This window comes from Lotus japonicus, chromosome 1 (assembly GCF_012489685.1).
Source record: "Lotus japonicus ecotype B-129 chromosome 1, LjGifu_v1.2".
NCBI classification, from domain to species: Eukaryota; Viridiplantae; Streptophyta; class Magnoliopsida; order Fabales; family Fabaceae; genus Lotus; species Lotus japonicus.
The window spans coordinates 99,034,641-99,106,729 of record NC_080041.1 but is presented as its reverse complement, the minus strand read 5'-3'; the positions used below and the strand labels follow the sequence as shown (position 1 = coordinate 99,106,729).

Here is a 72,089-nt window from a genome sequence, read left to right as displayed (position 1 = left end):
AAAGTAATACAAGAGTCATGTTGGACCTTGCAGGCAAGAATGGAGCTTTTGATCATCTGTCAACTAAGGATTCTCTTGAAATCATCAACAATTTGGCTGAAAGGGAAGCCCACTCTAGCTATGATAGATGCAACAGGAACAGATGCCTGCATATTCTAAATTCATGAAAGAAATACTCTCTAGGAAAATAAAGCTGAGTGAGGTAAATAAGACCATAATGATGAGTGAGGAATGTAGTGCTATCTTGCAGAGGAAACTTCCACAAAAAATGAAAGATCCTGGAAGCTTCACACTTCCTGTGGAAATTGAAGGTCTTCCTGCTGCTAAGGCTCTCTGTGATTTAGGAGCAAGCATTAATTTGACGCCTCTCACAATGTTTAAGAGGTTGGGCTTAGGAGAGGTCACTCCCACCATGATCAACCTACAACTAGCTGATAGGTCACTCAAAACTCCTTACGGGATTGTAGAGGATGTTCTAGTTAAGGTAGACAAATTTATTTTCCCTGTGGATTTTGTCATATTAGATATGGAAGAAGATACTAGAATACCTCTCATCCTAGGAAGACCCTTTCTAGCAACAGGTAATGCAAAAATCAATGTAAGGAAAGGAATTCTCTCTTTGAAAGTAGGAGAAGAGAAAATGAGGTTTAATGTCTTTGAGTCATTGAAACATAAGAATGATGAGAGTGTCTTTAGTGTTGAGGTAGTGGATGAGTTTGGTTGTGAGGAATTTAAGAGGATTTCTATGAAAGACTCTTTGGAAGCTGTGATCATGGAAGGACTTGAGCCTGTTGTCCTCCCTAAATGTGATACTGGAACGATAATTGAAACTGTGAATCAACTGGAGTTAGTCTCATCTCTCTCGCTTAAGAATGTTTGCAGAGGAGAATTAAAAAGAGATGAGGAAACTCCGATTAAATCTGAAAAATTGGAACTGAAACCTCTTCCTCCTACCCTCAAATATGCTTATCTTGAGGAGGGAGAGGTACAACCAGTGATCTTAAGTAGTTCTCTTTCTCCTCTACAGAAAGAGAAATCATTAGGAATTTTGAGAAAGTTTAAATTTGCCTTATGTTGGACCGAGCGAGAGTTTGAGCCTGGGGAACAAGTGTTATTGTATAGCACCGGGTTAAGATGGTTCTCTGGTAAGTTCAAGCCCCGCTGGTCAGGACCGTATGTGGTTACTAAGATCTCTCCCCATGGTGTTGTTGAGATTAAGAACCCAACCTCAAAGTATAATTTCACTGTCAATGGAAAGAGGTTGAAACTCTACCATGGGGGAGAGATATTCAAAGGGAAGGAAATTCTGCAGCCTGACCCTCCCAACTGAATAGGGAGGAGAGTCTAACAAAGACTATAAAATTGTGCTTTTTGGGAGACAACCCAAGTATTAAAAAAAATAAATCAAAAAAAAAAAAAAACCAAAAAGATTTCTCTTTTAGTTTGAGTATTTTTTTTATGTTGAGTCATAGCGTCTCATTGAATTAATTAAGTTATGTTGTGGTATTTTGATTTGTGTGCTCATTGTTGCAAGGACTAAGTGACTTTACAGGAATTAATTGAGCTGGAGGGCCTAGCTGACAGTGTCCTGGTGCTATCACTTTTTGCACCTAACCTGAGTATAGGGAGTTTTACTATACCACTCATATCTCATTTAACTTTATGAACATGCATTTAGAATTTAATTATTTAGTTGCACACACTAGTATGCACATGCCTTGAATTCCTGGTAATCACACTTTTATGCTTGAAAAATGCTTGTTGGTATTTTTAATATTTATTCTTGGTTGACAAGCTTTCTACTACCGCCTGCGAGGAACTGGATCTTCGGCAGGAGAAATCGCGACTGGAAGCCCAACAAGAAGATGTACTGAGGCGCATGGAGCCTCTAAGGGCTAGATATAATAGTTATAGGGCCAACCCTCCCTTTTAGAATTTTTGCCATATTTGTAATGTTTCACTTCAATTAATAAAACATTCGATTTTGGCAAATTATTTCCTATTCCTTATTCGATGTTTATTTCATGCAATATTGGCTTATACGCTTTTAAGTACTTGCCATTTATTGTCATTTGTCGATTCCGACCTCCTAATTCCTTGATCGAATAAGCATTACTTAAAAGCACTTTCTCGACTGTGAAAGGGCCTTCCCAGTTTGGAGCCCACTTTCCGTAACGTTTATCCTTTTTATCGACTGGTAGGACAACCTTCCATACGTAATCACCGGGCATAAAAGATTTAATTCTAACCTTTTTATTGTAAGCTCTGGCAATGCGATCCTTTTGCCTGGTTAGGGTGTCCAATGCCACTAATCTTTCTTCGTCGAGATTGACTAACTCATCAAGCATCATATTCCAATAGTCTTCACTTGGAATTTCTTCTTGCCTTTGGATTCTACATGACTGCAAATACACTTCTGCTGGCAGCACCGCTTCTTGGCCATACGCTAGTCGAAATGGTGTTGCCCCGGTAGCTTCCTTAGGTGAATTCCTGTAAGCCCAAAGTACTTGGCCCAAAGTTTGATGCCAGCTTTTAGGTTTTCGACCAACGTGTTTCTTAATCAAGGAGATTAATGTTTTGTTGGCCGCTTCTACCTGGCCATTTGCCTGAGCATAATAAGGAGTCGAGGTTAGGAGTTTTATACCCCAAGATTCCGCGAATGATGCCACTTTTTGACCTACAAATACTGTGCCTTGGTCTGTAGTGAGTGATTCAGGTAACCCGAAACGGTATACTATGTGATTCTGAATGAAATCGATCACCGTGTCTTGGGTAACGTTTTGTAGGGGAATTGCTTCTACCCACTTGGTAAAGTAGTCTATAACCACTATTATATACTTATGCTGCTTAGAGGAGGATGGGTTAATCTCCCCGATTGGGTCTAAAGCCCAACCCCTGAATGGCCATGGTTTGATGATTGAATGCAGTTCACTTGCTGGCACATGTTGTATCCCTGCATGCCTCTGGAAATCTTGACATCCTTTAGCATACTCCATGCAATCCTTCATAATAGTAGGCCAATACATCCATTGTCGAAATAAGATCCATTTCATCTTGATTCCTGCCTGGTGGGAACCGCATAATCCATCATGAACAACCGAGGTTGCTATGAATTCCTCATCTTCGCTTAAACACTTTAGCAGTGCCGTCGACATTTTTCTTGAATAGCTCGTTTCTCATGACGACATAGTTCATCGCCCTGTACTTTGTTTTTCTATCAGTGGCCCCCGCTGGATTCCGCAAGTATTCGACAATTGGCTTTCTCCAATCATTGGGGGTCAGGTTATCAATAACCATAATGTCGAGATCTAAAGGGTTCAGCTTTTCTTTGATCTTAATCAACTCGCTCAGTTTCAGTTTATCTATCATGTACCCGGAAGCAATTTGTGCCAACTCGTTGGCTTCCTGGTTATCTACTCTAAGAACGTGGCCTATTCCAATATCGTCGAATTTAGCCAACAAATTATTCGCTCTTACATAATATCTGGCTAGATTTTCGCTAACACACTTGTATTCCTTGGTGAGCTGCTTTACTACCAACTCAGAATCTCCTTTTACGACAACATTCTTTGCTCCAAAGGCTAGCAAGATCTCGAGGCCTGATATTAATGCTTCATACTCAACTTCATTGTTTGAGTAATTATCCCTGATCCTACATTTGAATTTAGTGGGGATGCCCTGGGGGACACTATAAACATTCCAATTCCAGTTCCATCTTTATGACTGGAACCGTCGAAAAATAACTTCCAAGGTTGAATGCCTACATAAGTTATGATTTCTTTAGGCAAAGTATGATCTGCTAAGAAATCAGCAACTGCTTGCCCCTTAATTACTTTTAATGGGGCATAAGTTGGTGAATATTCGGTTAGGGCCAAAGCCCATTTACCAATTCGACTATGCAAGATAGGTTTGGATAACATGTGCTTTATTATATCATAATGAGAAAAACCATTACATCGATTGGCTTAATATAATATTTCAGCTTTATACAAGAGAAGTACAAGCATAAGCACAGTTTCTCGATCATGGTGTATCGAGTTTCTGCATCATTTAACACCCTACTTAAGTAAAATATGGCTCTTTCTTTGCCACCTTCATCTTCTTGAGCTAACATACTTCCAATGGTTTCATCTGTGGCAGAGATATACAGCTTCATTGGCCTTCCTCCTATGGGTGGTGCCATTACAGGTGGGTTGGACAAGTACTTTTTTAGTTCCTCAAATGCTTTTTGATGTTCTGCTTCCCAACGGAACACATCTTCTTTCTTAAGTCGAAGAAGTGGGGAAAATGATTTGGTCTTCTCGCTGAGGTTGGCAATGAATCTCCTTAGGAAGTTAATCTTTCCCAATAACGACTGCAGTTGTTTCTTGCTGGTTGGTGGACTTGTGTCGAGAATGGCTTTGACTTTGTTTTTGTTGATCTCGATGCCCTTTTTATGTACCACAAAACCCAAAAAATCACCTGCAATAACACCAAAGGCACATTTAAGGGGGTTCATTTTCAAGCCATATTTTCTCATCCTCTCAAAGGATTTCCTTAGATGCAATACATGGTCATCCCTTGACGGGGATTTTACCACAATATCATCGATGTACACCTGCATAAAAGTTTCAATAAAATCATGAAAAATGGTATTCATTACCCTTTGGTAGGTCGCGCCAGCGTTTTTCAACCCGAATGGCATGACCACCCACTCATATGTCCCCAAGGCACCAGGACATCGAAAATCCGTCTTCGACACATCCTCCTCCGCTATGAAGATTTGGTTGTAGCCTGAATAACCATCCAACAAGCTTAAGTATTCGTGACCAGCAGCTGAATCCACCATCATCTCAGCAATAGGCATGTGATATTCATCTTTTGGAGTGGCAGCATTAAGGTCTCGAAAGTCAATGCAAACTCTCATCTTTCCATTCTTCTTGATCACCGGGACCACGTTGGCTAACCAATCCACATATCGAGCCGTTATGATGAATCTGCACTTCAGAAGCCTTTCGATTTCTTCCTTAATTTTTACCAACACATCTGGATGGAACCTCCTGGGCAATTGCTTGACTGGTTTCTTGTCTTCCTTGATGGGTAACTGCAATTCCACCAGTTCTCGACTAAGTCCTGACATTTCATCATAATCCCAAGCGAAACAGTCTTTGAATTCCTTGAGTAATTTCACCATCCTATCCTTTAACTCTGGGTCAATAAGAGCACTGATGTAAGTTGGCTTCTTCTCTGAGCCATCACCCAAATCCACTTCTTCCAAAGGGTCCTGTGCTTCCATTTTCTTGGAAACGTCGATCACTGGCTTCTCGAAACCCAATGGGCTATCATCATAGATGAAATCTAGCCTTAAATTGCGGAGATCTTCAAATTCTTCGATGCTCTGCTCGTTTTCTTCCATGCACGTGTTATCCTTATTTGTTGCTGCCTCCTCCTGAGGTGTCATTTCGACGGGCAGAACTGATACATTAGCTTCATCAATGGCCATTTCTTTGGCTATTCTTGCGGCCTCCAAGGCCGTTCTTGTTTTGTTTTCGGCTGCGTAAGCCGAAATTCGAGCTATGCTCGAATTAATCATCTTTACAATTATTTTTCCACTCAATAGTGGTATCCTTTTCTTCATCGCTGTGCCATCCACTCATGGCATCAGGTTTGCATGCTTCCTTGAGGTTTAGCCCCCGAATGGGATCCAATGTCACTGAATACTCTGAGTATGGATTGAAATATTGATTGGCCACTGTGTCTAAAGGAGCAATTGTGGCTAAGCTCTTCTCGAAATTCTTCTTGCCAACGTAACCTGCCTCCGGCAAGTAGTAGCTTTGGTCTGCTTGCACATTTTCGACGACCCCACTTGATTTCCAAATGGATATACGTTGGTGCAAAGTTGAGGGCACTGCTCCCACACCATGAATCCATTCTCTCCCTAGCAGCAAATTGTAATTGGCATTTGAAGGGACCACAATGAACAATGTGGAGCGGGCCACCGTACCTACAGTTATGTTCAGCATGATTGCCCCCAAGGAAGAGCCCGTCTTTCCTTCATAATCGGAAAGTACCATATCATGGGGGATTAGGTCTGCTTCAGTTTTGCCCAACTTTTTGAGCATAAACTTAGGCATTAGGTTGATCGCGGCTCCTCCGTCGACAAGGACTTTGTTAACTCATTTCTCTTCGACTTTAGCCCAAACGAATAGTGGCTTCAAGTGGCTCTTCATCTGTTCTGTTGGCCTTTGGAAAATAGCTCTCTCATCTTCGACAGACCCTTTTTGCATTACGTAGTAACACAAAGGGTTATCATCTGGCTCTTCTTCGACATAGTAGTCCTCCTCGCTTTCTGTAACCTCTGAGATTCTATCGAATTCTGCAGGTAAGATAGACACTATGCAGATGATGTTGAGGTCTTCTCCATCGCTGTCGTCGAAATCTTCAAGCATGTCTTCATCCTCGTCTTCAACAGCATCTTTTCCTTTTTCCTTGGCCGGGTTGGGTGGCACAGTGGTTCCCTGTTTGATAGCGTGGTCCAACTGATTGATAATCGACGCCACGCTAGGTTCATTGCGAGGGTTGTCTTCTGGCTTTATGTCCCATAGTGAACGGAATTTGCCACCTCTTTCCCTTTCAGCTTTCCTTTTCCTCAAGAAACGTCTAAACTGAGTTCTGGTCATTTGCTCAAGAGCATAATAGTTCCCAGAGCCATAGGAATAGCTTCGTGACACGCGGGAGTTGTTGATGTAAGAAGATCCCTGACCCAAGTCGATTTTCTGCCACTTGTGGTGTTGTTTTGGCCTTGGAGGTGCTGGCCTAAACCATTGGTTTTTTGGTAATCCAGCATCAGGGACATAAGTCTTGTCCTTGCCTCTTGACTTATGTCCTTTATGGCCGTCGAGTTCTTGGCCTCTCTCAATCCACTCCTCGTGGGGATGTTTCAGCCTTCTAGACACAGGCACTTTATTCTGATAATGTTTTTTCATTTCAGAATCTTGGTAGGCTTTGGCTGCAGACTTGTCGAAGACGGCGCTGCATCGAGGGCACAACATGACTTCTTTCTCTCCATCTTTGCTCCGGGATAGAAATTCCACAAGAGTCTCTCCAGCCTTGGGGTAAACTTCATCTAAACTCACTTCTTTCTTGACCTCTGGTTCTTCGACAGCAATGTTTTCCTCCTTTGCCTCCCCGAGTGTCAGGCCCAGATCTAGCTTTTCAGAAATGTCGACCATGCCAATGTAGAAAGGTTCCACATAGTTAGCCTCAGCTACCTGCAACGGATTAGAGTCAATCTTCATTTGGCTTTTGGCTTTTTCATCATACTTGAGTCTTCCTGAATCCAATGCCCCTTGCACAAGATCCCTGAAACGAACACACTGTGAGGTCCAATGACCAAAAAAGTTGTGATATTTGAAATATTTCTTCCCTTTCCTTTGTTCAAGAGAAGGAAGCTTTTGGTCTTTAGGGACCACAAGCAAACCATCAGACACAAGTATATCATAAATTGCATCACATTTGGTCACGTCAAAAGTATAAGTTTTCACAGCAGGAATTGTGTTCTTGGGGTTTTCTTCCCCAAGTTTGTTTTCACGTGGTTTCAATGCTTTACAAACATAAGGGTCGCCTGGCTGGAGCTCAGCCAAGTTGACGTCGTTTAAATCGACGTCCGCAGGGACTTCTCGATAAACGCATGGACTTTGACACACCGGATCAGCGTCTATGTATGCTACTTTTTCCTTCTTTGGCCACTTAGTAGTCTTAGCCCTTTCTTCAGACTTTTCAGCCTTTAGTAATTCGATATGTCTCACTCTGTCTGCGAGTAAGGACATATCTCGAATATATTGAGTATCGATCTTCTTTCTAATAGAGTATTCTAGACCACCAGCGGCTAAGACAACTAGCTCATGTTCAGGGACATGAGTGAAACATCGAGATTTAAGCATCCTAAACCTGTTTAGATAATCATCAATGGACTCTGCTGTCTTCCTCTTGACACTAGCCAAATCCTTCAAACTCACTTTGCACTCTCCCCTGAAGAATTGTTCATGGAAAATTCTTTCCAATTGGGCCCATGTATGGACCGACCTTGGGGCGAGGGTGGTAAACCAGGTAAACGCATTCTTAGTTAAAGAACTTGGGAAATATTTCATTTTCAAATTTTCATTGATGGCTAAGTCCCCTGCTTCAATCTGATACCTGGCTATATGCTCTAGAGTAGACTCTCCTGAGTCCCCAGAGAACTTGGTGAACTTGGGGACTTTCCAGCCTCGAGGAAGTTCAGATTCGAGAACTTCTTCTGTAAAGGCTGATACAAAATGGGGCCTATTAGCGAAACCCACGTTGAAACCATGTTGGTTCAACAATTGTTCCACTACAGCCGCAACATTTTGTTGCCCCCCAGCGTTCTGGTGTCGAATTCTCTCTAGCACACCATCAGCGTGTTCTTCCCTGTTCACCATGTACACATTTTGCATTGGCGGTTGCACCGCCTCGTTTCCCCTAAACAAAGGGTTTGCCCCCATATCTTGGTGTTGTGGCGCTTGATAGCGCGCAGGAGCAGGGACATGGTTAGGCAATGGGATATGATTAACCCCTGGTGCCGGTTGGATTTCGACTGGTGCCCCCAAGGCTGTGGCCAAACGATCCATCTGACGTGCCAAATGCTGATTATTGGCATTATTATTTTGGAGCACGGGGATAATTATTTCCCCTATTTGGCGAGATAGCATGTTAACCATTTCATGGTTACTATCATCTACTTGCTGCCTAATGGCTTGAAGTGAACCAGTGTTCATACCTGTAGACAAATAAATTTGTGAACTGGACCCAGGGATAGGGCCAGGAGGACTAACTCGACTTCCTAAGTTTAGCATTGTCCCATTTGCCCCAAAGGGGGTATGCTAAATGGGGGAAACATTCTCAGGAAACGTCGAATACGTGCCCTGTATGCCCTGCATTATAGATGTAGGCATACCATAAGACATGTCTCCTCTTGTAACTGCTGGAACAATTTGTGCTTGTATTGATGTAGATACAGGCATTTTTGCAACTGCAGAAATTGCCACGTTCTGGGTTGGCATAGTGGTGCCAGGTCCCATCCCAGTAGACACTTCTTCATTATTGTTACCACTACTTCCCCCGGGGCTGCTCTGATTGCCCACGTTAGACCCTTGGGGAGAGGTTCTCCCTCGATTGCTTGCCATACTTACAGTCTTACCACTCCTCAGGTGCATATAACACGTAAACCACAATCAAGGCAAGTAACAAACAACAAATAGCATGCAGCAAACCATACACACAAAATACTTCTGTAAAACTTAGTTTTCACCAAAAACGGTCCCACTGGGCGTGCCAATTTGTTTACACTGATTTTTGGTAAACAAATATCCTCTTAGTTCGACTAAAGGAAGTTTAGATTCAGGGCCCTTTTGAGAAAACGCTTTGTCAAAGTGTTGTGTGTGGTTAGGTGTTTTTCGACAACAATAAGCAATTCAGGAAAAAATTGGATTTCATTAAACACGGACCAATTACAAGAAAGTCAAAACGGAATGAAAGTGACGAGAAACGTAGATTTCGACGGGAAACTACACAAAGGAATTGGAAATTGACAAGCTTAACGCAAGAAAACTAAAAATCTGGTTCTGCAACGTACTCCTCCATCATCACGTCTTGCTCCTTGAGTCTCATTGATGCGGACATTAGAGCTTTTTGGTGAGTTTTTCAGAGTTGAGTTGGGAACCCTTTTTCTGATGCTGCTTCTTCTATTTATAGTGTTCTTTCCTCCTCCACGTTCTTGGCGGTTTTTCTTCAGTGTGTGTGGGCTTTATGGGTTTGAATTTTGGCGCCTTACCCCACGTTCAACCGGGGATTCTGAGCACGTGGTTTTAATTGTAACGTTGGTGGTCTTGAGTCGTGGGCAACCGTTGCCATTCGTGGCATCGTGGGTACACGCACGTGCTCATAATTGTCCATCACTCGGTAACTGCCTTTTCCGATGGGCTTGTCGAGGTTCCTTCACCTGCTGAGTTTGTCGAGATGTGACCTTCACTAACTTGCCTTTGTGGGACGCTACGTGCTGAGCCACAAGTCTTACCATCGTCCTTTCTGTCGAGCAACCGCCTTTCCATCGTTGATGTCGAGAATCGTGGTGTTAAGGATTTTAGCTCAACACAGATCCATCTTGCTTTGATGGGTTTCCATCATCCCCACCGTCGCTCCGATCTCTCTCGCATCTGAGATTCCCCCTCTCATGTGTGATCTAAGGTTTGAGAGTTTTTGAGATTTTCGACTTTGTGATTTGGATTTTTGGTGGGTGTGATTAAAGAAGGGAATTAATTTGAAGAAAAATGGTGGTGTGTTGGAGGAAGAATAGGAAGAGAAATGGGTGCTGTTTTTGTAATTCACAGATGTAAGATTTGGCCACTAGAAGCTAGACTCCTTTTATGTTTGTACGTGATCAAGGTTTGTAGTGGGTTGATTTTTGAGCTGATTAGATCTATATTTTGGAGGTGACACTTGATTGAGCACTCTTTTTCCTCCCCAGAATTTTTTCCTCTGGGTTTTTCCTAGAGAGGTTTTAATGAGGCTCGCTCATGAGTGTGCGATAATCACCAAAATAGCATAGAGCTGGTTAAGGCCTTGAGGTTTGCCAAAACCAATCGTTTTGACAAAGGTTAGGGACGAAGGTCCACATTTACTCCAGCGAGAGACCAATGCCAAAAAAATGTAAATTACAGGGACCAAAAACTTATTTAAGCCAAAACATAATATTAGTACAGAGCATTGCAATTGTAAGACTAATGCAATTAATTAACGCATGATGGAACACCTAACTGGTTCTTATTGGTGATGAGAGATTTGTATTCTTCATTTGTAATGAGTGATGTAGAATAAGGGCTATCTAAATGACCCATGGTGAAATTTGGGTTAAGTAACCCATGATCTAAGTGAACCAATCACATTTAAGATAAATTGATTGAATTTTTACATTTTATTTATTAATTTATTTAGGATTAAATATGTTTTTGTCCCTAACTTATACAAATGAATCTAAAATGGTACCTGAAAAAAAAAACGCAAAGATTTTAGTCCTTAAAATTATTTTTCATATCTATTTCGGTCCTTCAAAATTTCTTCCATTAAATTTAGTCCTTCCCCAAAATTCAAAGAACGCAGCCATGGGATTCTCAGTTCACTTGGATTCATGTTGTTGTGTTTTCAAAATTGAAATATATATAGAATAATGAATTAGGCAAATGGTTTTATGTTTTGTGAATTCATGTTTGCTTCCTGTAGATCCATATGAAATCAAATTTTCTCATGGTTTCGAGCATAAGATACTTCTACAGTTTTTTTGGTAAAAGAAAACGCTGAATTTATCCATAGGTCTGACTTTTATTGATCATTGGCCAATAGCCATAACAATAAAAAATCCAATTTAGAAAGAATACAAGGCCCCCTAAACAATAATGCCTTTTATTTAAATGCTTTCTCAAACCTAATTTATGCAGTTCAGAAAAAGTGGAAAAACAAACTGAGGGTTGTATACCACCGTTTACCTATGAATTTGGATCCTCTCATGTGCATTTTTCACATAACAATGTCATGTGAACTAATCAGGACCATCGATGATTTTTTTTTTGAAATCTAACGGTTGATATTGCTATTTTTTTTTTACTTGCCACGGTTGCTTACCATGTTCTCTGCTTCTTCTCTATCGCTTAAACTGTTAAACATGAAAGCCGGTCTTCTCATGGAGTCTCCCTTGTCATCTCTATCCAGGAATTAATTTCACAAGAAATTCTCAAACGAAACAGGGAAGGCACAACAGGGTTGCTATTTCTGGGCATTGAATTGAAAATCAAGCGAATAGTTTTTAACAATTGCTTGTTCAATTCCTCTAATTGAATTCAGATATATGATTTTTTTTTTTGAGAACATGAATTCAGATATATGATACAAATAGGATTTCTTATTCTTTCCCATTATTGGGATGAATTTATGAGTTTTCAGGATGAAGATATGAATTTCTGGGTTTTGAAATGATTATGAAGGAAGAATGACTAAATTTAGTGGAAGAAATTTTTTCGGATGAAGATAAATGTGTTTTTTATTCAGGTACCATTTTATATTTATGTGTATAAATCAGGGACAAAAACATATTTAACGTAAATAAATTAATAAATAAAATATAAAATAATTAACTAACTTATCTTAAATGTTATTGGTCCACCTAGACTATGGGTTATTTAACCCAAATTTCACCATGGGTTATTTAGACAGCCCCGTAGAATAAAAATAGGAAAATTATGCATTATGCTCTAATTTAACACGAAACTTAGGTTAGAGAGAGAAAAAATAGAAAATGCGCACCTTCTCTTTACTGAGACAAAGCTAACACCTAAAACTCAGTAACTAACACCATAAAAATAGAAAATGTGCACCTTCTCCTCTTTACTGGTACAGATCATAAATGTTTAAACTAGGAACACGCTTGATGATCCAGTGGTCTTTTCCTCCATCGGTAGTGATGTTATTCACAAGTTCTCGTTGCATAAAAGTCAGACTGAGAGCTTCAAGGTTCTTTAAGTGCTGAATGCCAGGTGGTACCGCCTTGAGTTGGGGGATACGATATAGCTCCAACTCTCTCAGTGAATGCAGTGCTCCTTTCTCTATAACGATGGATTTCAAGCTTGTCATAGATTGGAGTCTTAGTAGCTTTAGTTTCTGAAAGTCTCTATCTTGAAAATGCATGCTTTCACCCTCATAACAACTCCACATGGTAAGAGACAGCAAATTTGGCAATTTTTTCAGTGATTTAAGAGGATCATCAGTTAAATTAGACCATTCCAAGGTCAGCTTAACAAGATTTGCAAGCTCTGAAATCCACTCTGGCAACTTCTTTAAAATCCCATTTAGGAGAAGCTTTTGAAGCGTGGGTGGGGGTGAAATAAGATGTAAATCACTAAAACCTCCATCATTTGCACAAAGATGTAGTTTCTCCAAGTGTTGCATCTTATTTATTGAGTACCACAGAAGATCAATTTCCTCTACTTCCAACTCTGCAAATGCCAATCTCAACTCCCTTAACTGCCTCAACTCTCCCAGCTCCTTAAGTAGCGCTACTTGAGAACTATTCATTGCCACTTCGCTTAGTGTTTGTAGGGATTCCAAGCCTCCAATACCACAATTCCATTCCCAGCCATCATCACAACATTCAAACGTACCCAAAAGATGTCTTAGCTTTCTAAGCCTGCCAATATCCCTTGGCAGGAAAATGACACTGGTCCTTACATCCAAAGTTTCCAGATTCTGAAGTTTAACAATAGATTCTGGAAGACTCTCTACGTCCCAATTGCGAAAGCTTAAATACTTCAAGTGGAGTAAATTCAAGCAACCTTCGGGAATATTTTTGAGAAAACTTGGACAATTATGGAAATCAAGTACCTTCAGTAACTTGCATTGTGCAAGGATTCTTTTTACAAAACATTCAGGAAGTTCTTCATTTATGAAAAAGAGCAATGACCGAATGTGTGAGCCCTCAATGCTTTCCCAAAAAGCTTTGGAAGTTGTTGCTAAAGAAACACGCCGACTTTTCCCACATAAAGCTAACTGATCATCTTCATGAATATATTGGCAAAAATTTAAATCCTTTGCTTTTCTAAGGATCATATATTTCACGTAACAGGTCATGAACACGACAACTTTTAACTTTGCCATCAATGGTAAATGATGATACTTGCACCAAACTTCTTTGAATCAGCTCTTTCAAATACACTTTGCCAACTTCCTCTGGTGTTTTTTCCTTTTGTTGTTTGATGAACCCTTCAGCTACCCATTGTCGAATCAGTCTCTTGGATTCAACTATAAAGTCTTCGGGATACATTCCAAAATACAACAGACATGGTTTGAGATAAGAGGGCAAATCATCATAACTGAGACTTAAAATCTTGGTTACACTATCTAAACTTAGATTTTCACACAACTTCCTCCACTCAATTGCATTTGGATCTTGGGTAGATAAAATACCACCAATGGTCACAATTGCTAGAGGTAGACCGTCACATTTTTTGACAATTTCACTAGACACATCCTTCAGATCTTCTGGACAACGTCCATCAAACTTGGACCAAAACGCCTTTTTATAAAATAGCTCCCTAGATTTATTTTCTTCCAAACGTTGCAGATTATGCATTTCAACCAAACAAGATCTATTAAAAGGCAAGAAAACATCCTTATTCCTGGTTGTGATCAATATCCTACTTCCTTTAGTATCATTAATCAAAGCATATTCAATCTTGTCCCAAAATTGTGTATCCCACACATCATCGAAGAAGATAACATACCTTCCTCGCCGCATGTAGTCCTTCACTGCATTTTTCAATGATGTGGGATCCATCATTGAGATTTTCTGAGGAGGATCTTCATTTTTTTCTTTGCAAAACTGCTGCAACATGTCCCTCAACAATCCTTCCACGGTGTATGACTTAGAGACAGTGATCCATGCATGGCAATGAAAGTGCTTAACAACATCACTGCTTTCAAAAACTTTTCTAGCAAGAGTGGTTTTCCCTTGCCCTCCCATCCCTACCACAGAGATCGCAGTGCGTTCTTCTCGTCCCTTCACCAACCAACCAATCAATTTCACTTTCGGGACATCAAAGCCAACAACATCAGTCTCCCTAATGTCAAGCGGAGCCTCCTCTCGAAGGTTCCGCACCGCAGGGTCCTGGCTTCCTCGAGAACTAGGACCACCTTCTCCTTGTTCTGAAGAATCATGAATCTGACATTTTTCCTTCATTTCACGAGATCGCGTGTTAACGCGCTGAATCTTGTAGGCCACCTGAACACGGGTGATCATAGGTCTGATGAAGTTAGCTGCCTCTTCTGGATTGAATGCTACGCATCCAGGATCACGAGATTGCAGTTGTTGCTCACACACAATGTATTCATCCAAGACATCTTCCATTTCAAAAGATGCTTCTATCAGCTCCTTCATCATTTCCTTGATTTCGTCACGCTTGAGGTTATCTGCTTCTGCTGAAGCCTTTCTATCCGCTTCATGGATCATGTCTTGAATCCTTTCGAGTTGTTTTTTCATGGCTTTAACTTCTACTGGAGTCTGCCTGATTATATTCACTGCTTCTGCTAACAGTGGAAGCAAATGGTTACGAGCAATGGACACTGGATCACACATTTTTGGTAGCTCTCTGATTAATTTCTGCTAAAAGATATGACTTGTGAAATGAAATGAGATGTACTGATAAAAGCTTTCTGTCACGCAGCATTTAAATAGTGCAAATTAAATCCATCATGTTGAGAGGAAGAAGACTCTGTATCCCTTGGTCATTGTTTAATACTGACGGAGCAACTTGGAAATAGCTAATAAGTCATTATTGTAACTTCAAAGTGTTCATTAATATGTTGTTTAAGCCTGAAATTAAGCAACCTGCATGTGATAATGAATGGTAATGCCACATGGAGGAAGACCAAGTTGCAGATTTAATTTCTAAAAGTCAACTTGTGAATTGAAGGTAGGCAGCACGATGGTATCGGTATTATATACAATAAGTTTATGTGGAGGGACACTCCAATTCCACTAACACTTGGAGAGAAAGGATGAAAAAAAATAGTAAAATGAGACATATGATAATGATGTGATAGAAAGAAAAAAAACAGAGGCAGTTAAGTTCCAGCAATTATCTCAAGCATATTCAAGGGCTACTTTAATAAAAAGCTGGTATACAAGCACATAATTTTAGTAATCATGGTTTTTATTAGCAAAATATGGTCAAGGTACATCAAGAAAAATAGAATTCTCAAGAGAGAGTGCAGACCAGGAAATATCCATGATTATGATTGATTGAAAAGATACAGTGTAAATATGCTTATATACATGATCAAGAAGCTATGAACACTCTAGCTGATGATAATCTATTCCTAACAACTCTACAAGGAAGTTGCCGCTCCTATTGGTAACTTATGTGCATTTCTCCCTAAGAATTTAGAGCTAACTAAGTAACTAACTTCCTAGTAACCAGGTTGCTAACAAATATAACCAACTAAATTAATATTTCTAATATCCCCGCAATCTGGAAGTGGTAAGTATTAGCACAACCAGCTTAAAAAATAAAACTAGCAGGTTGTGAATTGCAAAGATGAGTTGTCCCAGTTCTGCTTGATGGATTGCATAATTCAAGTCTACCCTGATGAATATCACTTGGAAATTCTTGATGTATTGTTGGGTGCTTACCATCAGCTTCAGCCATTTGAGTTTGTGCAAGTGGAAGCATTTTCAAAATGAAGCAATGCCATTGGATAGGAAGCACATCCTGACATGCTCATTGTTGGAGTTGTAATTTTATATTCATCTCTTCTCGCCTTCACTCTTCATGACCCCCCTGATCGACTTGATTATGCAAATCAAGTCTTGGGAGCAATATGTGTGAAAAATCTATCAAGCAAAGGGAAACTGAGAACAACAAAGCAACTAAGCAGATTGTTGCTCTATTAAGTGCTTCACTAGAGAAATATATCAGGGAAGCATAATCTTTTCGCACTCGATCAAACAGTTTCTTAAGCTATGTGCCTCAAAGAAATTTGGATTTATGAAATGTTGTGTAGCAGATACAGTCCCAATAGATTTCCTAATTGACTTTCCAGGTTTGACTGCCAAAATGGAAAAATCCAGCATCATAATCTCTTGTAACTTATGCCCTCCCCTGTTGCAAAATCCATCCCTCAGTGTTAGCTCAGCACACCTACCTGAATAGTCATTTAGATTCAAAATTCTTCTTTGATCTCCATTTCATTCTTCTTCAAGATGGAAACTGATGGGTTCACAGATGTTACAACCCCAATAACATCAAGTCTTCATTTGGTGTCAGCATTCTCAATATCACTCATAGGCCTAAATGAAAATTGCTGCTTAGGTATAGAACCATCTTTAGCTGGACAAAGTTCAACAGTTGATGTCAAATCCAAAAGTATTTTCTATTCATTCTTTTCAGGTTTCAAGTTACCTTTGTATATCAAGTAAACTCTACTCCTTTTCCAAAAAAATCAAGTAAACTCTACTAACATCTATTACATCATAGAAACAATTAAGAAAATTCACAGATGCAGAAAGAGAGCTCGATTTGTCATTTCCTAGAAACTCACATAGCGCCACTAACGCCACCAACAACAAGGATTGAATTAATGCAGAAACCAAATACCCTCCACCAGTTGCAAGACCCAATTCCATCTTGTAAGAATTTTGGCAAAAACCTTATAAGTAGCTCCAAGATCCACCCAGATCAAATACAATTTTCTTAAAGAGATTTCCAATCTATGAAGCATTTTCACAAACACCTTGTGTACTGCTCCAAGATTCAGCAGGACTAAACAAAATAAACGGTATATCAGCACCACCACTATATCCAAGACCTATTTGGTACTGCAAATTATGCACCCAAATAAAAGAAAAAGTTTCATGAACCACTGATTTTCCTTGTTGTAATAGCATTCTCTTTGTTTGAAAGAGTTACCTCCACGACAAGTGCGCGGCAGACAGACGTGAATGCGAGCAATGACAGCAACAGGCTTACGTTGTATACACACCATTAAACAGCAACAAGTTTTCTTAATCCAAATAAGAAAGACATATGTAATCCATAACAAGTCTTACAATCCAAGAAACATTTGTGAACATAATACGACACACACAGTTTGAATAAGAAAACAAATTAAAATGTCTTGAATAACTTATTTATATAAAGAAAATCAAGTTCCTGCATTCTCTTTATTTGGAAGCTGTTGGTGTGGTCTATCAATCACCACTCTTTGTAAGCTGAAGTTTCACCGTAAGTAGAAAGATACCAAGTTAATTTTGTCAAAGGCTTGGTGGAGAATCCGAATTTCATACAAGTGGAAACCCAGTACCTACAATTTCAGATCATAAATATTAGTACAGAGCACTGCAATGGTGAGATTGTTGGTAGTGAAAAGCTTGCACTTCTAAATGACTAAACAATAATTCATATCTTTCTATAAGAAAAAGCAAGCGCACCTTTTCTTGAATCTTCAAACTATTACTTGGGGCACATGCTTGATGATCCAATGCTCTTGACTTCCAGATGATTTGATGCTGCTTTTGAATTTAGTAGGCATACCACTAACATCAAGAACTAGAAGTTTCTCCAAATGTTGGATGCCAGAGGGTACAGCCTTGAGTTGAGGGATAAACCATAAAACGAGCTTTTCAAGAGATTGAAGCGCTCCTTTATCGATAATGACAGAATTCAAGAGATTGAACTGTTCTAGTTTTAGATGCTTTAGTTTCTGAAAGTACTCCCCATCTTGAAAATGCAAGCTTTCACCCTTATAGCAATTGTCCATGGTAAGGGACAACAGGTTTGGCAGTTTTTTTACTGATTTTAGTGGATCTTGAGCCAACATAGAGAATGACAAAGTCAATTGAGCAAGATTTTTAAGTTCTGAAATCCACTCTGGAAACTTGTGTAACCTCCCTTGTAGGAAAAGCTTTCGAAGCGTAGGTTGGGGTGAAATAAGATGCAAATTAAGGAATCCCTGTGACTGTGAGTTAGTATTACTATCACAAGCAATGCTTAGTTTCTCCAAGTGTTGCATCTTATTTATTGAGTAACATAGAGCACTTCCCTGTTCTCCCTGCAAATCCAACAGATAGCTAAATCTCAACTCCCTTAACTGGCTCAACTTTCCCAATTCATGGACTAGCTTGTAGGTAAACTTAGATGCTGAATGAATTTTATTTAGTGTTCTGAGGGATTCCAAGCTTCCAATACCACACTCCCTTCCATCCTCACTTATAAAGGAACCCAGAAGATGTCGAAGCTTTCTAAGCTTGCCTATCTCACTTGGCAAGCAATCGATGTGTGTTTCCCTTACATCCAAAGTTTCCAGGTTCTCAAGCTTACCGATGGATTCTGGAAGATTCAATATCCTTGTGCTATTGAAGCTTAAGTACTTCAAGTGGAGTAAATTCAAATAAGTCTCAGGAAAACTTCCATGAAAGGGAGTATTTTCACAATCAAGTACCTTTAGCAGCCTGTATTTTGCAGGGATTCTTCGCATACTATCAATGTTATCAACCAATTCTCCCTTGGTGAAACAAAGTAAAGACCGAATGTGTGAGCTTTCGGTGTTTCCCAATAAACCTCTGGAAATTGTTGCTATAGACAGGCGACGACTTTTGCCACTTAAAACTAACGACATTGACCGATCATGATCATCTTCATGCATACAATGGCAAAAGTTTAACTCCTCTATTTTTCTAAGGATCAATTCACGTAACAGGTCATGAACGCGACAACTTTTAACTTTGCCATCAATGGCCAATGAAGATACATGCACCAAGCTTCTATGGATCAATTCGGTCAAATATTTTTCTGCTACTTCTTCGGGAGATTTTATCCCTTGTTGTTTGACAAACCCTTCGGCTACCCATTGCCGAATCAGTCTCTTTGAATTAACTACGTAGTCTTCAGGATATATTCCAAAATACAACAAGCATGGTTTGAGATTGGAAGGCAATTCATCATAACTAGAAATTAAAATCTTTGTTACACTATCTAGATGAGGATTATTTTCCAGCTCTGAACTTAGATTTTTACTAAAACTTGTCCACTCAGATTGATCTTTGGTAGATAAAACACCACCAATGACCGCAATGGCTAGTGGCAAACCCTCACACTTTTTAACAATTTCAAGAGACACATCCTTGAGTTCTTTTGGACAAAATCCACCAAAGTCAGACCAAAATGCTTTCTTACAAAATAACTCAAAAGATTTATTTTCATCTAAAAGTTGCAAATCATGCACTTTAACAATAGAAGATTTCTTAAAGTACAGTGCAACCTCCCTTTTTCTAGTTGTGATGAATATCCTACTTCTTTTTGTATTATCAATCATGACATATTCAATCTCATCCCATAACTTTGTATCCCATATATCATCAAGGAAGACGACATACCTCTTTAGCTTCAAGTACTTCCTCACCTCATCCTCCAGTGACTTTCGATCCATTGTTGAAATATCGGCAACAAATGTGTCTTTGTAAAAGTGTCGCAGCATGTCTCTCAACAATCCTTCTACACTGAAGGTTTGTGATACTGTGATCCATGCATGACAATCAAAGTGTGCAATTACCTCCTTGCTTTCAAAAACTTTCCTGGCAAGAGTGGTTTTACCCTGCCCTCCCATCCCTACCACAGAGATCACAGTACGTTCTTCTTGTCCCTCCACCAACCAATAAATCAAATCAGCTTTAGGGACTTCAAATCCCACAACGTCAACTTCCTTTATGTAGAGAGGAGCCTGCTCTCGAAGGTTTCGCACTATGGGGTCTTGGTATCCTCCAGAACTAGAACCACATTCTCCTTGTTCCGAAGAAGATCCATCATGAATCTGACACCTTTCCTTGGTTTCACGAATTCGTGAGTTAAGGTGTTGAAGCTTGTACGCCAGCTGAACGCGTGTGATCATAGGTCTGATGAAGTTAGCAGCCTCTTCAGGATTGAACGCTACACATCCAGGATCACGAGATTCTAGTTGTTGCTCACACAAGATGTACTCGTCCAAGACATCTTCCATTTGAAAAGATGCTTCTATCAGCTCCTTCATCATTTCCTTGATTTCGTCACGCTTGAGGTTGTCTGCTTCTCCTGAAGCCTTTCTATCTGCTTCATGGATCATGTCTTGAATCCTTTCGAGTTGCTTTTTCATGGTTTCAACTTCTACTGGGGCGCGCCTGATCATATTGGCTGCTTCTGCTAACAGTGGAAGCAAATGGTTACGAGCGATAGATACTAGATCACACATTTTTTGAAATTTTTATTTTTGCTATAATATTTCTAAAATGTTGAGTTAAGAGATGAGATTTGATGAAAGCTTTCTGTCTCTCAACATTTATTTAACGCAAAGTCCATGTTAAGAGGAAGAAGACTTAGTTTCCCTTGGTCATTGTTTAATACATACGGAGCAACTTGGACAACATGGCTAATTCATTATTGTAACTTCATAATGTTTTATTATGTTGTATTATTGTAAAATATCATTAACAGACAAAGAAATTCATAATATACGCGTGGTTGTTCCTCTGTTGGTGTCATCCATGCTTCATGGTTTCTTCGTTTTGGGTTTTGGACGGTTCTTCTAAGCATCTTATTCGGTTAAAGATGAGTTGGATTCACATGAAAATTTATTCAATAATAAATGAAAAAATAGTTAGAAGAAAATTTTGTTTTCTCTTTTTTCTAGTTTCTACCAATTTTTCCCATCTTTTCTTCATTTAGGTTTTTCTTTCTTGGTTTAATCGCACTTTTGGTCTCCTACGAATGTTATATGTGCCATCGGGTCCCTAAATTTCAAAAATCTCATAACGCATCCCTAACGTTAATCTCAGTTACAAGTTTGATCCCTCCCCTCATTTCCGTCAAAAAACTAACGTTTTTGGCTTATGCGCCTTTTTTTTTCCTGATCTGGCAACCCAATAGAAGAGAGAGTTAGAATGTGAGAGGCATGTGAGATGCACTTGACCTGACCTTCTCATATAATCCCAATTAGCCCCAAATTAGAGACCCTAAAGGACAAAATTCTCACAGAAGGAGAATCAAGGTTGTGCGGCGCATACGAGAGAAAATCAACGACCTCGTGGTGGCGACGCTGCATTGTTGCCGGTGATTAAGCAAAGCGACGGTGAAGATCGAAGAAGCTAGGGTTTGTGACCACTTGAAGAAAAGCCCCACAAAGGAGAAAAGTCTGACAAAGGAGAGCGTGGTGGTCCTTGAGAAAAGTACTATGAACATGTCTTGGTTCTATGGGGATCCATTACCACCAAACCATGTGGCCAGGTTAGGATTCTTTAATACTCTACCTACTATCTTTATTCTCTTTATGTCTTTATCTCTGTCGTTGTCTGTTGAATGGGGTGTTGTTGAAGGATTTTAATGCGTGGTGGTTAATTTTTTAGGGTTTCTTTAATTGGAATCTATGTTGAACATAGTAATAGTAGTATGTTGAATATAGTAATAGTGGTATTATTTTGTCTTATTTCAGGCCAATTGTGGCACATGTCATATTCTTGAAAGTGCATCATGGGGGTACAATTGTCACGACCCAAAATCTTAAGTCGTAACCGGCGTACAGACTATCACCTTAGCCTAGCAAGCCTATTTAACCAAAACCACTTCCCGATACAATTTTCCAAAATTATACATGTTTTCTATAATTTATATAATCCAAAAGAATCTTTCCTGTAGTATCAATATCAAATAATAAAATCTATCAATTGAGATTTATCATAACTAAAATTCTAAGAATACATAAATTTCAAATCCAGCACTAATATGTTAAATCTTAAATTAAAACAATAAATAACAAGTCAAATTGAATTCCCTCAAAGAGTCCCATATGACTGTAGAATGACAAAGACCGACAACAGACACAAATATGACAACCTTCCAAATGAGGCCTATAAACGAAATAAGTCAAACTAAAATGAGCTTTAGACAAAAGCAACACTAATAGAATGAAGGTGAACAATCACAGAAGGAGAGTTTATATAGATGAAGGCAATTAGGGTTCCTGTTTTATACAAGTGCAAAAGAAAGGAGAAAAGTCAAACATATGTTTAAATGAGCAGCATTTGATTTAGGGTGAAAATAATTAAAATAGAAAACAAATGGATAGTTGGGTCGAGGAGCAAGACACCAAGAATTATCAACGCTGCATCTTAACCCAAAACCTTAAGGCATTAGAATTATGGATCACATCTCTTATAAAGTCTTCTCCTCACCCAAACTTAACCAATGTGGAACTCCAACTCCGCACTTAAATTCTCAACTTAGGTTTTGCACCCCTCATCTCTATTGTTTTGAGCTTAAGCTAAAACAACCTCTTGAATTGAGAAATGCGCAATTGGCTTGATGTTAAAAGAAAGGAGAGAAGAACTTTAGTGCAATTCAAGATTTTGGAATAGTTAGTTAAGAATTCTGAAACAGAAAGCCCTTTTAACTAACACTCCGTCCTTCTATCTCCTTTCACCTGCTTTTCTCACAAATTCACTCTCACATTCATCCTTTGGAGGACGCTCAATTTCATCAACAACTTAGAATCAGTTGGAAGTGTGGAAGAAACCTGAAGAGGAAATCAAAAAGTTAATAGAGACCGTAAACACCTTAGTCAAAATTTCGAGTCCAAAAAAAACCAAAAGATTAGGGAGGCGGCTCGCGAATATAATAAATAATTTCATCTCAGGTGTTTAATATACTCAGTTACTCACATAGTGATAGTGGATTTATGTGTCATATGATCTGGAGGTAGAGCAGCATAGAATCCACCTGATAAGAACATGGGTCCAGCCAAACTTATTTGGATTCTGAGTAATGCTCGGACTCCCAGCATCCCAGCTGAAATCATGTTGCTTCTGGTTTTGATTCACATTCTTATTCTGAGCAGTTTGATGCGGACCATCATCCTCCACCCTCAACCTCCCATAAGGCGTCCTTTTGAAATTAGATCTCATCACTCTCAAACCCAATCCGGAGATTCCTGATTTTGCCAACAACAATTCAATATTTGCTAGTTGTGTATTTCCTTGTACCTTATTCTGCTGTCCACGGAGCATTACAGTCTCCTGCAGATATATGTCAGAAACGAGTTCTTCACTTGTACATAGAACAATAGATGCCTTCAATATCCCGTAAGTTTTATTCAAGCTCATAGTGTCGTCTTCTATCCTCGTCATTAATTCATCCAACACAGGATCATTATAATATTCTTCTTCTTCCTCCCCATGGCCAGAGGTTGAGGCTTCCTCAGTTGATGGACTCTCACTCTGGCTTAGACTTTCCAATAGAACAATATTCATCATCTCTTTTCCTTGGATCCTCCAAAATCTCCTTGCAAGTTGGCTTGTCTTTCTCAGCACTGCTTTGTATGTTGGATCTTCCTGTTGTATCTCTAATTTTCCCCAGTAGCGACGGGTTGGAGCTTCTCCAAAATGACATGCCTCAAGGATTATAGGCATATCGATGTCCAACTCCAATATGTCATGGCCTTCTTCCACCTGCTCAAAGCGTGAATCAAGTCCAACTATGTGGTTGATTGGTAGAGGGGTAGGAGGTAATACTAATTTAGAAGAGGTGTCTTTAACAATCTTTTTTATAAGCTCAGATTCATACCTGCAGGAACACAATACTCCTCCCACTACTACAAAAAGTACTTTTCACATCGGGCGAAAAGTACTTTTCACATCGGGTATACAACCGATGTAAACAAAGGTGATGTGGTATGTCCCCACCTTTTCACATCGGGTACACAGCCGATGTGAAAACTACACATTTCACATCGGTTAATGCCGCAACCGATGTTAAAAGTATGTTTAGTAATTTCTTTTTCAAATCTGCACGTGTATTTCACATCGGTGGAATCAAATACCCGATGTGAAAACTACACATTTCACATCGGTTTATGCCGCAACCGATGTGAAAAGTCTGTTTAGTCATTTCTTTTTCAAATCTCCACATGTATTTCACATCGGTGGAATCAAATCCCCGATGTGAAAACTACACATTTCACATCGGTTTATGCCAAAACCGATGTGAAAAGTCTTTTTTTTTAAAAAAAAAAAAAACAAAACCAGTTATGTTTGGAATCAATTAAAAAGTCATACCTAGCACATTTTCCATTCAGAAATAGCTCATATAATTAGCTCATAACTAATTTAACTTTCCAAAGTTCCAGTTACAGAAAGTGAAGTAGCACACACTGTTAACCTAACATAGAAGGAAATGAGAGAAAGTGGATGAATATTATTTTCATTAGTACATTGCACTAACTATCTCTCAACCAGTATAACTAGCTCATTCATTACATAATGAATCTGATGAACAAAAACTGCAAGTATAGATAAACACATACCCTTAATTTAGACTTTCTACTAAATACATGCTCCAATCTTTTTCCCCATAACGATCTTTTTCACCACCTACATATGGAAGAATATAAGAATAAAGATGAGGGAGAAATAGAGAACTAAATAAACAAACTTCAGCTTTCTCATTTATTTACAATTGATCCATTGCAAACTTAACTTTTCTACATAGATGCAGGTTAAACAATTGAAAATTAAAAACAGGAGTTAAATCAGGATGTCTAAAAGAGAATAAAAAATTGAAAAGCAAGAAGCAGCTAACACTGAAATTGTTAAATGACAGAAAAATGAAAAGCCAAATACAAAATGATGCAGGTAAACAGTTAAGGAGTGAGGGATGTGAATTTCTAAAATGACAATTGAGGCCTGCAACAATAAAAAAACTCAGATCATGCTTTTATGGACATGGATGAGGCTCTGTGAATTTTATGAGCAAACGATGATTATGAAACTTTGGTAATCAGAATTAGCAGCATGAAGGAGTGCTTATTTTTGCAAATAAAAAAAAAAGAGAAAAGATTTGGGTAAATGTGAGACCTCATAAAATAATCTGGCCAGAGACAGTCACCGATGTGGAAGAGGAATCAATATCAATATAGCTAAACTCTTTTCAAATAACCACCACTTTTATCTCTCTTCAAAAAATCATTCTCTAGCTAGGAAAAAAGTAAGGAATTCAAAATGAGCAGTTAAACAAACAAGCAAATTAGAAATTAAGATCACTGAAAATGAATATTACTATCTATCATATATTACAATCTTTACGGAAATCATCAATGAACTTAAAGGGTGATAAAAAAGTACCTTCTTTATTAATGCGGTCCCCTTCTCACTAACATAAATACCATCAAGAAACTTCCTGATATCCTTGTTCTTAACATGGAATTTATGTAACAAAAACAACAAAATAACCAAAATTAAAATCCAAGCAAGACAAAAATTAGACAACAACAAAGTCAGGCATTAGCATGTATCCATAGAATGAAAAAAAACTGTACCTGATTGATAAGGGCACATGACCTAGAAACAAGCTCAATGTCATTTCCATCGAAAACCAACTCATCCTTCACCTTCTCAGATCGCACAATGGAAACTCCATCAAGCATATCCACTTTCCTCACCTAATCACACAATGACAAAATCCATAGTTCAATTAATCAACAAGAAAAATCAGACTTGAATTACCCAACTAAACGAACAAACGAATGCAAAATTAAATTACTTGAAAAAAAGCACATTATTGACACAAATGCACAGTTCAAAGTTAATAAAAAATAAAAAATGGTCAGCACTTAACCAGTTAAACAAACAAGCAAATGAGAAACTAAGATGACTGAAAATGAACATTGTTATCTGACCCATATACCAATCTTAACGAAAATCATCAAAGGAGTTGAACATAGGGTTTAGGGTGAACGAAAAGTAGAAAGCTATGGATCTTGATGCCAAAATTCATTTTTCTAGTAGTGCACACTCCAGAATTCCCCATTGAAGTCGCCAATTAGTGCACCTTCATGCAAGTTGTTATCTTTAGCATGACTGCGTGCAGTGGAAGTGAGATATATTCCCTGAAAGCCCAAACTTAGATTAGTAAAGATACAAGAGGCTAATGACAATTTGAAGAAAATATAGAACTTAGACATGTTTCCATGTATGTACCTGTCCAACCAACATTATAGAAGCAAAAAACCCAAGAAACAAAGAGGACGGAACCAGTGTATAACTGCAGGATGAATAACACAATGAGGATAATTGAATTTTGATAACTAGAAACTATAGGTATAGGAAGTACAGCTCAAAAAATTGAAAACTGTGTTAATGGTCAATCTGTTCCCTAAAAGATTTTGCCGCTAGTAAGTATGTCTTTGGAAGAAGAAAATACTTGCAAAGTTGCAAGTCCCTGAACGTATAAAACATCAGTCAAGTTACAGAAGTTTAAGTTGATTGTAGTGACTAAATTGAGTGACCGTTTAAACATTCAGGAACTTTCAAATATATTACCTTGACCTTCTTAGTGGCAAAATCATTCGAGGCGTGATCTGTATAAAAAGAGAAGCTTCTGTATTTCTTAGTGAAAAGACCTGCTATTGAATCACATATGAGCAAGACAGCCAGTGAGCATGAACTTGACAATACAAATGCAGATTGCAGAAATTATTGATCACACTAGTATAGGGGAAATGCTTCACGTTACACAAGAATACAACCCTAGATACATAGTAGATACTCTCAAATGTGCACAAACATTTTCATGCCAAGCTACAAAGGAAGTTCTCAACTGGGAGTTTGCAATGCCAACAGCGAGGGTTTATAGTAAGTCATGGATTAGAACATGTTTAAAACATAACATAAACTCCCAAAATATCCTTATTTCAACAAAGAAAGAAAATATTGAAAACCCACAATCCAAAATTGTTTTTCCTCTAGGTATGCAAAGAGCAGAATTGAAAATACAAGCACCTTTTGAAGTAGGTAGGTCCTTGCCGTCCTTTCTGTAATACTCCCTAATGGAGACCAGTGTTTTCCCTCTGAAATCCTGAATCGTCACCTTCCTCTTCTCCGAAAGCTGAAACAACCCACCAAAACAAACAGGAAAACAATCAAATTTCTTCAACCTAAGCAACCATTGCTTCAAAAAATAACCAGAGTGTGAAGATGAAACAGACCTTGCAGATGATGAGATCGCCATCGTCATCGAACTCCTTGTCCTGGGTAACTCCTTGTTGTTCTTGTTGTTCTTCATCTAGCTGTTGCTGCTTCTCTTCGAGAAAAGCTTGCACGATCTGCTTGACGAAGGCTTTGAAGGGAGGGAGAGAGAGGTCGAGGCCTGGAGTGTCAAACAGAGCTCCAGAAACCGAAACCGAAGACGCCGCGCCAGAGATAGAGTTCGATCTGGTGAGGTTTCAAGCTTAGAGCGCGAGATATTTGTTTTCGTAATGAGAGGAAGAAAGGGTTGTGTCGAATTCACAAGGTCCTTGAAGGAAGCTAACAACAAGGTCCTGAACGAAGCTAACAACTCGCCGCTGAACGAAGCTAACAACAAGGTCCTTGAAGGCAGTGAGAGCGAAGGCAGTGAGAGCGGCGGCAGCGAGGACCGGCGACAGCGAGAGCGGCGGCAGCGAGGACCGGTGACAGCGAGAGCGGTGAGTAGTGGCGGTGAGGCGACGATGCGAATGCAGCGAGAGCGGTGAGGCTACGATCGGGTTTTGGGTTTGTTTTGGGTTTCTGTGTGAGAATGCTAGGTTTGTGATGTGTTTGGGTTTAATTTTCATGAAGGACTTTTCACATCGGTTGTATTATATCTGATGTGAAAAGTACTTCATGAGGGACTTTTCACATCGGTTGTATTATACCTGATGTGAAAAATAATTCATTAAAATTTCAAAAATGCCACCGCTTTAACCTTTCACATCGGGTTTTATAGCAACCGATGTAAAACATATTTACTAATTATTTTTTACATCGGACATATTCTGAACTGATGTGAAAAGTCTTATGAAAGTTCACTGTAATTTCGAAATTGTCACCGCATTACCTTTCACATCAGGTATTTAATCAACTGATGTGAAAACCCTGATGTGAAAAATCCTTTTTCTAGTAGTGTCCGATTTATAATGCGTTCGACGTTATTATGTTCAATATTCGGATTGATGAAATTTAAAGTCCTTCATAATATTATTGAACGGAACAAGTTTTATACAAGTTACAATTAAAGTAAGAAATAAAGGGTTGTGCTTTACTCAAAACTACTTTTAAATTTAATTAAAATAAAAAAATATTGAGTAAAGTACACTCACCTCTCTCAAGGTTTGTTAGAATTACACTCCACCCCATTCTTGTCTAAAATCTACACCCCACCCCATTTTATATAGATGTAAATTTAGTGACGAAAAATATTCTTCATTAATAATTAGTTATTATTTAAATTTTTAATCAATAATTTCAAAAAATATTTTCAAAATAATCCAATAAATTTAAAAAATGAAAACATCACAGTCCTCCTCCTTCTCTCAATCGTGGTCTTCCTCCATAAATTCACAATGCAAATTCTGCAATAGCACACCCGACCGGTTTACAAACCATATCTCGAACATAGGGAAACATGTTTGTGTTTTCATATTTGGTAATAATTCAATTTTAATCAAAATAATCTCTTTATACCTCAAATTTTGAAAATTGGATTGTAGACCCAAAAAGCAAGACAAATGGGTGAAGAAAATAGAGAAACAAAATTAAGAAATATGAAGTGGATCGGAGGTTATTAGAACCCAACGATGCGGTGGAGCACCGCTTTTAACAAAATCCAACGACATCTTAAACCAACAGAGCGTTCGCTCGCAACTTAAAGGGGGGGAAGTTCACAAAAAGTAGTTGAACAGGTAGCTTTGGGAATGTGCGATTCACGTTCTGTGGTTCAGGTCACAACAAAACTTTGATGCATGGTGGTGCCATGGGGTTTCACATTCTGGGACAGTGGCCGTCGTGTTAAAGGGAGCAAAGGCTTGGTGGTGACTGTTTGTGGTGAGAAATATGATTTGGAGACAGATGGGACGTGGACTTAACAGACAGAGTGAATTGTTTTTTTAAATTTAATTCAGTAAAATTATTTTCATAAATTAATGTATGATAGTGTATATGCATTAAACTTATTTAAATTTTATCTAATTAGTAATTATTTTTTATTAGTGACGAATTTGTTTTCGTCACTAAATTTTGTCTTTATAAAAAATGGGGTGGAGTGTAGATTTAAAAAAAGAATGGGGTGGAGTGTCATTCTTGCAAACCTTGAGGGGGGTGAGTGTATTTTACTCAAAAATATTTTCTAATTTGATGGAATTCAAGTAAATGTCTATGTAAAACAGTTTTACACTCAGAGTGGACTGCAAACCCTTAATTTCTTTTACCCTAATCTCTCATATATTATAGAACTCTTTAAATTGTGTTTTTTTATACATCGGAAAGATAAATTACAAGCTCCAAGAATTGATTCTGGACATTTTCCTTCATAACCCATATGTCATCAAACTCTTATCACTTGAGCTATTATTCGAGGACAAATAATGATAAATTTTCACTAAGTTTTTTATGTTTATAGTTTTAATTTTATATTATGTGTCTAATCCATTATATGTCCTAAAATATTTGAATAAAAAAATGAAGATTTAAATATATTTTGCATATAAAAAGTGATAAAAGAAACGTAGTTATTTTAAAAAATGCAAGGTCTTAATTAGCTCGAAAAAACTATAAGGATTGAAATCACACAGAACTCCAAACTAGAAGGACAGATAATCATAAGTTTTTAAAATATTGGCTATGTTAATGCTATTAATTATTTATCATTGCATAGATCCTATATTATAATTTTTTTAAGATTTATAGTATAATTAAAAAAAATTCAAACCGCTACATATTAGATTGGATCGAAAATGAATCTATAGAAAAATTCATTAGATGATAAAATAACAAACCCAATGAATTTGGATTGGATGATTTTTCCTTTGAAAACCAATTCAATATCCAATATCCGCGAACCTTACTGCCAAAAGTGTAATGAAAAATATGTTTCTGCCAAGTGAGGGGAAAAAGAAACTTACTTGGTGTCACTGCAATATTCTCTTGAGAGTTCGCGTACCCTAGACAAAGCTGTCCTCCATGTTTTGACCTTCTCCAAGTCTTTCTCGAAGCTTATTTCATGTTCAGCCATAGCATCTGCATAAGTATTTTTTAGGTCCCACACATCAGAAGGTTCCACTTTATAAAAAATGATCAAAACCTGTGATCCTTTTTTGTCATAAGAGTCAACGATCTCGGCAAGTTCGTCAAGACAGCAAGTGGAAGATGCATAGTTTTGAGAAAGAACAACAATTAACATCCTCGAATTTCGGATTGCTTTCAAAATGTCAGGCCTGATTAATTCTGGCGCCCCAAACTTGAGCTCCTTATCATGTCTGAAAGTGTTGATTCCCTTTTGTCGCAAAGCAGTGAAGAGATGATCGGTAAACCTTCCGTCGCCGTCTTCACCTCGAAAACTCAGGAAAACATCATAGAAGAAATCATCGGAGGATGTTTCTTGATGATTCAGATTTGCCATGATAGTGGCCAGGTAAACAAATGGACTCGATCGGTCGGAGAGTTTTGCTTTGCAATATGATAAGTGTGTGTATATGAGCTTGTCATTGGACTTATTGTATAATCATGCAAAGCCAGTGGACCACACCCCTACACATCATGTGCCAGACAGGCTAGACGCTGCCAAGTTTCCTTGGCTTGCTTCCGAATATTGGGGAAAAAATTAAAGAAATGCTTGGTTAACAGACTAAATTCACTTATTCACCTATACCTTGTGAGGCTTATAAAAAAAATAAAAAAAAACCTTTACCTTGTGAGATAAAGAAGAAATATGCATGAGAGAAATAACTCAAATGAAAAATATGATAAATGATGTTCCTAAAATAAAAGAGAGAAATATAAAAAAAAATGTGTGAAAATGAAATACGAGCCAATAAATTACACTGAAAATTAAACTCAAATTGAATAAATGAACTGTAACTTTGATAAATATTCTACTTCAATATAAAAATGTTTCTTATTTAAGGTTGAACTTTCATAAATTTGTTTCTGAGATTGAATTTGACACCACACTCATTGGAAATGCCACCCCACTTTCAGAAACTTAATTTCCGAAATATTTCGAGACATAAAAATCCGAAGTATTTTCCCACTCAAAAGTGAGGTGTTACATTGTATTTTGCACTGCCGGATATGTAAATTACGGATTAATTTCGGAATATTAAATTCTGAAATAATTCGGAACATAAAAATCCAAAAATTGGGGGTGTGAAATCTAAGTAGTGGGGTAGGAAATCTAACCCCCTCTGTTTCTCATTCATTTTATTTTCAATCAATTTCACTTTTTAGCTATATCTTTTTTTATCAAATTTTATATCATGTATATTATTTTGCTCTCTTTTATTCTTATAACTCTCTCTTTTTTGAACCTTTATCTCTCTCTAAATGTGGGGTAATTTTAGTGTGAACAAATCAATCCACAAACTAATCCTTGTGGAACAAGTTTAACAAGTTATTTATTAGGACAAAACTTATATAAATACAAGTTGAGGTTTTGTTTCTGTTGTTGCCTAATTATTTCGATCGGCTCTGAAGGCATACCATCGGTTGACGTTGCGGCCAACCCACAAGGGTTTGCTCTTAAGAAGACACCATAAGGTTCGAGTGGCCTTACACATAACCGAGATGAAATACTTAAGCATGATGGCACCAAGTCAATCGTGCGCTCGGAAGTTCCACTTAAATGACTTTTTTCACACTTGCAAAGACTTGTGACACGAATATTGAGCCTATAAATACAAGTTCCTTCGTTCATTTATGTAACATGCTATTCATTCTTAACATTTCTTAAGTTCATATGAGACTCATGGATTATTTCTTTGCTCATTAACTAACTTGAGCGTCAGAGTGTCTTTTGCAGATACTCCTCCAACGCTCGAGGCCACTGCCACTGCAGTCTCAGGCTAGCCACGACGGAGCTTTACCACCGAGAACGCAAGAGCAGCAATTCAGAATTGGAAAGAACATTTACTCGATCTCAAACTCATCAAAATCTCACTTACCTGCTTTTTAATATTTAATGAATGTGATGATTTCTTAAACATCTTATTTTCAGCCGAAATGTCATGTCGTAGAATACTCAACCGCTTGGAGAGGCTGGATTAACTAACACTTGGGAGGAGCCGCTAGAACACTCAACATTTTGGAGAGGATGGATTAAATAACACTTGTGAGGAGTCCCTAGAATACTCAACAACGTGGAGAGGCTAGATCAAAGAACACTTAAGATAAGTCCTTCAAATACTTGTTGTAGAAAAAGTCCTGCTAATACTTGTTTTAGTGGAAATCTATGTGGAAGGCTAAGGCTGATGCATCCCACGTTGGGTGAACCAGGATAAAAAATTATGTGTTTCCTTCATTGTTTACCTTCTTGCAACTTGCTCATCAATCATTCGTTGCCATCAAACTCAAGGTGATACAAGACGAAATTTTTAAAACAAAATTTTAAGTTGTCAAACCATTAAGGTTTACAAAACACAATTAAATCCCTCTTCTTGTGTCCCTATTTCCTTCATTTATCGCCGAGATTTAGGGCCCGCCCGTTTGCTTCTTATAGTGTGTAAGGACTCTTACGTCACATTTTCATATGGCACAAAAGTTCATTAGGGAATTAGGTTTCAGGTTTACATCTTTCCTATTTTTCCTACTATAAAAGGAAAATCTTCACTTGTAATCATTCAACATTTTTTGCTTTTCACAACAGTTCAAAAGTGTAGTCATAGACACGGAAAATGTTTCTTAAACTTTACGCAACAGTTTCGGACGGTCTCATCTTCCTGCATTCCCTATTTCCTTTGACAATTTCCCGTACTTAATGGTAACACTGTGAGAAAATATAACTTATTGTAGGATAACGATAACAAATATCACGTAATAACTTGTCCCTACCTATTATAAAATTCAGAACACTTATTTAGTGTTGTGAAAAACCGGTTGCTTAAAACGAATTCTTTATGGCAACAGGCTCGAAGTGGTTTCCGATGCATTCTCAAACAACACTTTTTGCACGTTGCATAAACCACTATTGGTAAAAGAATAAGTACTATAATAAATCCATATGTTTGCTTGACTTAATACTAAAGAAGCTAGGTCTTAAGAGATTCCTATTTCGGTTAGGGTTCGGACTCGTTCAGCTTCTTAATTTAGTCTATGTGAACATAGAACTTCTGCTTTCTACTGCTAAATGGTGAGAGGAGAAGAAAGTTTTTTTGTTGGGATTAGATGAAATCTCTCTATCGATCCTTCAACATCTATATAGCGTAATGTCCATGTTGAGAGGAAGAAGACTTTTTTTCGTTTGGTCATTGTTTTAATACTTACAGAGCAACTTGCCGTTAGCTTATTCTTTATTGTAATGTTCATTGTTATCAGTTGTTTAAACATAAATAATCGATGCAACTTTGCATATGATGATAACAATAAAAATATCATGTAGTGCCAAAGAAATTGTTGTTCCACATGGAAGAATACAAGATGTCGATTTCTTACAGTCAACTTGTGAAGGCAGCATGATGGTATGGAGAATTTTAATAAGAAAATTTGACAATTTCAAACATTTATATACGGGTGGTTGTTCCTCTTTCAGTGTCATTCTTGCTTCTTGGTTTCTTCCTTTTGGGTATTGGCATATGTTTGATCGAGTTGGATTCACATGAAAATTTATACATTCATAAGTTAGTAGAAATGGTAAATTACATTTCCCTCCCTCAAGGTTTCATATAATGACATTTCACCTTATTTTTATTAAAAATCTACATACCACCCCATTTTAGATATATAATTTAGTGGCGGGATAACAATTGTCGCTAGTAATTATTAATAATAATTTGAAACAATTGTATTTAAATTTAAATATAATACACTTACATTATATTACTAAAGTTAATATCATTACTTATTTTCTCAATCAAAAACTTTAAAATATATATTTAGTTTATATTATCAAGTAGGAAAGAAGGTGTTCATAAGATTGCGTGGGTCTCCTGAGAGGATGTGTGCAAGGGTGTGAGGTTCAGGGTTTTGGGTTTGAGTTTCTTAGGGTGGAGAAATAAGGCTATGTTACTTAAGTGGTTTCGGAGGTTCGGAAGGGAGGAGGGAGCGTTGTGGAGGCAGTAATCTGTTGTAAATATGGATTGCAAATGCATTTTTTGCTGGCAAATTGGGCCGAGGTGAGGTTACTTACTTGTTCTATTGTTGTAGTAGATTTGATAGCATTGGGGCGTGAGTACAACATGATTGTAGCAGTGTTTAAGAACGGTTTGGCTTGTCAGGTTGGTGGAGGGGACGTTGTTCGGTTTTGGGGCGATCTGTGGGTCGGGGATGATGTCTTTGCAGGAGCAACTCCCGCATGTTTTTGCATTATCATTGAACAAATCAACTGCTGTTTCAGATGTGGGTAGGGTCGAGAATGGTGGTTAGATATAGACTCTTTCTTTCCAGAGACAGTTCTTTGATTGGAAAGAGGAACAACATCATAATTTCGTGCACGTTTTGAAATATGTGTTGCCACAGCGGCCGAGGGCAGAGACGGATCCAAGTTATGGAGGATGAGGGCAAATGCCCTCACTTAAATATGAAAAAATACATTAGAAAAAAAAATTGAGTAGTAAAAGTATGTGATTTTTTATGATTCATTTGATAAAAATTGCCCTCACTTATATTTCACATTGCTAAATTCCCTCACTTGTGTTCCACATTGCTAAATGTCCTCACTTGAGTAGTAAAAGTATGTAGTTTTTTATAACTCATTTGGTAAAAAATGTCTTCACTTGTGTCTTCTTTGGTAAAAAAATGTCTTCACTTCTAATAGAATATGTTAATTTTTTTTATTACAAATTTATATGTATATATTGCCCTCACTACATAAAATTTCTGGATCCGTCACTGGCCGGGGGTGATAAATTGTTTTGGAAGGGGGATGCGAGTGGCTTGTTCTCTGTTAAGGCTTTTTGCGCAAGGGTGGAAGATAAGTGGTTTCAAGAGATTGGATGGTCGGTTCCGCGTCGCCTCCGAGTGGTGTTGCCGGCCAAAGTTGCACTCTTCTTATGGCAGGTGCAGCAAAATAAGGTGGGTTCCAAAGCAAATCTGATGTCACGAGGTATAGATTTGGTGGATGAGGGGACATGTAGTCTAGGAGCTCTAATGTTCGATTTTGCATCGGGAGGGTAGTGTCTGGCCGTCCAGGTACGATTAGTGCTTTGTTAACTGAGTGAGCTACAAGACGAGTGAAGTCTGATCCTTTGCTGTGGGATTTAATTCCTTATGCACTGTGCTGGTTGATGACCCGGGATTTGGAACTCTAATTCGGACCACGTGCAGGAATTGCGACAGGCGGGATTCGTTTGATCCCTGGCAAAGGCGCAACTTCGACTTGGGCTCCTAACACCGTAGCCAAACGCCCCATTTGTTGGGCTAACTGTTAGTTATTGGCATTAGTATTCTAAATCAAAGGGTTAATAATTTCCCTCATCTGTCGAGATAGCATATTAACCATCTCGTGGTTGCTATCATCAACTTGTTGCCTGATGGCTTGAAGTGAACCTGAGTTCATTCCTGTAGACAAGTAAGTTTGTGAACTGGGCCCTGCAGTAAAGCCAGGAGGGCTAACATGACTTCCTAAGTTCAGCATTGTCCTGTTTGCCCCAAAAGGGGGTATCCCAAAGGGGAGGACATTTTCAGAAAACGTTGAATAATTGCCTTGCAAGCCCTGCATCATGGATGTAGGCATGCCAAAAGGCATGTCTCTCGCGGGTAAGGAGACAATTGGCATGAACGAGGTTTGAGGCACGTTGGTCACTCCTCTCGTCACTGTTGGAGGTGTCATTGCCTGAACTGACGTTGAAATGAGCATTTTTGCCACAGCAGACACTGTTATGCTCTGAGTTGGCATGGTGGTGCCAGAACTCGTTCCAGAGGGTATTTCTTCATTGTTATTACCACTACTTCCACCAGGACTACTTTGATTGACCACGTTAGATCCCTCGGGGGAGGTTCTGCCTCGATTACTTGCCATACTCATAGTCTTACCACTCCTCAAGTGCATATAAGAAACAACTCACGCAAGCACGTAACAGATAACAAGTAGCATGCACTAAACAAAGACACACAAAACGCTTATGTAAAACTTAGTTTTCACAAAAATGATCCCACTGGGTGTGCCAATTTGTTTACGGTGATATTTGGTAAACAAACATTCTCCAAATTCGACTGGAAAAAGTTTAAGATTATGGGGTTCTTTTGGGAAAACGTCTTGTCAAAGTGTTGTGTGCAAATGGTGTTTTTCGATAAACAAGAGTGAAACGTTAACTTGTAAGCGAAACAAACAACTTATAAAAACTAGAAACTTAATTTCATTAAACAAAACGTAAAGTACAGGAAACGCGACTTAGAATCAAAAGGAAATTACATTAAGCGGGAAATCGACAGGAAATCGAGCAACACAACAAGTTTAAAAGCACTAAATGTAGCGAAGGTAAATGGTTGGTTCTGCAACATACTCATTCATTGTCATGTTAGGCTCTTGAAGTCTCTTTGATGCGGACATGTGAGCTTTTTAGTGAGTTTTTGGAGTTAAGTTTGGAACCCCTTCTTCTGAATGATCTTCTCCTATTTATAGTACTCCATTGCTTCACATGTCCTTGGCGGTTTTTTCCTTCTACTGAATGGGTTAGTGGGCTTGTCACTCCACGATCTCATACTTGCTGCAGAAGCTTCTTGCGTCGTGGGAATGTGCATGCATCTCAACCGCTTGCCTGCATCGTGGGTAGCTTGCGTCGTGGGTGACGACACACGCTCTTAACCGTTTTTCTTGCATCGTGGGTGCTCACACGTGTTCACAACTTCCCGCTCTTTCCGTAACTGTTTCAAGCATTGTGTTTGTCGAATTCCACAGTCGACTTAACTTGTTAATATAACTTAGTGTTTTCTAGCTCTTCTCAGGCCAAATCTCGACATGCGTCGATAATCCTTCCACAATTTGCTCTATGATGACCCGGGATTTAAGGCTATTTTTCTAGTTTATTTGCATGCATTTTACTATATTATTTAAGATATTTTAGTCATTTTAGGACACTTTAGGCTTATTTCATGCATTTTAATATTTTTATTTGGTTTTAGTATTTTTCTACATTTTATATTATTTTCTAGATATTATTATGATTTATTTACTTTAATTTAAGATTAAATAAGTTTATTTTAAGGTATTATCTTATTTTTATCTCATTTATTTTTATTTGTTTTATTTTAGCAGAAGATTTGGAGAAAAAAGAAGAAATCATAAAAAAACGAAAATTTTAAAGAATTCAAGAGGCTGGAATCCTGTGTGGCACAGGTTCACGAACTTACCGTGCATTTTCTCTGGGATCGCGCCACGTGTCAGAACTAGGAAGATAAAGCACAGGATCTTGAGGCTACATTACGGTGCGGCACGGTACACCCTTTATCGTGCACCAGACACGTCAGATTCGCCGGATATGCATCAACGTTTCAGATATGTGAGGGTGCTCCGTCTTACGGTGCGCGCGACTACGGCTGATCATTTTCTGCACCAGAAAGGACAAAACGTACCAGATTACGAAAATTCACTATAAATTCCGTTTTAGACCTATTTTTGGAGATTTTTTTCATCTTTCTTTTCTCCTAAACCTAATAAAAAACCTTTGGGAGACTTGAAGGCAATTTCTTGGTGGAGAGGGAGGCTAGGCCCTTGAGGGCCGGTGTCAGGGCCATGGAGGAGGTGACAGCTTCTCTGGACGTCCATGACTCCGTTCTATTTTGGGTTTTGTTTTTCTCTTTACCTATTTTTGTGTTTTGACTCTCTTTTGGTATTTGGAATGATGTTAGTTTGATTTTACTCTTAGTCAAAACATCTTTATGCAGTTATAAGTATGATTTTTCATTATTTGGTGTTTATCTGGCTAATCGGTGATTTAAAGAGTTTATATTAATTCATAAATAGATTGGGAAATTAATATGAGTTAATGTAGCTTAGTTCATAGAAAGGGGAAAAACAAAAACACATATGTCTTAGGTTTAATAATTCTCTTTGCGCGTTCATGTATCTTTTGCCAATATGATGATTTTTAGGAATTGCATGACAATTGAAAAGTTGGTGCGAGTTTAGTTAATGAGAGAAACCACTCTTGCATCAGTCATCTTAAGAAAGACATGGCTTAAGTAGGGTTGAGGTTTTCTAGGTGACAATAGGATACATTAACTCTTAGGTATGAATATCATGAGTTGGAAAAGAGGTCTAAACCGAGTGACTAGTCGGGATACTCACCTCTCTAGGATATGATTATCTAGTAGGAACCTAGCCTTAATTCCTTAAGCCCTAGTGATCATAAAAGGAGCATTATAGCACATATCAACTCGATAAGACATTCCCAAGCTCTGTTCGTAACCCAAGAAGTTCATGTCCTAGTGGATAGAATCTCTGACTGTCAATCAAGAAATCCTATCATAGAGAGGTGAGTATCCCGACTTGTTACTCGGTTTAGATCTCTTTTCCAACTCATGATATTCATACCTAAGAGTTAATGTCTCCTATTGTCACCTAGAAAACATAAACTCTACCTAAGACATGCCTTTCTTAAGATGACTGATGCAAGAGTGGTTTCTCTCATTAACTAAATTCACACCAACTTCTCAATTGTCATGTAAATCCTAAAAAGCATCAAATTGGTAAAAGATACATGAACGCGCAAAGAGAATTATTAAACCTAAGACATAGGTGTTTTTCCTCTTTTTATGAACTAAGCTACATTAATTCATATCAATTTCTCAATTTATTTACGAATTAATATGAACTCTTTAAATCACCAATTAACCAATTAAAGCATTAAGTATAGAGAGAAACACTAAATAATGAAAATTCATACTTATAATTGCATAAAAGTATATTGAACAAGAAAGAAAAATCAAATTAAGTCATTCCAAATACCAAAAGAGAGTCAACACAAAAATAGGTAAAGAAAAAAACAAAATCCAAAATAGAACGGAGTCATGAACGTCCGGAGAAGCTGTCACCTCCTCCATGGCCCTGACACCGGCCCTCAAGGGCCTAGCCTTCCTCTCCACCAAGAAATTGCCTCAAAGTCTCCCAAAAGTGTTTATTAGGTTTTGGAGAAAAGAAAGATGAAAAAGATCCCAAAAAATAGGTTTAAAACTGGTTTTATAGTGATTTTCGTAATCTGGGCCTATTTTGTCTTTTCTGGCGCAGAAAATGATCCTGTGCAGTCAGGTGCACCGTGTTACGGTGCACCCTCACTAGTCTGGACGCTGGATCATTGAGACAGCTACGTGGCGCGATCGCAGGCGAGGATGCACGATAAGAAGATGGACGCGCGTCACACTGGAATATGACCCTTAAAAGCTGCGAATTTCTTTTCTTTTTCCTTTTTATTTCTGATTTTCTCTCTCTTCTCATATTTCTCCTAAAATAACAATAAAGTAAAATAAATAGAAGATAAAAATAAGATAATAACTTAAAATAAACTTATCTAATCCTAAATAAAACTAAATAAATCCTAATAAATATAAATAGAAGATAAAATTAATTCAAATCCTAATAAAATGTAGAAAAATATTAAATCTTAATAAAAATATTAAAATGCATGAAATAAGTCTTAAGTGTCCTAAAATTACTAAAATATCTTAAATAAAATATTAAAATGTATGCAAATAAACTAGGAAAATAACCTTAAATCCCGGGTCATCAATAAGTTGTAAATCAAGTGAACTCTTTTCCAAATACATTTTCTTCTTTGTTTGCCTCCGTAAATTTCTTTTATCGCTTTAGTCAGCGTTTTCCTTTATTTAAATCTAAATAAAACACATATCATGGTTAAATTGTTCAAACAATGTCTAGCTAGTGAGATTAATACGTAGCAACACAATCCCTGTGGAGACGACAAAACCCGATACTATACTACGATTGAGTCTTGAAAGGGATTTGATAGTAGTTAGTAGAGAAAAACTTCTTTATTAAATATCCTTTCATCACTCTACACTGACAAACCTTATTAAGCAAAATTTTGGGTTAACACTGGGTTTTTTTTTCCCTTGGTTCTATTATATGCTGGTCTCCTCTATTTTAGATGGTTCTCTCTGTTTTCTATTGGGTTTAAAGGTTTTAGTGTTGGGGTAGATGTGAAAATGGCAGTAGCCTTGTATTTGCACCTGGTGCTCCGCACTCTCTTCTTTTTTCCTTTTCCTTTCCTGTGTACATGGGTTTCAGCGTCCCTTTATGCTATCATTAATTCATTCTTTGTCTTTGGCTTTTCAAAAAAAAAAACACCTGAAAGATACAAGTTTAAGTCTAGTTATTTGACCGTTGTTATGGTAGTTAGTTATAATTTCATTTATAAATAAGAGTTTTGTTCTAAGAATTAAGGTTCACAAATTGTTACTTGAAAAACTCATGTCTGCTTATAGGGTCTAGCTAAATGAAGGGAGATGCAGGAATTTAATATATTTATTGAATCCATGGAGTTACTGGATATCCTGCTTGCAGGCAGAAAATTCACTTGGCAGCGTCCTAATAATCAAGCTCGTAGCAGAATTGATAGATTCTTGGTGTCTAGTGAATGGTGCACGATTTGGCCAGATTGCTCTCAGTTGGTGCTTAGTAGAAACATATCTGATCATTGCCCCTTACTACTGAGACAATCTACTCATGATTGGGGTCCTAAGCCTTTCCGAGTTCTCAATTGTTGGCTTGAGGATCCCCGCATATCTGATTTTGTTTCGAAGTCGTGGGAGAGTTTGAACTTTAAAGGGTGGGGAGCCTTTGTGCTTAAAGAAAAATTGAAGGGGCTTCGAGGACAATTAAAAATCTGGAACCGCGATGTTTTTGGAGATTTGAGGAAACGAAGGGAGGAAGTGGCCCGTCAGATTAATGCACTGGACTTGAAGTAGGATGAAGGAAATTTGTCCCCAGCTGAACTTGAAATGCGTAAGCAGCTGTCAAATGAGTTTTGGGAGGTGTTGAAATATCATGAATCTCTTCTCTGTCAAAAGGGTAGATCCAAATGGAATGCAGAGGGGGACCAAAATTCTGCATTTTTCCATTCCTCTATAAATTGGAAAAGGCGTACTAATTCAATTGTTGGCCTGTGGATAGATGGTGTTTGGGAGGAGAACTCGGGTGCAGTGAAGTCAGCAGTGCAGCGCTATTTTGAAGAAAAATTCAGTTCTGAGACGTGGGCCTCTCCAACACTTGATGGGGTCCAATTTGGAGCAGTGTCTGATGTTGATAACTCTCTCCTTACCGCCTCATTTGATCCTGAAGAAATTAAAGCTGCTGTGTGGGCTTGTGGAGGTGACAAAAGTCCTGGCCCTGACGGGTTCAACTTTAGATTCATACAGAAATTTTGGCACTTGCTTCAGAAGGATTTCTCTAGAGTGGTGAAAGAATTTTGGTCAAGGGGAGCTTGGCCTAGGGGTTGCAATGCTTCTTTTATTGCTCTGATACCTAAGGTGACATCCCCTCAGAGTCTCAATGAATTCAGATCTATTTCACTTATTGGATGCGTGTACAAGGTGGTATCTAAATTGCTGGCAACCAGGTTGAGCTCTGTCATGGGGAAAATTATTGATGATCTGGCGTTTGCTTTCATCGGGGGACGCCAAATGCTTGACAGTGTTGTGATCGTCAATGAAGTGGTTCATGAAGCAAAATTAAAGAAAAGGCCTACAATTATTTTTAAAGTTGATTTTGAAAAAGCCTACGACTCTGTTGAATGAGGGTTTTTGGAGTACATGATGAGAAGAATGAAATTCAGTGAAAAATGGATTGGGTGGATAATGGGATGTGTAACACCCTCTAAACCCCGCATAATAATATATCATAAATCAGAGTAAAATGCATAACACAGAGGGTGTCACACTTATTCTCCAGAAACATAAATCAAAACACCTGTCATGCTCATAATAAATATATAAATTTTCCAACTTTAATGTCGCAACATCATATGCATAGCACAACGGATTTATTTCAACTCCAAAATTTAACATAAAGAGAGTTCATAGGTAACTCTTAACATCAAGGGACAAAACTAAACGTTTCCCGGTGTTACATAACAGAGCATGAGTCCCCTAACTAAACCGTAAATGAAAGACTAGCTCCTCCAACTAACCCTCGCGAGAAGCTCCACTATCTTCGGTACCTGAGCGATGTCGCATAGAACATCATTCCAACAGAAGGGTGAGAACTCATATCATATGGATAAGCATAATAATAAATAATGTAAAAGCTTATCTATGCTCCACATAAATTACTCACATTCACTAACAAATAATAAATTATGTAATTTTAACATAATTAATCAAGTTCACAGTTATGGCAAATACTCCATAAATTATAGCTCAATTAGAACATATATAATAGTCTCTAATTACCACCACATCAAATCTCTCCAAAAATATCACCATAACACATATGACTCAAGTGAGACCCGTGCAAATGCCTTTGGTACCATAGTTGTTATCCTTAGCGGTATCACCGCGTCCACTCCAGACAGATAACCACCAATAAAGCCCTCGCTCTAGGCTTCAAAACCACTCCAGTTTTGGGACAAGTCACTAGCCTCCACGAGAACTAGCAAACATTGCCTCTTGACAACTATGCAGTGTATTGTGCAAAACTCAACTAACATATGCATATTCAGACCATCTCCAAGTCCTAATTATTTTAGCATATTCATCACCAGTTGCACAAAACACATATTACATGTTATCAATTATACAACTTGCAATCACAACAACTTAGCATCTCAAACATAACATCAATTCAGAAACAACATCATATAATGATTATTAAAAATAGATGTAAATTAAATATAATTCATATATAACAGGTTCTGCAACTATTTCCTAAAGACTGGATTTCTCTCTAAATTTTCCCAAAAACTCGCGACATGCTCATGCTCGCCATCTCGCGACATCTCACTGCACAACTCGCCATGTCGCGACATCTCACGACATCTCCCTACGCAACTCGCCATGTCGCTGAATAACTCACCATGTCGCGACATCTCACGACATCTCCCTACGCAACTCGCCATGTCGCGACATCTTGCGACATCTTCCTGCGCAACTCGCCATGTGCGCGCACCACACATCTAATGAACTATTAAACAGATGTAAATTATCAAATATACTCAGAAAAATCTAATATTTTTATCATGGTTCCGTATACACGTTTTGTAAACCTCTATAAATTTTCAAGTCACAATTCAAAGTACAAAAATCAGGAAAAATCGTACACTAACCGCAGTTCGTAAGAAACTGGACAGCTTAACCTATACTCACTAAAATACACATAACTCGAGCTACAGACGTCGGAATGATGTGAAACCAGTGGCAAAAGTTTCGTAACAGAAAAACCTACAACTTTTATGAAGACTACTTCTTCAAATTCGGCCACTAATATAGCACGAAAAAGGGTACAAGAGAACGTAAATTTCTGCGCATCATGCAAGCCTATCATCTACCCCCAAAATCATCTAAAAGCCAAACCCTAACTATTTGAATTTGGGAATTTTTGCAACCTAGGGTTCCTAAATCATGCTTTCTATCATTATCCACTATCATACCAATCCATAAAACATGAATTCAAACCCTTACCTCTTGTAGATCAGTTCTAAGTTTTCTCCTCTCCTTCTCTGCTTTCACGTGTTTCTTGTTCTGCTTCTCTTCTAATCCTTATTTTTTTTCTTTTCTTTCTTTCTATTTCACTCCTAACCCTTAAATAGCCATACAATGGGCCCCACTCTCAATTACTCACACTAAACCCTAAAACCTTATTTATCTATATCACATAATCACTTAATTATCTAATAAAATCACTTAATTACCATATACCATAATACTAATTAAAATAAAATAATAAATAACCTAATAACAGAAAATTGGGTGTTACAGGATGTCTGAGATCTGCATCTGTGTCTGTACTTGTAAATGGCAGCCCTAGTGGTGAGTTTAGAATGGAAAAAAGGGCTTCGTCAAGGGGACCCTCTGGCTCCATTCCTTTTTCTAATTGTTGCTGAAGGATTAAATGGGCTCTTTCTCAATGCAATCGAAGTTGGAAAATTTAAGGGGTTTCATGTTGGAAAGGATAGAGGAGTTGAGGTCTCCTTGCTTCAGTTTGCCGATGATATTATTTTTCTGGGTGAGGCCTCTATCCAGAATTTGATGGTGTTGAAATGTGTTCTCCGATGTTTTGAGCTGGCTTATGGTCTAAAAGTGAATTTCCACAAAAGCAAGCTGGCTTCCATTGCTCTTGAGCCGAAGTTGCACATCAATTCGCCTCCTTTCTTAACTGTAAGGTAATGCAAATTCCTTTCATTTATCTGGGGATCCCTGTGGGAAGTCGAGGTGGTTGCCAAAAAACTTGGGAGCATGTTATTAAGAAGTTGAGGGGGAGATTGTCAGCTTGGAAGCACAAACTGGTTTCATTTGGTGGCCGCATTTGTCTCATCCAAAGCGTTCTTTCAGCACTGCCCCTGTTTTTTCTATCTTTTTTTTAAATCCCAGTTTGTGTTTTGAAGATCTGCAATAGAATTATGCGCTGCTTGTGGGGGGAAATTAGGAAGATAGGAAAATCTCTTGGGTAAAATGGTCTGATGTCTGCAAGCCAAAAGATGTTGGCGGGTTGGGCATCAAGGATCTATCACTGTTTAACAGGTCTCTTCTGGGGAAGTGGCTTTGGAGGTTGAGGTCGGAGCCTGATAATTTGTGGTGCAAAATTATTAGAGCTAAATACAGTCAGGGAACATGTCTGAAGGAATCAGCTTGGTGGAAGGATGTTCAGGCAGCTTGTGAATTAGGAGGAACGAGTTGGCTGGATGCCGGGTCTTCAAAGTCAGTTTGGTCAGGAAACGATACAAAATTCTAGCTTGAGGGCTGGTCAGGTAAGGGGATTTTTAGAGACAGTTCTACAGGCTGTATAATTTGTCAAGATTGAAATGGGATTGTATCTCTGATTGCAGGCAGTGGATTTCTGGCTCTTGGCATTGGAATCTCTTATGGCGCAGACCCCTTGTTGGCAGAGAGTTGATTTGGCTTCAGGAACTGCACTCTGACATGCTTGCGGTTCCGCTAGTGGAGGGTGTAGTGGATAAATGGCTTTGGCTCCCGAACCCCGATGGTGCTTACTCTGTTAGCTCCTCTTATTCTTTTTTGCAGGAACCAGAATTGGGAGAGTCTGATACCATATTTAAGAACATTTGGCGCTCAGTGGCCCCTTCTAAAGTTAAGGCGTTTGCATGGCGTTGCGTTTTGGATCGGATCCCCTGTGCAACAAACCTTCCCATCCGCGGTGTTCTCCCTTCTGTGGAAGTGGCTCTATGTAAATTTTGTGGCCTTCATGCTAAGTCCTGCTCTCACCTTTTGTTCTCTTGCCCATTCTCAGCGGATATTTGGCGAGCTTGTTATAGTTGGTTGGGATATTCTACTGCACTACCAGAAGGTGCTCGAGCTCATCTGTTGCAATTTCAGTTTGGCTGGAACTTAGCTCAGAACCGAGGTTTGCTCTCTGTTTGGATGGCCACAATTTGGTCTCTCTGGCTTATCCGGAACGAGGTGGTTTTTAGAGGGGGAACTCAGGATTTTTCAACAGTGCTCGAACTGATTAGGTGGAGGTCTTGGCTTTGGAACAAGTCAAGTTTGCCTGGGTTCAGAAATTCATTATTTGAGTGGTATAATGATCATGTGTTATGTGTTCAAGGGCTCTAATTATTGGTTGTGGAATGTGGTGGGCTTGTAATTTTTTGGTGCAGTTCTGGTATCTACTTATATTGTAATTGATCATCCATGTTGGATTGTATCTTTGCTGGGGTAGCTCACGATTTTTATCTTCTCCCCTGTGTATCAGTAGGTGGCTGGGTTTCATGTTTTATGCATGTCTTTCTCCTTCTCTTGTATTTTTTATTTCCTTATGGTAGTAGTCTTCTGGCTACTTCCCCTATCTCATGTATTTGGGTTTAGCACCCCTTGTGCTAAAATTAAATACAATTTTGCTTATAAAAAAAAACACAATACAGTAATTGTGAGTTATAGAGTATGTACATAGTGGAACCATCTTAACTTTAATGCATTTTATGCTTTCGGTCTATTGTTTTTACTTTACTTTTCTTTTGTGCAATCTTTCTTTCATTTGATTTAAATTCTTCTGCACTTGCTCTTCGAATACTTCTTTTCTTTAACCTTTTTAGCAAACATTGATACACTCACAGTCGGCCCAACACTAGATGAGACCTAAAACAAATTTAAAGTCAGGCATTTTTACCTAAACAATATTTCTTTTATTAAAACTTTTTACGTAAAAAAATTTATTCAAAATTTTATTTTTCAATCTTTTTTATATGCAAAATCATTTATTAAATTATCATAATCAATTTGATTTAACTTGTCTTTTTCAATTGATAATAAAATTAATCTATTTAATCTTTGTTGAAACATGGTTGATCTAAAATAAGATTTTATTAATTTTAATTTTGAGGCATTTTTTATTTAATAAAAAAACTTGGGGCTTTTTTTAAATGGTAAAAAAAAATTGGGCCTAAAGACCTTGCTTTGGTGGCTTAGGCCTTGGGCCGGCCCTGGACAAACGGTGGAACGATCTCAATTTCAATGCAATTTATGCTTTCAGTCTATTGTTTTTACTTTACTTCTCTTTTGTGCAATCTTAATTTATTTCCATTTGATTTAAATTCTTCTGCACTTGTTCTTAGAATATGTTCTTTTCTTTAACCTTTTTAGCCGACGTTGACACACTTAAACATTTTCATGAAAAGAAATTATTGGTCTCTGAGGATTAGCTCAAGTGATAAGAGTTAAGAGACATAAGAGTTAGGTGTGATATGAAAAGAGAAGAGTCCAGAGTTCGAACCCTAAGAAAATACTAATTTACTAACATTTGCCTATAAAAAAATACTTAATAGGACTTGAATCTTGTCATCAAATTACTCATGGATTCCTATTTATTTTAAAAATATTCGAGTAAACAATAATACTTCTGCTTTCTGCTTCTATATAATGGTGAGAGGAGGAGAAAGCTTTTTGATGGGATGAGATGAAAGCTCTCTATCGATCCTTCCAGATCTATATAGCGTAATGCCCATGTTGAGAGGAAGAAGACTTTTTTTCATTTGGTCATTGTTTGATTAATATATACTTACAGAGCAACTTGCCGTTAGCTTATTCTTTATTGCAATGGTCATTGTTAATTATCAGTTGTTTAAACATAAATTGAAGCAACTTTACAATTTACATGTGATGATAAGTTGATAACATTGAAAATATCATGTAGTGACAAAGAAATTGTTGTTCCACATGGAAGAAGACAAGATATCGATTTCTTAATGTCAACTTGTGAAGGCAGCATGATGATATGGAAAATTTGACAATTTTAAACGTTTACATGTGAGTGGTTGTTCCTCTTTTCATGTTTCTTGGTCTCTTCGTTTTGAGTATTGGCATATGTTTGATCGAGTTGATTCACATGAAAATTTATATATTCATTAATGAAGTGTTAGTAAGAAGACAATATTGAATTATTGTTATTTTTTTATGAGTTATGCAAGGAGTCCAAATCCTCTGCCTCAATTCTCTGGCCCAAACCCTGTCCCACCAGTAAGAAATTGACAACTCAATTAAAAATTCCAACACATCACTCTTTTCATTTAACGGCGTTAAGTAGACGTTTGTTCAACTTCATCTTCTTTTTCTTAATTTCCCTTTTCTCGCCTCTCTCCTCCTCCCCCACACTTTCTCTCTCCATGCATCACCTCCCTCTGTAGTCGTCGGCAGTCGCCACTGCGGCTCCTTGAGTTCGAGAGGGTGCTCTATCATGGCATCACTCATGCAGTTCTTGGGGCTCTAGAATCATCCTCCGCTAACGTTGTTCGCGCCGACAGACGAGGCGGTGGCGAGCCTCAAGATCCTCAGCGGCGGTGATTATTGGCGTAACCACCTTGATCGGCGCTTTAGAAATTTCTTCGACGGTTGCCTTCTAGTGTCCGGAGAAGGAATGGGTCAGCAAACACTTCAAAGGAGGTAACCAAACAATGCAGAGAACAACAAATAATTGAAATCAAGTACCGTGCTGGTTACCTCCTTTGCCCTCCATCTAGCTTCGTTTTTCATCTGCATCAATTTCTACATCTTGTTGTCATCGCACTTAGTTGAGGGACGGGAAGTATCAAAACCAAGATTTGGGGGAATTTTGGGAAATTAGGGTTTGAAAAATTACCAATAACTAATAATATAAAATCAAATTTAATTCCCAAATTCAACAGCAACACAGAACCAAGAAAACAAGTCTCAAAATCATCAACAATTAATAAATATTTCAATGTTTCTTCTCTCATGTAATGGGCAATGGAGGCAGCACAATGTTATTGTGAGTGGAGTTGTTGCTACAATTGGATTTGGAGTGACCGACAAAGAAAATACAAGGTAACGCCGCTAGATCACAAATGAGTAAAGCAGGCAAGTGAGTGACGGAACGCGGTAACAGAGTTAAGGTAAAGAAAATGCTCGCGTGTACATTTTAATTGAGGTGTCAAATTATGGTTGGTGGGACAGGAATAGAGACAGAAAGAGGAGACGTATGATTTTGATCCGTTATGCAAATCCAACGTTAAAGTATACGAAAAATAAAATAAAATATATACTCCCTGATGTTAAAATGGTTGTTATCTTAGATGATCAACACAGTTTAAAAACTCATTAATTAATATAAGATTTGTCTAAAACACCTCTATTTAAAGTTGAATTTTATTAAAAAGAGAGAATAATAGTCATTGGGTGAGTAATTAGTAAGAATTGTGATTGGTGAGAATTTGAGGTATTAGGTAAGAGATATAATAATATTAAACGAGAGTATATATGGAAGAAGATGTGATAAATAGTACTCTCTCTGTTCCTTATTAACTGTCCACTTTGAAGAATAAATTTGTTCCTATATATTTGTCCACTTAGAGTTTTAAGAGAATATTAAATGATGTTTTTCCAAGAAAAGTCCTTGCAGGAACAATAAATGAGGAAAGATAATATACATTTTAATGGGTGAAATAAGAAATCAAATAATACTTCTATGAAAAGTAAGAAAATTAATTGCACTCCTTAATATGTGTGTTTCTTCTTTTCCTGGACAGTTAAATAGGAACTGAGGGAGTATTGAATTTATAAAACAACAATCATTTTTATAATGAGGGAGTATATAAAATTGTAATAAAAAACGGAGTATAAAATGTGATAAATAATCTTAAATTTCTAAAACAACAACCATTTCTAAAAAAAACTTGACACTCTTACCCCTTCCACACCAAGTGAACAAAGAAGATCGAGATTAAAACTCAAAGCATATTTTGACTTTCACATCTTTTGTTTTTTTTATGATAAGCCACTTTCACACACCTTTTGTAAATCGAGAATCTGTGTAGCGTAAAAAATAGCTATAGAGCAAAGCTTAAGAAGATGTGGAAAACGGATGCGGAGCCTATGTACACGTTGATGTTCGAGACCTCTGAACTGCAGTGGTCCTTCATCCGAAAAGTCTACACCATAATCGCTATTCAGTTGCTCGCCACTGTAGCAGTCGCCGCTGTCATCACCATCGTCAACCCCATCTCAGTCTTCTTCGCCACCACTGATGCCGGCCTTGTTGTCTACATCCTCCTCATCTTAGTACCTCTTATCAGTGCGTCTCTTTCTATCACTGGGTGTTCAATTCTTTCTTCTTCTTCTTAATTTTTTTCTCTAATAATAATGTTTTTGGTGGTGGTTTTGCACACAATTGCAGCGGTGTGTCTGCTTTATATTTATCGCCAGAAGCACTTTGTCAATTACTTTCTCCTTTCCATTTTCTCGCTTTCTCTAGCTGTTGTAGTTGGACTGAGTTGTGCCTTTACCGGCGATAAGATTCATCTCATTTCTCGGTGTGTTCTTTTCTTTTCCCAATATGAACAGTTTCAGACATTCACAAAAATATAAATCCTCTCGTCACTATTATAGGCAAAAAACAATATTTTAGATTCATTAAATAAATGATGATTAATTTATTATTATAGACTAGATATATCATTTATTGAATAAATTTTAAAACTTATTTTTTACTTATAGTGACCGGAGGTATAAGAAATATCATATAATAAATATAGAAAAATGCTTGTATCAAAAAAATATAATAAATATAGAAAAATGCTTGCAAAACACTCATCATGTTTTTTTTTAAAGTCACACATTTTGTAAGAAGTGATAGAAATTTATTCACTTTTTAAAAAATTAATTAATTGCAATAAATGTGTCGAACTATGTTCTATAGCTTATAAAGTTGAGTCACGTCTGACTTACTCTAACATTTGAAAGACGTATTTATATCGTTATTAAACTTTTTAATTGGGTAAAATAGTAAATTCATTAATATTTTTTAGGACTATCTCTAAATCAGCGAAGTAAATATTAAGTAAAATCACTCTAGTTTTAAGTGATTCAATAATATTTTGATATGTGTCATGATTTAGAATTTTATAAAACACATGTCAAAATATATATTATTGGCCCATGTAAATCTTAACCTCGTATTTTTGTTTACTTTATACAAAAATTTGTTGATTACTCAGGTTCATTCCTAAACTACCTATATGTTCATCTCCTATATTTTTTTCTTTATTTTATCTCATCTCATCTCATTTTTTCTACTATATCGAAGTCGATTGGACACACCCCTTTATCCAACCAATCCATTTCCCACAAAACCTCATCCCATGCATCATGTAATAGAGGAAGTCCCAACTAACAGGATCGTAGGCTTTTTCAAAGTCCACTTTGAACACAAGGCAAGCTTTCTTCTTACTTTTCGCTTCATCAATAACCTCATTCGCCACCAACACGCTATCCAACATTTGTCTTCCCCGACAAACGCTGATTGGTTCTTATCAATTATCTTCTCCATCACCAAGCTAAGTCTGTTTGCTAGGATCTTTGCAACAATTTTATACATGCATCCAATTAGGGAAATCGGCCTAAAATTATTCAGTCCAACCGGAGTATCTACCTTAGGGATTAGGGTAATAAAGAAGAGTTTCCCCCTCTGGGCCAAGCACCATGCCTATGAAAATCATCCAACACCCTCTTGAAATCCATCCTCATTTCCTGCCAGAAAGCCTTTATGAATCTAAAGTTGAAGTCATCCAGACCTAGGAATGGCAATTTCCATCCGAATATGGAGATCCCCGTGGGGACTGCCCCGTTTGGGGCCTCGATCTTGGGGAATTTTTCCCCGTGGAGATAGGGACGAGGATGAAAATGCCTCCGATAAGAATTTGGGGACGAGGATGATGATCACTCTCCCTGCACTGTGGGGTCCCCGCCCTGTATATATAAGTAAAAAATGCAATAACGTACTTCCAAATATTGAATTACCTACGATGAAGACTTCACATTTTGGATGAGTTAAATGCTTGAGAGGATATTTTGAGTTTTATACTTCTCATTTTAAATGAATTGAATTTAGTACTTTAAGATTTCAATGCAATCATGTATCATTCCAATTTATGCTAAAAGGTTTTCAATGCAAATAAGGGCAAAATTATTTCAATGCAAAAGAGGATTCACTTAAATGCTAAAAAGGTTTCAATGCAATCAAGTATCAATACAACTTATACTAAAAGGGTTTCAATGCAAGTAAGTGCAACATGAGTTCAATGCAAATAAAGATTCACTTACATGCTAAAAAAGAGTTCAATGCTAACAAGTATAAATCTAGCATATGCAAAAAGTTTTCAATGCATACTTATCCTAAAAAAGTTTCAATGCAAACAAGTAACAATCTAACATATGCTAAAAGGGTTTCAATGCAAATAAGTGCAACATGAGTTCAATGAAAAATAGGTTTCACTTATATGTCTAAAATAGTTCAATGCAAACAAGTATCAATCTAACATATGTAAAAGAGTTTTCAATGCAAACTAATGGTAAAAAAATTTCAATGCAATCAAGTATCATTCCAATATATGCTAAAAGGTTTTCAAGGCAACTAAGTGCAAAATTATTTCAATGCAAAAGAGGATTTACTTAAATGCTAAAAAGATTTCAATGCAATCAAGTATCAATACAAATTATGCTAAAAGAGTTTCAATGCAAATAATTGCAACATGTGTTCAATGCAAACAAGTATCAATCCAACATATGCAAAAAGTTTTCAAAGCAAATTTATGCTAAAAAGGTTTCAATGCAATCAAGTATCAATACAACTTATGCTAAAAGGGTTTCAATGCAAGTAAGTGCAACATGAGTTCAATGCGAACAAGGATTCAATTATATGCCTAAAAGAGTTCAATGCAAACAAAAATCAATCTAACATATACAAAAGAATTTTCAATGCAAACTAATGCTACAAATGTTTCAATGCAATCAAGTATCATTCTAATTTATGCTAAAATATTTTCAATGCAAATAAGTAGAAAATTATTTCAATGCAAAAGAGGATTCACTTAAATGCTAAAAATGTTTCAATGCAATCAAGTATCAATACAACTTATGCCAAAAGGGTTTTAATGCAAGTAAGTACAACATGAGTTCAATGCAAACAAGTATCAATCTAACATATGCAAAAGAATTTTCAATGCAAACTAATGGTAAAAATGTTTCAATGCAATTAAGTATACTTCCAATTTATGCTAAAATGTTTTCAATGCAAATAAGTGGAAAATTATTTCAATACAAAAGAGGATTCACTTAAATGCTAAAAAGGTTTCAATGCAATCAAGTATCAATACAACTTATACTAAAAAGGTTTCAATGCAAGTAAGTGCAACATGAGTTCAATGCAAATAAAGATTCACTTACATGCTAAAAAAGAGTTCAATGCAAACAAGTATCAATCCAACATATGCTAAAAAGTTTTCAATGCAAATAAGTGGAAAATGATTTCAATGCAAAAAAAGGTTTCAACGCAAATATTTCAATGCTATCAATCCAAAATATGCTAAAAAGTTTTCAAGGCAAATAAGTGGAAAATGATTTCAATGCAAAAAATATTTCAATGCAATCCAGTATCAATCCAATATATTCTAAAAGGTTTTCAATGAAAAAAAGGTTTCAATGCAAACTAAGTTTCACTTATATGCTAAAAAGGTTTTAATGCAATAAAGTATCAATCCAATATATGCTAAAATGTTTACAATGAAAATAAGTGCAAAATGATTTCAAAGCAAAAAAAGAATCACATATATGCTAAAAAGAGTTCAATGCAAACAAATATCAATCTAACATATGCAAAAAAGTTTTCAATGTAAACTTATGCTAAAAATGTTTCAATACAACCAAGTAACGATTTCACATATGCTAAAAAATTTCAATGCAAATAAGTAGAAAATGATTTAAATGCAAAAAATATTTTAATGCAATCAAGTATCAATCCAACATATGCTAAAAGATTCTCAATGCAAATAAGTACAAAATGATTTCAATGCAAAAAAAGGATTCAATGCACATAAGTGCAACATGAGTTCAATGCAGAAACGGTTTCACTTAAATGCTTAAAAGAGTTCAATGCAAACAAGTATCAATCTAACATATGCAAAAAGTTTTCAATGTCAACTTATGCTAAAAAAGTTTCAATGGAAAAAAGTAGCAATCCAACATATGCTAAAAGTTTTCAATGCAAATAAGTGCAAAATGATTTCAATTCAAAAAAGGATTCACTTAAATGCTTAAAAGGTTTCAATGCGATCAAGTATCAATACAACTTATGCTGAAAGAGTTTCAATGCAAATAAGTACAACATGAGTTAATGCAAACAAGTATCAATCCAACATATGCAAAAAGTTTTCAATGCAAACTTATGCTAAAAAGGTTTTAATGGAAACAAGTAACAATCCAACATATGCTAAAAGGTTTTCAATGCAAATAAGTGCAAAATGAGTTCAATGCAAAAAAGGATTCACTTAAATGCTAAAAAGATTTCAATGCAATCAAGTATCAATACAACTTACGTTAAAAGGTTTTCAATGCAAATAAGTGCAACAAGAGTTCAATGTAAATAAGTATCAATCTAACATATGCAAAAAAGATTCACTTGTGTGTTCAAAAGAGTTCAATGCAAACAAATATTAATCTAACATATGCAAAAAGATTTCAATGCAAACTTATACTAAAAAGGTTTCAATGCAATCAAGTATCAATCCAACTTATTCTAAAATGTTTTCAATGCAAATAAGTGCAAAATGATTTCAATGCAAAAGATGATTCACTTAAATGCTAAAAAGGTTTCAATCCAATCAAGTAACAATAAAACTTATGCTAAAAGTGTTTCAAAGCAAATAAGTACAACATGAGTTTAATGCAAAAAAGGTTTCACTTATATGTCTAAAAGAGTTTAATGCAAACAAGTATCAATCTAACATATGCAAAAGAGCTTTCAATGTAAACTGATAGTAAAAACATTGCAATGCAATCAAGTATCATTCCAATTTATGTTAAAAGGTTTTTAATGCAAATAAGTCCAAAATTATTTCAATTTAAAAGAGGATTCACTTAAATGCTAAAGAGGTTTCAATGCAATCAAGTATCAATATAACTTATGCAAAAAGGGTTTTAATGCAAATAAGTGCAACATGAGTTACCCGCAAACAAGTATCAATCTAACATATGCAAAAAGTTTTAAATGCAAACTTATGCTAAAAAGGTTTCAATGCAATCAAGTATCAATCCAACTTATGTTAAAAGGTTCTCAATAAAAATAATTGCAACATTAGTTCAATGCAAAAAAGGATTCACTTAAATGCTAAAAGAGAGTTCAATGCTAACAAGTATCAATCTAGCATATGATAAAAGTTTTTCAATGCAAACTTTGCTAAAAAGGTTTCAATGCAAACAAGTAACAATCTAACATATGCTAAAAGGGTTTCAATACAAATAAGTGCAACATGAGTTCAATGCAAAAAAGGTTTCACTTATATGCCTAAAAGAGTTTAATGCAAACAAGAATCAATCTAACATATGCAAAAGAATTTTCAATGCAAACTAATGGTAAAAAGCTTTCAATGCAATCAAGTAGCATTCTAATTTATGCTAAAATGTTTTCAATGCAAATAAGTGCAAAATTATTTCAATGCAAAAGAGGATTCACTTAAATGCTAAAAATGTTTCAATGCAATCAAGTATCAACAAAACTTATGCTAAAATGGTTTTAATGCAAGTAAGTGCAACATGAGTTTAATGCAAACAAGTATCAATCTAACATATGCAAAAAGTTTTCAATGCAAACTTATGCTAAAAAGGTTTTAATGCAAACAAGTAACAACCTCACATATGCTAAAAGGGTTTCAATGTAAATTAGTGCAACATGAGTTCAATGCAAAATTAGTTTCACTTATATGCCTAAAAGAGTTCAATGCAAACAAGAACCAATCTAACATATGCAAAAGAATTTTCAATGCAAACTAATAGTAAAAAGGTTTCAATGCAATCAAGTATCATTCCAATTTATGCTAAAAGGTTTTCAATGCAAATAAGTGCAAAATTATTTCAATGTAAAAGAGGATTCACTTAAATGCTAAAAAGGTTTCAATGCAATCAAGTATCAATACAACTTATGCCAAAAGGGTTTCAATGCAAGTAAGTGCAACATGAGTTCAATGCAAACAAGTATCAATCTAACATATGCAAAAAGTTTCCAATGCAAACTTATGCTAAAAAGGTTTCAATGCAATCAAGTATCAATCCAACTTATGCTTAAAGGTTTTCAATGCAAATAATTGCAACATGAGTTCAATGCATAAAAGAACTCACTTAAATGCTAAAAAAAGTTCAATGCTAACAAGTATCAATCTAGCCTATGCAAAAAGTTTTTAATGCGAACTTATACTAAAAAGGTTTCAATGCAAACAAGTAACAACCGAATATATGCTAAAAGGGTTTCGATGCAAATAAGTGCAACATGAGTTCAATGCAAAATAGGTTTCACTTATATTCCTAAAAGAGTTCAATGCAAACAAATATCAATCTAACATATGCGAAAAAGTTTTCAAGGCAAACTAATGGTAAAAAGGTTTCAATGCAATCAAGTATCATTTCAATTTATGCTAATAGGTTTTCAATGCAAATAAGTGCAAAATTTTTTCAATGCAAAAGAGGATTCACTTAAATGCTAAAAATGTTTTAATGCAAACAAGTAACAACCTAACATTTGCTAAAAGGGTTTCAATGCAAATAAGTGCAACATGAGTTCATTGCAAAAAAGGTTTCACTTATATGCCTAAAAGAGTTCAATGCAAACAAGAATCAATCTAACATATGCAAAAGAATTTTCAATGCAAACTAATGGTAAAAAGGTTTCAATGCAATCAAGTATCATTTCAATTTATGCTAAAAGGTTTTCAATGCAAATAAGTGCAAAATTATTTCAATGCAAAAGAGGATTTACTTAAATGCTAAAAAGGTTTCAATGCAAACAAGTAACAACCTAACATATGCTAAAAGGGTTTCAATGCAAATAAGTGCAACATGAGTTCAATGCAAAAAAGGTTTCACTTATATGCCTAAAAGAGTTCAATGCAAACAAAAATCAATCTAACATATACAAAAGAATTTTCAATGCAAACTAATGGTAAAAAGGTTTCAATGCTATCAAGTATTATTCCAACATATGCTAAAAGGTTTTCAATGCAAATAAGTGTAAAATTATTTCAATGCAAAAGAGGATTCACTTAAATGCTTAAAAGGTTTCAATGCAAACAAGTAACAACCTAACATATGCTAAAAGGGTTTCAATGCAAAATAAGTGCAACATGAGTTCAATGCAAAAAAAGTTTCACTTATATGCCTATACGAGTTCAATGCAAACAAGTATCAATCTAACATATGCAAAAAGTTTTCAATGCCAACTTATGCTAAAAAGGTTTCAATGGACAAAAGTAACAAGCCAACATATGCTAAAAGTTTTCAATGCAAATAAGTGCAAAATTATTCCAATGCAAAAGAGGATTCACTTAAATGCTAAAAATGTTTCAATGCAATCAAGTATCAATACAACTTATACTAAAAGAGTTTCAATACAAATAAGTGCAACATGAGTTCAATGTAAAAAATGTTTCACTTATATGCCTAATAGACTTCAATGTAAACAAGATTCAATATAACATATGTAAGATTTCAAAGCAAACTAATGGTAAAAAGGTTTCAATGCAATGAAGTATCAATACAACTTATGCTAAAAGGGTTTCAATGCAAGTAAGTGCAACATCAGTTCAATGAAAACAAGTATTCATCTAATATATGCAAAAAGTTTTCAATGCAAACTTATGCTCAAAAGGTTTCAATGTAATCAAGTATCAATCCAACTTGTGCTAAGAGGTTTTCAATGCAAATAATTGTAAAATGAGTTCAATGTATAAAAGGATTCACTTAAATGCTAAAAAAGAGTTCAATGCTAATAAGTATCAATCTAGCATATGCAAAAAGTTTTTCAATGCAAACTTGTGCTAAAAATGTTTCAATGCAAACAAGTAACAAGCTAACATATGCTAAAAGGGTTTCAATGCAAATAAGTGCTACATGTGTTCAATTTTAAAAAGGTTTCACTTATATGCCTAAAAGAGTTCAATGTAAACAAGAATCAATCTAATATATGCAAAAGAATTTTCAATGCAAACTAATGGTAAAAAGGTTTCAATGCAATAAAGTATCATTCCAATTTATGCTAAAAGGTTTTCAATGCAAATAAGTGCAAAATTATTTTAATGCAAAAGAGGATTCACTTAAATGCTAAAAAGGTTTCAATGCAATCAAGTATCAACACAACTTATGCTAAAATGGTTTTAATGCAAGTAAGTGCAACATGAGTTTAATGCAAACAAGTATAATCTAACATATGCAAAAAGTTTTCAATGCAAACTTATGCTCAAAAGGTTTCAATGCAATCAAGTATCAATCCAACTTATGCTAAAAGGTTTTCAATGCAAATAAGTGCAAAATTATTTTAATGCAAAAGAGGATTCACTTAAATGCTAAAAAGGTTTCAATGCAATCAAGTATCAACACAACTTTTGCTAAAATGGTTTTAATGCAAGTAAGTGCAACATGAGTTCAATGCAAACAAGTATCAATCTAATATATGCAAAAAGTTTTCAATGCAAACTTATGCTCAAAAGGTTTCAATGCAATCAAGTATCAATCCAACTTATGCTAAAAGGTTTTCTATGCAAATAATTGCAACATAAGTTCAATGCAGAAAATGATTCACTTAAATGCTAAAAGAGTTCAATGCTAACAAGTATAAATCTAGCATATGCAAAAAGTTTTTCTATGTAAACTTGTGCTGAAAAGGTTTCAATGTAAACTTGTGCTAAAAAGGTTTCAATGCAAACAAGTAACAACCTAACATATGCTAAAAGGGTTTCAATGCAAATAAGTCTAACATAAGTTCAATGCAAAATAGGTTTCACTTATATGCCTAAAAGAGTTCAATGGAAACAAGTATTAATCTAACATATGTAAAAACGTTTTCAATGCAAATTAATGGTAAAAAGTTTTTTAATGCAATCAAGTATCATATCAATTTATGTTAAAAGGTTTTCAATGCAAATAAGTGCAAAATTATTTCAATGCAAAAGAGGATTCACTTAAATGCTAAAACGGTTTCAATGCAAACAAGTAACAACCTAACATATGCTAAAAGGGTTTCAATGCAAATAAGTGCAAAATTATTTTAATGAAAAAAAGGTTTCACTTATATGCCTAAAAGAGTTCAATGCAAACAAGAATCAATCGAACATATGCAAAAAAAAATTTAATGCAAACTAACGGTAAAAATGTTTCAATGCAATCAAGTATTATTCCAACATATGCTAAAAGGTTTTCAATGCAAATAAGTGCAAAATTATTTCAATGTAAAAGAGGATTCTCTTAAATGCTAAAAAGGTTTCAATGCAAACAAGTAACAACCTAACATATGCTAAAAGGGTTTCAATGCAAATAAGTGCAACATGAGTTCAATGCAAAAAATGTTTCACTTATATGCCTAAAAGAGTTCAATGCTAACAAGTATCAATCTAACATATGAAAAAGTTTTCAATGCAAATTCATGCTAAAAAAGTTTCAATGAAAACAAGTAACAATCCAACATATGCTAAAAGGTTTTCAATACAAATAAGTGCAAAATTATTTCAATGCAAAAGAGAATTCACTTAAATGCTAAAAAGGTTTCAATGCAAAGAAGTAACAACCTAACATATGCTAAAAGGGTTTCAATGCAAATAAGTGCAACATGAGTTTAATGCAAAAAAGGTTTCACTTATATGCCTAAAAGAGTTCAATGCAAACAAGAATCAATCTAACATATGCAAAAGAATTTTCAATGCAAACTAATGGTAAAAATGTTTCAATGCAATCAAGTATCATTTCAATTTATGCTAAAAGGTTTCCAATGTAAATAAGTGCAAAATTATTTCTATGCAAAAGAGGATTCACTTAAATGCTAAAAATGTTTCAATGCAAACAAGTAACAACCTAACATATGTTAAAAGGGTTTCAATGTAAATATGTGCAACATGAGTTCAATGCAAAAAAAGTTTCACTTATATGTCTAAAAGAGTTCAATGCAAACAAGAATCAATCGAACATATGCAAAAGAATTTTCAATTTAAACCAATGGTAAAAAGGTTTCAATGCAATCAAGTATCATTTTAATTTATGCTAAAAGGTTTCCAATGCAAATAAGCGCAACATGAGTTCAATGCAAAAAAGGTTTCACTTATATGCCTAAAAGAGTTCAATGCAAACAAGAATCAATCGATCATATGTAAAAGAGTTTTCAATGCAAACTAATGGTAAAAAGGTTTCAATGCAATCAAGTATCATTTCAATTTATGCTAAAAGGTTTTCAATGCAAATAAGGGCAAAATTATTTCAATGCAAAAAAGGTTTCACTTAAATGCTAAAAAGGTTTCAATGCAATCAAGTACCAATACAACTTATACTAAAAGGGTTTCAATGCAAGTAAGTGCAACATGAGTTCAATGCAAACAAGGATTCACTTACATGCTAAAAAAGAGTTCAATGCTAACAAGTATCAATCTAGCATATGCAAAAAGTTTTCAATGCAAACTTATGATAAAAAAGTTTCAATGCAAACAAGTAACAATCTAACATATGCTAAAAGAGTTTTAATGCAAATAAGTGCAACATGAGTTCAATGCAAAATAGGTTTCACTTATATGTCTAAAATAGTTTAATGCAAACAAGTATCAATGTAACATATGCAAAAGAGTTTTCAATGCAAACTAATGGTAAAAAGATTTCAATGCAATCAAGTATCATTCCAATTTATGCTAAAAGGTTTTCAAGGCAACTAAGTGCAAAATTATTTCAATACAACAGAGGATTCACTTAAATGCTAAAAAGATTTCAATGCAATCAAGTATCAATACAACTTATGCTAAAAGGATTTCAATGCAAATAAGTGCAACATGAGTTCAATGCAAACAAGTATCAATCTAACATATGCAAAAAGTGTTCAATGCAAATTTATGCTAAAAAGGTTTTAATGCAATCAAGTATCAATACAACTTATGCTAAAAGGGTTCAATGCAAGTAAGTGCAACATGAGTTTAATGCAAACAAGGATTCAATTATATGCCTAAAAGAGTTCAATGCAAACAAGAATCAATCTAACACATGCAAAAGAATTTTCAATGCAAACTAATGCTAAAAAGGTTTCAATGCAATCAAATATCAATACAACTTATGCTAAAAGGTTTTCAATGCAAATAAGTGCAACAAGAGTTCAATGCAAAAAAGTTTTCACTTATATGCTTAAAAGAAGTTCAATGCAAACAAATATCAATCTAACATATGCAAAAGAGTTCTCAATGCAAACTTATGCTAAAAAGGTTTCAATGGATACAAGTAACAATCCAACATATGCTAATAGGTTTTCAATGCAAAAGAGGATTCACTTAAATGCTAAAAAGGTTTTAATGCAATCAAGTATCAATACAACTTATGCTAAAGGGTTTCAATGTAAATAAGTGCAACATGAGTTCAATGCAAATAAGTATCAATATAACACATGCGAAAAAGTTTTTAATGCAAACTTATGCTAAAATGATTTCAATGCAAACAAGTATCAATACAAGATTTCATTTATATGCTTATAAGATTTTCATACAAATAAGTAGCAATGCAAACATATCCTAAAAAGATTTTAATGTGAAATATGCTAAAAATGTTTAAATATAAACAAGTGTCAATGTGAACATATGCTAAAAGGTTTTCAATGTAACAAAGTGTAAAATGATTGTTATGCAAATAAGGTTTCTCACAAAAGTTGCAATGCAAACACATTTCAATGCAAACAATCTATATGAACATGTTATCTAACCTAATTTTTCATCAATGTCAATTTAAAGCATGAATCCAACCAGCCAGCACTCACAATGAGGATCTGCATAAGCATGTCGTCTACCCTAAAGTTCCATCAATATAAAAAAAAGGTCTAGAATGCATTCTTAATTAAAAAAAAATTCTAAAAAAATGACACATACTAACCTGGAATCCGCATAGTAACCTTTCATTCTCAACCCGAAACAATGACATCTTAGCATCTCCCGTGCTACACATGAATCTCGTATAACCATTCTTCCGTGACAACCAGACAGTACTCACAATGGGGATCAACATAAACATTTTACTACCCTAATGTTCCATCAATTTCAATTCAAACATGAATGCAACCAGACATCATCCACAATGAGGATATACCTAAACATGTTAGCTAACTTAAATGTCCTTTCAATTTCAATTCAAAGGATGAATGCAACCAGACAGCACCCACCATGAGGATCTACAAAAACATGTTATCTACCCTAATGTTTCATCAATTTCAATTCAAAGCATGAATGCAAACAGACAGCACTCACAATAGGGATCTACATAAACATGTTATCTAACCTAAATGTCTCATCAATTTCAATTCAAAGCATAAATTCAACCAGCCAGCACCACAATTGGGATCTACATAAACATGTTATCTAACCCCTAATGTTCTATCAATTTCAATTCAAAGCATGAATCCAACCATCCAGCACCCACAATGAGGATCTACATAAACATGTTATCTACCCTAAAGTTCCATCAATATCCTTAAAAAAAGTCTAAAATACATTCTTAATTTAAAAAAATATACCAAAAAAATGACACATACTAACCTGGAATCAGCCTAGTAACCTTTCATTCTCAAATCTCAACCAGAAACAATGACATCTTAGCATCTCTCATGCTACACATGAATCTTGTATAACCATTCTTCCGTGAAAACAACACTTGATACTTCACATCTGACAAATCTACTCGACCTGTACAGAAACAAATATCATTTTATTGAAAGCATAGAAGCCAGACATGAACATTTATCATCACAAATCTTGAAAGAAAATTATAATCTGTAATTCCCCCAGTGAAATCAAACCAGTTACATGTTTTACTATAATATACTCACATAAAACAAAATTGTTAAAATAAAGGGGAAACTGCCTCTAACACCTCATTTGCATATATTCACTAAAAACCCACTGGCAAGCATACTGAATCTAGCTACGATGAAGATCTCAATTTCAATCATTTTAAAAATCAACTTTTCTTTGTATAAAATATAATTGGGCTTAGTTACTATGATCCCATTTCCCCTAATAATAAATTAAAATAAAATAAACCAAGGTTTTCTTCTTTTTCATTTGTATTCTTTCATTTTCAAGCTAAACATAAAATTCATACATATAAACTCAAAGTTAGAAGGTATATAAACAGCTACTACAATACCTTCCCTTCAAGATCATCACTTGTCAACTGCCCCAGAGCTTCAGCTTGGGACTCCATCGCATCGCCATCACTATCAAGATAATATCAAAAAAGTTAGAAAGAAAATATTTCATATACAATAATGAAAGCACATAAAGCTTATGTAAATAACTATGGCATACATGGCACATCCACTAGTGCAAATGTTAACATAACTTACATTTATATCTAAGGTATGACAGCTTTAGCAGAAGCCACGGGTGGATATCATTGTCTGGTCAAAATTAAAGTAACATACCTAATGTAATCCCATAATGCTATCAAAAGTGTGGTTATATATGAGTGTCTAACATCCTACGTGAGATTTGACTTCCTCCCACGGTCTCTCAAGCTAAATATTCACAGAAACCTATAAATTATCACATTACTATATAATTTGACATACTCAAATATTTAGTACTAATAAGACTAGGACCACAAGAGAACTATCAACAATGCTTATAATCCAAATGGCTTCTCGGTTATTATTCCAGTAACTTGTTGCTCATATATGAAGTGTATTTCTGGTGAAGGTTAGATTCAAGAACAAAGAGATCGTAAACACTTACCCACAAGAGACAACACTATAGTGGCTTCCAAATTTAGTCACAGCAATTGTGCAAACGTTAAAGTTCCCCAGAGACCGGCCAAGACACTAGAAAGACCTTCCCAACCAATTCCTCAACTAAGAACTCCTGGAGTTGGAGGTCTGGATGCTACAATGAAAAGCGGAAGAAACATCAAAATACCAAAAAGAAATCAAAATCTTGATTTAATAACATTACAGATCAAGAAAACGAAGAAGATATTGCAAGAAACATACATGGAAGAAGAAGAAGTGTTGAATAACCCTAGAACCAAGAACCCTAATGTTAGGGTGGGAAATTGGGAATCAGAGCAATAACCCTAATGTTAGGGTTGAGATTGAAGGTTGGTTGAGGGTGGAAGCCAAGAAACAGCGTGTTTCGAAAACAGAGAGACGAGTGAGTGAAAGCAGCGATCAGCGTCTTCTACTTCACGCTGAGATTTGAAAGACGATGAGATGCCACCGGCGAAAGCAATGAAGCCGCCGCCGCAATAACCCTCTCAATTCTCGGTGGTCAAGCATGAGTGAGTGTGAGTGAGTGAGTGAAGTAAAGGGGTTTTGGAAAGGGAAGCATTGACTGTACATGCTATTTATACACTCATAAATAACTACTGACTTTCTTTTCACGCTTTCTTGTTTCACGCGTTAATCCTCTGTCGTTTATTATTTTTAGCTAATGAAATAGAGTTTGCAAAATAGTGTTAAATGAATACTAACAAATTTTAAGAAATTTAAAAATCTTAATGAAAGGTTGAATTGAGATTTTTTTCGTGTTAATAGTAATAAAATTTAAGAAATTTATAAATTTCAAGAAAAAAATTTAATAAAAGGATGTATTGAAAATTTTCGAGTGTTAATAGTATTTTTTTTTTTAGAGCAAAGAAAATTTATTCAATGATAAAATGAAGGATACAACCCAACAAGGCGGGGAAAGCAAAAAAAAGAAACACCAAACCACCCAAGAAAACCCGAACAACCACCCAAAAGAGAAAAAAGCAACCACCTTAGCACCTAGACGGAAAATTTTCTTTAATAACTTCAGCCAACCCTCGAATGGCATCATCATCACTACCGGGAAAAAGTTTGCAAGATCTACATCTTCAAGGTGCTGAAGCAGGTTCACTCAGACATTAGTAACTCTAGCAAGACCATGGGGATCATGAACAACTTCACCAACGACATCTTCAAGAAGCTTGCTCAGGAATCTTACAGACTCGCTCGCTACAACAAGAAGCCCACTATTACTTCCAGGGAGATCTAGACTGCGGTCAGGCTCGTACTGCCCGGAGAATTTGCCAAGCATGTTGTCTCCGAGGGTACCAAGTCTGTGACCAAGTTCACTAGTTCTTGAACTGAGGAAGAGGGTTAATGTACTGTTATGTGAGAGCTAGGGTTATGTAGTAATTGGTAGATGATTAATGTAAAATATTAAATTGGATGGTTGATTAATTTGACATTGAAAATTTACTGCATGATGTAGTGTGAGTTTTATGGGAACATTCCAGTTTAGTACTAGGAATTCTAAGGATTGTGTCTTTGATAGTCTCGACAGAACTATATGTTAAATATTGAAAAGCTTGCTTGTGAAATTTTTTTAGTGTTAAAAGTATTACTGGTCACGAACAAATTGTTAATCTAATGATAAGCAAGCTAAGCTCTTTAGGGATATGCAATTGTTTTTTTTTTGAAATAGGGATATGCAATTGTTGAAAGCACACATTTGAATTTTAAAAAATAATTTTGTTGGGAAGGATATATAATTGTTTTTGGAACTGAGTGTGTTATATCCACCAAAAGTTAAAAAAAATATCTCATCCAACAATTGACTAAAAAATATTTAGTAGCATTATTCTAGATTCGTATACTATAAAAATAGTAACAATATCTATATATATTATTTTTCTTATCACATTACATCACTCTCCATATAATTATTTTTTATTTACACCAAAAAGTGGTTCATCAATCTCTATTATAGCACACCAAATTTGAGTTTTTTTCTCTTTTCAAGAGATTATTGAATAATTTTTTTTCTAATTGTGTGTTTGTAAGAGTAATAAATAAGGAAAGATAGAAAACATATTATAGGGTAAAATAGGAAAACAAATAATACTTTTTCTGAAAATTAATAAAATTAAATGCACTGCTTTATATGTGTGTTTCTTAATATGTGGGTTTCATCGGTTATTTGGGTTGAAGTTTGTAAATTTTTGTTAGTGTCAAATTGCTATTACAATTCCGACTTGGATGTGATAAAAGCTAAATATTTTCACAACAATGTGGCTTAAGAGTCGAACTTTAAAATCAAACAGTCATTTTTAACCACTACAACTCATTGGGACAAAATTTGTAAAATGATTTTGCAAAATTTTAGGGTGAATTGATTTACATTAGAAATGCTTACATTAAACATAATAAATATTGTTTATATATATTGTTTAATTAAATAGCTCTAACTTTATAAAGTTAACCTATTTTCTTAAATATTCCTTCCTAGTAATTAGCTGCTGCAGGAATCTTGGGGTAAGCGGTTATTATCCTTGTGTATGTGTGAGATATGATCCACTGCTATTAATTTCATGCAGTATTTTTCCATCTTTGGCTTGTTGCAAAGAAAAATAAGCAGAAGATTGGATATAATTTAGCAGAGAAATAACTAACTTCTTTGTTAGGTAGTGAATGGAGGAGACTTGGTCATTTGTTTTCTTGGTCTAAATGAATTCACTGTAAGGCTAACCTAAATTATAGCCAATAAAATCCAGCATGCTATTCCATCACCAAACAATCAGCATATGAAAATTGCTCAATGAAACGATGGATAGAAACAAATAAAAACCATTAACAAAGCCCCATTTTCTTCTCTTTTTCAAGCCTTTGCATGAGTTTGTTTTCATGTGCAACATCAACATTTTCCAACACCTGAAATACAAAGAGGGTGGATTGTTCAAATAAAATCTGCAAAAATAGGGAAAGAAAATGAGTCCGACATCGCAGAGGAGAGCACTAATAGCTTGTCCTCTGTTGAAACATCACCTGGGAGAGGGGAGACACCATTGTTTGATGGCCCCACTTCTTTGGAAACAGCAGAGCTCCACCATGCTCCTGAAGGTCTCATTGAGACCAATGTTGGAGACTATACTGGAATAGAAAACTTTAATGATTTAAAGAATGTGTTTGTTCAGGAATCAAATAAGATTTGGACAATTGCAACTCCTATTGCTTTCAACATAATGTGCAATTATGCAATCAATACCTTTACAAATATCTTTGTTGGGCATATTGGAGACTTAGAACTCTCAGCAATTGCAATATCTCTCTCTGTGATTTCAAATTTATCTTTTGGCTTCTTGGTTAGTTTCTATGAACTTCTTCGTTCATTTATCATGTATACAACTTTATAGACTATTCATACCTGGCTCTTTTACATGACTTCTTGACTGGCATCATTGGCAGGCAATGTTTACCATTTTAACACCCAACTTGCAACTCCCCACATGAATATGTGTTTGGAAACGGATTTGGATTTTCTGCAATCAATGGAATTCCGTATTATTTTGAGTCATTCGATCATCATCAGATGACTCACTATTTTAAGTTACTTATTACAACTTAAAATAGTAATCGTCATATCAAGATGAGACCGAAAAAAAATGTCTGATTGCGTAAACATGGGATATCCCTAACCACACGGAATCCAAATCCGTTTTGAAACCTGACATTCAGGGAGAAGTTATTCTAAGCTTGTTTTCTTAGTTGAACTTGTTATCATGTATTTGAATTGGACAGTCCAAGCTTCTCTTTTATTTAAAAATTGAATTCAGTGCTTTAACTTAATCTTTTTAAATTTTCACATTTTTTACAGTTTTTGCTTGAGTTTTAAGTTTTAACTTCAATTTTTGCATCAAATTTGCAGCTTGGCATGGCTAGTGCATTAGAGACATTATGTGGACAAGCATTTGGTGCTGGACAAGTAGATATGCTTGGTATTTACATGCAACGCTCTTGGTTAATCTTGCTTGGTGCATGTGTCTGCCTCATGCCACTTTACATTTACTCTGAGCCAATCTTGCTACTCCTTGGACAAGAACCTGATATAGCAGAGCTTGCTGGGATATTCACTATCCAATCCATCCCTCAGATGTTTTCTTTAGCCATCAATTTCCCAACACAAAAGTTCTTGCAGGCACAGAGCAAAGTGGGAGTTTTGGCATGGCTTGGTTTTGTAGCCCTAGTTGTGCATATTATGATTCTCTATCTTTTTATTAAAGTGTTTGATTGGGGCACTGCTGGTGCTGCTGCAGCTTATGATATTTCAGCTTGGGGAATTTCTTTGTCTCAAGTGGTTTATATTGTTGGTTGGTGCAATGAAGGGTGGACAGGTTTGTCATGGTTAGCATTCAGGGATCTTTGGGGGTTTGCAAAATTGTCTTTTGCTTCAGCAGTTATGCTTTGCTTGGAGATTTGGTATTTTATGACCTTGATTGTTCTCACTGGACACCTTGATAATCCAGTTATTGCTGTTGGTTCACTCTCAATATGGTAAGATCATGCCTAAGCAGTGACATATTTCACCTAATGATACATAAGTGACCCTTGATTTGAAATCTTTTTTATTCAGTTTCTAGCCGATAATGTTTGAATTGTAATATAAAACCACCCATGTGCCATTGTCAAGAGCTGAAGTTATTGGAATCTAACTCTAAACCACTTGGTCGTAGAGATTATGATTTCATATTTATATCAATTATCTCAAAATTTAAGCTATTGGCTAAATAACAAATGAATGATTTTAAATTATTTCTAACACATGCAACTACTTGATTGTCATACTTTTGTCATTGATGTGTGTTGAATAATGGAAATTCATTTCCTTTTGCTTAAATCTCCTTCAACTAATCCTTATTCTCTGAGTCCAATATTTTACTAGCTGGATTCACTATTACACATACTTCTCCACAGAGTTCACAATTTGGAGTAATATTGATTTTGCTATTTATCACTAATGATTTGTGACACTAGTTCTGTTTTTCCTCTGTCAGTATGAATGTTAATGGGTGGGAAGGCATGTTATTTATAGGGATCAATGCAGCTATCAGGTAAACTCATAATTTTTTCTTTCCCATTTTACTGTAAGAGGTTTTTTTTTTCTTCTCCCAACTTCTATGACTGATTTTCTTTTGTTGACTTTTCTCAGTGTAAGGGTTTCCAATGAGCTTGGATCAGGACACCCAAGAGCTGCAAAATATTCTGTCCTTGTCACAGTTGTTGAGTCCCTCATTATTGGGATATTTTCTGCAATGATTATTATGATGACTAAAGATCATTTTGCTATCATTTTCACTGACAGCAAACAAATGCAAAAGGCAGTTTCTGAGTTAGCATCCCTTCTTGGTATAACCATGATTCTAAATAGTGTTCAACCTGTTCTATCAGGTAAGAGGATCCCACTGGCAATAATGATATAAATTGTTATGCAGTAAAGAAATCATGAAAGGCTTCCATATTCTTGCAGGTGTTGCTGTAGGAGGAGGTTGGCAGGCTTTGGTAGCTTACATCAATCTATTTTGTTATTACATCATTGGACTCCCTTTTGGCTTTCTTCTTGGTTACAAATTTGGATACAGAGTGCAGGTAAAGAAAACTATTGTTACCCAAGTGTCAAACTAGCCAATTTCATTAAGTTATTAACAGAAAAAATAAAATAACCAGATCCTCTACTATGTTTCTCACTTTCCATTCTCCAATTAAGTGGGTTAAGTAGTTTTCAAAAGTTAATGTAATTAGGGACAAATTTAATGTGTTAACAATATTAATTACTTGTTTTGCCGGGTAGCAATTTAGCTCGTTCTAAATTGCTTCTTTTTTAGGTTTTTTTTTGTGTACTATTGGAAGGGACTATGCTCACTTTGTTGTATGCCGTTTGTATTTTCGACCTTTTTATCCAACAAAAAATTCTATTTTCAAAAAAAAATGAATTATTAACTTTATTTCTTAATGAGATAGTTAAATTTAATGGTAGTAACTACATTAAGTTACATGTTCACCTTTCCTTTTACCTCTTATCAAGTTGACCCTTACTTATGGAAGTGCTTTTTCAGGGTATTTGGATTGGAATGATATGTGGGACAATGTTACAGACAGCCATCTTGGTGTATATTGTCTACAAAACCAACTGGAACAAAGAGGTGAGAATGAATGCCTTTTGACTTTTGAGTAATCATGAAAATCATATTTAACCAAATAAAACAATTGACTATAAGTTGAATTTGATGATATTGAATGCTTAAAATTATGGTAATAAAATTAAAGCTTATAATCACAACCAAAATATTACATATGGGATCTTCCCCCTTTCACACCTAATAAAAGTATAAAACTCAATTTTTCAGGTTGAACAAGCATCAGAACGAATGAAGAAATGGACTGGACAAGAATTGGAAATTAGTAGTAGTACGTAGAAATCAAGAAAATCGAAACCATTTCATAATTTTGGTTTCCTTGTTCCAAAGATGTGCACGTCTTAGCCACTGGAACTTCTCTTCATTATGTAACAAGGTGTAATTTTGCATTTATAGATATTCTTCTCATTTTCCTTCTCATTTGTCCACTTATTATAGATTGTAGATTCTTTTTTGAAAGTATAAATTGTAGATTCTCAAAAACACTTTTATTAAATAGCAAGTTTTTTTTTATAGGCTATTAAATAGCAAGTAAACTAGTTTTATTCCCATGCGATGTAAGAGTACAAATGAGTTAAATATAGTTCTAATCTCAAATGAAGAAAGGTGAATTAAATTTAAAATTGAGCTTTCAAAAAAAAAACTAAATTTGAGGAAAATGATGATGTAGTGAAAGTGTAAAGTTTTTTTTACACCATCAACCAATCAGATTGTAAGGATGTGTCACATCAATTAATGAAATTAAATAAAAAATTAGATTTTCTTAATCCTTAAAATCTGATTGGTTGACGGTGTAAAAAAACATGCTTCATGCCTCAATATCAATCAACATTTCAAACAACATGCTTTGATATATCAATCATTATCTCAATCAGCATAATAGACAATTATGGTACTACTTTACACATGCATATTATCCATTCTATCATGCCTCAATATCAATCAAACAACATCCTTCGATATCAATCACTATCTCAATCAACATGCTTCAGTAACAAACAATATCTAAATCGATATGCTTCAAATCATCACTCATTATGAACAAACAGTCATACAAACATTCCTTAGGCATCAACGAACATGGAAACATCCCATCATACAATCACGACAACTTAATGATATATTTAGTAAACAGCTGGCTTTAGGCGTTTTCCTTCCTAAGCTATGACTTTGATCCGATCACATCTTTGATCTCCGTGTCGGCTTGTTTCCTTCCATTCTTTAGCTAAAACACAATGCGCTCCCGTTCTTTGTACCATTCACAAGTACACTTGACATAGTTACTAATTGAGTTAATTTACTAACTCATGGTCGATCTAGAGCTACAACTTCAAACATGTTCTAGGAGTTCTACACGTACTAACTCGATTAACCACACAAACACAAGTTAAATCACAAAGTCCTTAATAGCTACTAAGCATTATGATCAATCTCGATAATCAATGCATTTCATCACATCAACAACAACACCATAATATAATATCGAAGGTTCCAAGAAGCATTTAACTTAGTCTCTAATCGACTCATTTTCAACAACTTAGAAAAATATAATTATGAATATAATTATTTTTCTAATAATAGACCCTTGAGTTCTATTTCTAACCATACAAGTTCCATAGAATTTGACACACTTGTGGAATTAATTAAAAATCACACACTACATCTGTTCCAGAAATGCAGACAGCAAAAAGAAGGGAGACATAAAAATTAAAACTATATTGAACCAGCAATCGAAAAATCATGAAATTTTCACATATTAAACCCTTCCAATTAGCTTTCAAACCAAAGTGGTTCCACACAATTTTGACTCATACACAAAGAGTTATACCTAAAACAGTACATACTTTCATAGCTTACTCGAGTAGGAATTTTTCCAAACTTCAATATACAATTGTGACTAGTACACGAACCAAAA

The 72,089-nt window shown here is 35.9% G+C and overlaps 3 protein-coding genes and 1 long non-coding RNA gene across 21 annotated transcripts; 1 reads left to right on the top strand and 3 right to left on the bottom strand.

The window, feature by feature from the left end:
• Positions 1-12,432: 12,432 nt before the first annotated feature.
• On the bottom strand, positions 12,433-15,175 carry LOC130714546 (disease resistance protein RPM1-like). Its single transcript, XM_057564457.1, has 2 exons — positions 13,684-15,175; positions 12,433-13,598 (listed from the first exon to the last, which is right to left on the bottom strand). Exons 1-2 carry the CDS (start codon positions 15,173-15,175, stop codon positions 12,433-12,435), a joined length of 2,658 nt encoding a protein of 885 aa, XP_057420440.1.
• Positions 15,176-17,098: 1,923 nt separating this feature from the next.
• On the bottom strand, positions 17,099-31,193 carry LOC130728279 (disease resistance protein RPM1-like). 11 transcript variants are annotated; one of them, XM_057579704.1, is made up of 13 exons: positions 30,532-31,189; positions 27,601-27,826; positions 27,395-27,500; positions 26,936-27,018; positions 26,594-26,657; positions 26,293-26,502; positions 25,933-26,055; positions 25,739-25,807; positions 25,472-25,590; positions 24,922-24,988; positions 24,674-24,776; positions 23,282-24,067; positions 22,328-23,136 (listed from the first exon to the last, which is right to left on the bottom strand). In XM_057579704.1, exons 1-6 carry the CDS (start codon positions 31,026-31,028, stop codon positions 26,465-26,467), a joined length of 1,014 nt encoding a protein of 337 aa, XP_057435687.1. In that variant the 5' UTR covers positions 31,029-31,189; the 3' UTR covers positions 22,328-23,136; positions 23,282-24,067; positions 24,674-24,776; positions 24,922-24,988; positions 25,472-25,590; positions 25,739-25,807; positions 25,933-26,055; positions 26,293-26,464. The 11 variants fall into 11 exon arrangements, with proteins under 11 accessions (XP_057435682.1, XP_057435683.1, XP_057435680.1 ...); XM_057579706.1 differs by lacking the exon at positions 25,472-25,590 and having other exon boundaries at positions 26,445-26,502; positions 30,532-31,193; XM_057579705.1 differs by lacking the exon at positions 24,674-24,776.
• An 11,227-nt stretch (positions 31,194-42,420) lies between these two features.
• LOC130728278 (uncharacterized) lies at positions 42,421-64,542 on the bottom strand. 8 transcript variants are annotated; one of them, XR_009015630.1, is made up of 7 exons: positions 64,233-64,542; positions 63,979-64,125; positions 63,392-63,461; positions 62,782-62,928; positions 62,123-62,186; positions 48,668-51,943; positions 47,792-48,578 (listed from the first exon to the last, which is right to left on the bottom strand). It is a non-coding gene; the product is annotated as an uncharacterized LOC130728278 (long non-coding RNA). The 8 variants fall into 8 exon arrangements; XR_009015632.1 differs by having other exon boundaries at positions 48,680-51,943; XR_009015636.1 differs by lacking the exons at positions 47,792-48,578; positions 48,668-51,943 and adding an exon at positions 42,421-42,732 and having other exon boundaries at positions 62,123-62,212.
• A 506-nt stretch (positions 64,543-65,048) lies between these two features.
• Positions 65,049-70,687, top strand: LOC130714525 (protein DETOXIFICATION 34). The gene is made up of 8 exons (XM_057564435.1): positions 65,049-65,112; positions 66,879-67,345; positions 67,909-68,534; positions 69,035-69,091; positions 69,190-69,428; positions 69,508-69,626; positions 70,094-70,180; positions 70,385-70,687. Exons 1-8 carry the CDS (start codon positions 65,049-65,051, stop codon positions 70,451-70,453), a joined length of 1,728 nt encoding a protein of 575 aa, XP_057420418.1. The 3' UTR covers positions 70,454-70,687.
• The last annotated feature ends 1,402 nt before the right edge of the window (positions 70,688-72,089 follow it).

Bases quoted from the DNA above. Each gene is read 5' to 3' on its own strand.
- LOC130714546 (XM_057564457.1), bottom strand. From the start codon at position 15,175: ATGTGTGATCCAGTGTCCATTGCTCGTAACCATTTGCTTCCACTGTTA. The intron at 13,599-13,683 runs GTTGTCGTGTTC...ATATTCATGAAG, and splicing joins CATTGATGGCAAAGTTAAAA to ATGATCAGTTAGCTTTATGT.
- LOC130728279 (XM_057579699.1), bottom strand. From the start codon at position 20,757: ATGATCAGGCGCGCCCCAGTAGAAGTTGAAACCATGAAAAAGCAACTC.
- LOC130714525 (XM_057564435.1), top strand. From the start codon at position 65,049: ATGGCATCATCATCACTACCGGGAAAAAGTTTGCAAGATCTACATCTT. The intron at 67,346-67,908 runs GTTAGTTTCTAT...TCAAATTTGCAG, and splicing joins ATTTATCTTTTGGCTTCTTG to CTTGGCATGGCTAGTGCATT. The intron at 69,429-69,507 runs GTAAGAGGATCC...ATATTCTTGCAG, and splicing joins TGTTCAACCTGTTCTATCAG to GTGTTGCTGTAGGAGGAGGT.